Source organism: Phodopus roborovskii, unplaced genomic scaffold (assembly GCF_943737965.1).
Source record: "Phodopus roborovskii unplaced genomic scaffold, PHOROB, whole genome shotgun sequence".
Classification (NCBI taxonomy): domain Eukaryota; kingdom Metazoa; phylum Chordata; class Mammalia; order Rodentia; family Cricetidae; genus Phodopus; species Phodopus roborovskii.
Window position 1 is genome coordinate 49,946,883 of NW_026126511.1, and position 71,243 is coordinate 50,018,125.

General features: G+C 45.5%; 2 protein-coding genes and 1 non-coding gene across 3 annotated transcripts; 1 reads left to right on the forward strand and 2 right to left on the reverse strand.

The window, feature by feature from the left end:
* Positions 1 to 866: 866 nt before the first annotated feature.
* On the forward strand, positions 867 to 29,325 carry Fdft1 (farnesyl-diphosphate farnesyltransferase 1). The gene is made up of 8 exons (XM_051195527.1): positions 867 to 1,093; positions 10,179 to 10,276; positions 11,276 to 11,459; positions 15,082 to 15,210; positions 18,198 to 18,389; positions 22,324 to 22,500; positions 23,743 to 23,895; positions 28,789 to 29,325. The coding sequence occupies exons 1-8, from the start codon at positions 995 to 997 to the stop codon at positions 29,008 to 29,010; spliced, it is 1,254 nt and encodes a 417-aa protein (XP_051051484.1). The 5' UTR covers positions 867 to 994; the 3' UTR covers positions 29,011 to 29,325.
* Positions 29,326 to 32,939: 3,614 nt separating this feature from the next.
* Positions 32,940 to 54,989, reverse strand: Ctsb (cathepsin B). The gene is made up of 10 exons (XM_051195532.1): positions 54,831 to 54,989; positions 42,498 to 42,648; positions 41,928 to 42,013; positions 40,294 to 40,408; positions 39,469 to 39,587; positions 37,837 to 37,922; positions 37,453 to 37,596; positions 36,884 to 37,000; positions 34,428 to 34,556; positions 32,940 to 33,955 (listed from the first exon to the last, which is right to left on the reverse strand). The coding sequence occupies exons 2-10, from the start codon at positions 42,621 to 42,623 to the stop codon at positions 33,858 to 33,860; spliced, it is 1,020 nt and encodes a 339-aa protein (XP_051051489.1). The 5' UTR covers positions 42,624 to 42,648; positions 54,831 to 54,989; the 3' UTR covers positions 32,940 to 33,857.
* A 733-nt stretch (positions 54,990 to 55,722) lies between these two features.
* LOC127230531 (U6 spliceosomal RNA) lies at positions 55,723 to 55,830 on the reverse strand. Its single transcript, XR_007835180.1, has one exon. It is a non-coding gene; the product is annotated as a U6 spliceosomal RNA (small nuclear RNA).
* Positions 55,831 to 71,243: the final 15,413 nt, after the last annotated feature.

Here is a 71,243-nt window from a genome sequence, read left to right on the forward strand (position 1 = left end):
CATTTCCTGTTCTCATTCACTCACAGGTACTGTCAGTAACCCACCCTGTTGTAAACAGTCAAGAATGACCTTTTGCCTACTCACTGCTAGGGGGCAGAGTCTAAGGAAAATTAGGCTAAATTTTTCCATCCTTACAGAACCACATAAAATCCTAGTTCACATTAACCAGAACATGAGAGGTATATCCACCGAGAGCCCAGTTCCCTTTGTTTTACGATCCAAGAATCATCATTACGATGTCTCACAAATGAGGGATGGGAGATGTCTGAGAAATACCGTGCTCTGTTCTACATGGAGTTCAGGAAAGCCGCAGTAAACTCTCCTCCGAGGAAAGCAAGACTCTGCTTTACCTGTTTTCGAGCTTAACTTTTTTCTCTTAAATCATGAAACCTACTTCCTCTTGGAAACCTGTACTCCTTAGAACACAGTGTAGAGCCCGAGTGACAGGCAGCTCCAGCCATGGTGCTTGGCCTCGGCTCCCCTCCCAGTCTGATACTGCTTTGCTAAGCCACCCCTTAAGCTCACAAGAGGTAAATGTTAAGAGGGGGCTGCGGCTTGGGCCTGCTGGAGCAAGCGAACGCGTGGACCAGAACTAGTTTCCGAACTACAAACGCACCCACGCGCGGCGCTTCCCTCCCACCTCCGACACGCAGTGCGCAAACAAAGACTCTCTTCTGGGCACCAATCACATTTCGCGGCCTCTTTCTAGCCCTCCAATCAGATTCTAGGGTATGGTCATCACGCCAGGCTCCTTCGGCCTCCGATTGGCCGGCGTCTTCCTGGTGCGAGAGACTATGACCAATCAACGCCCGTCAGTCCACTGCGCTTGCCCTAGGCTGGAGGCTCGAGCGGAGCGGCCGGTTGAGGAGGGCGGGAGATGGGCGGGGCGTCCGGCGCTGGCCCCGCCTCCTCGCCCTGGCTGGTCCCTAATATCTAGACACCGGTGGGAGCTAGAGATCCAGACAGGTGAGCCCCGCGTCCGGCAGCCGTCAGGATGGAGTTCGTGAAGTGCCTAGGCCACCCGGAGGAGTTCTACAACCTGCTGCGATTCCGCATGGGAGGCCAGCGGAATTTCATAACCAAGATGGATCAGGTAGGCCGAGCATCCCTGTGTCTTCGCGGGTCTGGCCGCCGTACGCACCGGAGATACCGGAGGACGTCCTCGGACATCCTGGTCTCCTTGGAAGGCGGGGTCCCCGCCTGGGTCGCGCACCCCGTTTGGACCCTGTTCTCTTGACTGACAGGCCCCGCCCTACTCCCCACCTGTTTTTAAAGGTTTCTACTGGTTCAAGCCATTACTTTTCCTGAGCACTTTAGCTGCGCACTTTGTTATCCTAAACTTGGGGGTATTTTTACTCCAACGGCTGCGTTCCAGAATTGAGATTAGACAGAGAAACAGGTTTGAGAAAATTATCGTGAACATACGGAACCCTGAAGGAATTATTACATGCCTATCTCTTCTGGAACGAAAACTTAACTCCCACCCACTCCTTCCAGTTTTCAGACACATCACCTCCCTCATATGCTTTCTCACCTTCCCACAGCCACTATTTTCTTCCTGCGTGCTTCCTACATTTTTCTGTTGTGCACACATAATATCCAAGTTCTTACTAGCTATTGGCTGCTGGGAGGCTAGAACTTGATTTGTGTTTGTATTTCATCGCACTGTACCCTTTGTTAAATGCATGCTTTTATGATGACTAGTCTAACAAAGGTATGTAACTGTTGCACGAATGCACATCCAGTTGAATTAATGGGTTACATCAAAAGCCTTAAAATTTTCCACTGTACCTTATTTAAAGGTAATTGTTGTTTTGGTTTTTGAGACAGGGTTTCTCTGTATAACAGTCCTGGCTGTCCTGAAACTCACTTTATAGACTAGACAGGCCTCGAACTCACAGAGTTCTGCCTGTTGGGATTAAGAGCCTGCTGGGATTAAAGGCATGTGCCACCGCCACCCAGCTTAAAGATAGTCTTGATTGGTGTCCTTTATTAACATAATTTTCTCATAACACAGAATTTTCATTTTTTAAGCTTTAGCTCTGGCAAGTGCCACCTCTCTGCCATTCAGCAGACACTTACTGGACACCTGCACTGTGATAGATAAGTGCTGGGTAAAGCGTGGGTGGCAGTGTAGCACAGACAGGACTGTCAAAGAAACAAATGCAAAGAAAGAATGCACAGTTGTCAGATTCTTGCAAGGATAAGTGACCAAAAGCCAAGAATCTCTGCTTTATAATCCAAGTCTCTTGGTCTTGTGACAACTTCCAGTGACAGGTAGTTCACTTCCTCTGGGGAGGACAATTTACTGCCTTCTCCAATCACTGCCGATTTGGCCTTGTCAGGACCCTTATAAAGTGTCACAAAATTGTTTTGTAGAAACTTGAGGAAGGCGTTTTGACCTATGAAGTTCACTTACCTGCTTTCTCTAGTACTGTTTAACAGAGGTCCCGTAGTCTTGTGTTCAGCTCCCAAACTCACTTTCAGATGTAAGATTCTATATTTCAGTTTTGTTCTGATTTAAGATTGTCTATTTAATTCTACAGGATCTCACTAGTGTAGTCCTGGCTGCCTTGAAACTTACTATGTAGACCAGGCTGGCCTTGAACTCATGGAGTTACACTTGCCTCTTATCCTCCTTGAGTGCTGGGAGTAAAGGTGTGCTATCACCCCTGACGATTCTGGATTTTTAAACTACTAGAAAATAAGAATCTTTTCCTCATGTGTGCCTTGTACAGAGCAGGTTGTCAATATGTGTGAAGATGAATTAGGGAACAAAGCTGCCTTGGAGAAGCTGTAGTCTTTTAAGCCAGGTGACTTTACCCCAATGTGGCGGAATAGTGAATGTCATAAGGCAGTTTGCGGGGGTGGAGGGAACAATCACTTCTCAGGGTGTGGGTTTAATCTTTTCAGGGTTGCCTAAAGGAAATAATGTCTCTGCCAAATGTCTCTGGGACTTTTATGAGTAGATATTCACTTGGCTCAATATTATTAAGATTTCTTTGAGCACTGACTTCTTCCACACCTGACTTCATGCATGCCACCAGTCATCTTCAAAATGCAGATATGTTAAGTGTATTGTAGAGAAGTATCTGTGTGTGTAAGGCATATGTGAAATATAAAAGAATTGCATGCCTGTACTTGGGTCCTATTACATTGTACACTTCCAAATCTTCAGACATCCAAATGCTTCCAGGCTGGTGCAGTTGTACATTTGAGCTTTGAGCTGTCAGGGAGTGAAGTCGTCACTGTTTGTCATCTTTTTGCAGGGATGTGGAACCTAAGATAAAGAATGTCTACTTGCAGTCCAGGTTGTTTGGTTTCCCCCTGGGGATGGTAATTCATCCTCTGGAGAGGTGTACCCACTGCCTCCTCTCATTCTAGGAAGTTCAGGTTTTAGAAAGTCTTGGACTGTCTGCAATTAGAGCCAAAGGGAGATTTATCTTTTGTGTTAGAATACAGACCCTGAAGCATTAAGAAGACTCCCATATTCTCTAAGAATACTGATTCACAGCCTGGCATGGTGGCATACTCACCTTTAATCCCACCATAAGGGAAGGAGATGAAGATGGATCTTTAGGAGTTCATGGTCAGCCTGGTCTCCATATTGAGCTCCAGGCTAGCTATAGATACATAGTGAGACCCTGTTTCCAACAACAGACTAAAAAAGTATTGCTACAAAGCTGTGTCCTTTCTTTAGTTATTTGTCACATGGTACTCTTTCCAGGCCATGTCTCTGCTCCTCCTTTTCCTTTACAGTTCAGTTTCCATGATTGCACAGTACTTGGGCAATTTTGGTCTGCCTACTTCAGAACTTATTGAAACAATTATTTGTAATCCCCTTGCCTTAGATGGCATTAACTTCTAACATTCTGTTGGTGTTTTGTGGGTATAAGCTGATACGAAACTCACTCAGGCTGGCTTTGAACTCTGAGCCTCCTGTGTGCTGGAATTGCAGGTATTGGCCTCTTAAGCCCAATTAAAAAAGCATTGTTGTTATAAGGTATTTCATGCAGAAAAATACCAAAAGTAATACAACAAACCACTGTACCTGAGGTTAAATATATATTTTTGCCATATTCTTTTCTTCATATATTTTATTAAGAAATTAAATATTCAAAAACAATAAAGCAATAGACTGTCCAGATCTAGCTCAGCTGAACACACTTGTTGAAGGCACAAAGTTGTGTAGTGCCTGCAGACACTTCTGCGTCTGACCTTGGCCTCCTCGCCTGGTGTTCCCCTGCTTCTTCAGGAAGTCTCTTCACACTGTGGACTTAGAACTGTGGACACCTCAGCTCTGTAATGACACCTGTCTGGGACTTTTTCCTCTCATTGTACCTTGTTGAAAGACTTTTGAAACTGAAATGTATGCCTCTTACTTAGAGAGTGCAATAATAATTAGCTGATGTTTGTTTAGCTTGGTATGTGTCAAACACTGTTTTCCATACCCTCCCATCTGTTGTTACATGAGCATCCAGTCACCCTTTGAGGATCTACTGTTTTCCTGATTTACAGATGGGACTCAGAGAGGTGAGTAAGTTCCCTAAAGTCCTGTAGCTATGGAGCATGAGCTAGATTTTGACTTTCAGAGTACAGAGCTTATTCACTCTATTTTTTAAAAGATTACTTTTATTTTTTTTTTGATTTTGTGTGTGTGTGTGTGTGTGTGTGTGTGTGTGTGTGTGTGTATGTGTGTGTGTGAGAGAGAGAGAGAGAGAGAGAGAGAGAGAGAGAGAGAGATATCTGTGGAGGCCAGAAGAGGGCATTAGATCCCTCTGGAGTTAGACTTAACAGTGGTGGTGATCTGTCTGATGCCAGTTCTGGTAACTGAACTCCAGTCCTCTGCAAGAACAGTGCTTGCTCTTAACCACTGAGGCATCTCTCCAGCCCCTCCATGCTCTTTATCCCGGTATGCTCTTCACCCGTAGATAATGAACCACAGGGTGCATTAAGCAGCCGTCCAAAGCCAGCTAAAAGGTGGACACACTGGCTCTATGCACACAAATGCTTATCCTATGTGGTTCAGAGGCTTCAGAAAGTAAGGAAACTTTGGAACTACTAAGTACCCTGACTGGCAAGGTGGCACAGCCGGTAGAGGCACCTGACATGAAGCCTGGGAACCTGAGTTTGATTCCCACCCACATCGTAGAAGGGAAGCACAACTCTGGCAAGTTGTTCTCTCATCTCCACACACCTGCTTCGGCAACACAAAGTAAATAATAAACAAATAGTAAAAAAAATTTGCAGAACATGGTGGCACATGACTTTAATTCCATCACTTGGGAAGCAGAGGCTGGTGGCGTTCTGTGTGTTTTAGGCCAGCTCGGGTTTGTTTTTTTAGTTCCAGGACAGAAGATGCTGTCTTAAAGCTATTTATTACCTAGGTATAGCTCATAGATTTTTTTAATTACATTTTTAAGAATGGGTTTTGTGTGAGTGTATGCATGTGCCACTGCATACGTGTGGCAGTCATAGGACAACTGTGGAGTTTGTTCTTTCCACTGTCTACCTTTCCCTGGGTTCCAGGAATTGAACTAAGGTCACCAATCTCAAGTGACCTAATCTTCTCAGGCATCTTGGCAGCTTCTCACTTAGCTTTTACTGAGGACAAACCATCCCAGAACTTAGGAATGGGACCATGGAAAAGGTGTGCTAGCGAACTACTAAAAGATAGCTAAGTGGTAAAATATGCTGTATGTATATTTATCCTAATTTTAGGAAACCAAACTTAGTGGTTTAATGTAATAACTGTTGTTAGTTCACAGTTGTCGGGACAGATGGGTTTCGGGTCTGGGACAGCTGGGTCCATTTCTCCATGGCCTGCTAGCTGACAGGCAACTTGTGGCTGGATGAAGGGATGGTTAGCAGGTTACAGACAGTGTAGGGAAGACACACATCTCATCAACCTGCAGGCTTATTCTGGGACTCCTGAACACTGGAAGGGAGTAGACCCCAATACCTACACACTTTTCAGAAATCTCCATGTGTCACATCTGTTACTGTCCAGTTAGACCCCCAAATGTTGCCAGGGGAGCCAGAGGTAAAGAAGGAAATACTCTTCCTTGTGGGAAGAGCCAAAAGCTTTTATGGCCATATTTACAGTTTACTTCATCACGCTTAATATTGTGAAAGGGACAAGCTGCTCCCTTTTGGCAGATTACAGGTGTCGTTTTCTTCACGACTCTGTAAGTGTGCCTCTGGGATGCCCAGCCAAGCCTGGCTGCACAGACCTTTGTGCTTCTTTCCAGTTTGGAGGCTGTTCAGCTTATAAAGCTCAGGTGTTACAAGAACCCAGCTAGCAGGCAGAACTGGTATGTGTAATTTTAAAAAATACAAATACCTGACTTATGCCAAACGTGTTCTATTGGGAAAGGGAGATAAGACAAACACCCAATGTTTCAGGCAAGATTTTAGGGTTGTGATCTAGAGCAGGGGACTGTTTCTCTCCTCTGTAAAATGAGACTTTGGAGACTGTGGGTGGTCATGGTAAGGGGCAGAGAAAGTTAGGCTTGGGCTAACCCTCCCCCCCCCAGTATTTTAATTGATGATCAGAGTATTACTGAGCACTTTGTAAGCCCCTCATCTCCCCCCCTCCCGCCCCCCAGTGTTCAGAACTGAACTCAAGGCCTCAGTCATGCTTGCTAGCCAAGCTGTTCCAGAAGTGGAGGCAGGAGGCTCATGTGAGCCCAGAAGTTTAGGATCACCTTAAATGCCATGGTAAAATCTCAGCTCAATAAATGAATAACAGTAGTTGAATGTACCTTTAACTAGGAGAAACAAACAGGAAAATTAATTTCCCTTCATCTAACGTTTCTTTTTTCTTAACAATAATAAGAAAACACTGAGGGAAATGTACTGACCAATATTGAGGGCTGCAACCAAGAATAAATGTGGTTCAGGCCAGGCATAGTGGTGTATGCTTTTAAACTTTGAACAGACAGGCAGAGAGTTCCAGGCCAGCCAGGGCTACACATTGAGACAGTACCTTAAACAAACAAACAAACAAATGAGTTCAAGGTTGCAGGGAGGAGATGGTGTCTAGTGCCTTTAATCACAGCACTCAGGAGGCAGGGGCAGGCTGATCTCTGTGAGTTCAAGGCCAGCCTGGTCTACAGAGTGAGTTCCAGGACAGCCAGGGCTGTTACACCGAGAAACCCTGTCTCAACCTCCCCCCCTCCAAAAAAAAAAAAAAAAAGTGCAAATAATTTGTCTTTTACTGGGCACATTAGCACATCTAAATGCATTTCCCCACTTGCAAGTTGTATGACGTGACTCAGAGGCCACAAAATAGAAGAAGCCAACTTTCCTAAGGAGATCTCTGGCTTCTGTTAAATCTAATTCCCACTATTTAGATATACATGTCAGTAACCTAATCTCCATGTTTCTTTATCATCAGTAAGATAGTGCACAGAGGCACAGTGCCTTAGTCATAGCCTGCCAGCTCCAGGCTGGGAATGAAAGGGGTTTTGTTTCATTTTTTTGTTGTTTTCCTTTATGCCACAAGGTCTTGGGGTGTAACCCAGATGGCTTCTACTTCTTCACCCTTCACCTCAGCCCCCCCAAGTACTAAGTCACAGCTACGTCCACCATGCCTGGCTAAATGAAAGTTTTTTTCTTAAGACTCAACATTATTGGTTGTATGTACACTTTATGGTCTGTCTTCTAAAACGTATGAACTCTGCTACCTGTGTGGCATGGACTGTATCCTCTTATACCTTCCTTAAACATTTAGAAAGGGTTAAAGGTGATGTTTGTATTGTGTATGGCATGTAGTAGGTGCCTAATAAATGGTAGTTGTTAATCTTGCTGTTAAACACAGTTCATGGGTTTTTGAGGTTTTGGTTTTCTTGTCATAAGCAAACATGCCTTATTAAAAATAAGGGAAGACGGCCAGGCAGTGGTGGGGCACGCCTTTAGTCCTAGCACTTGGGAGGCAGAGGCAGGTGAATCTCTGAGTTGGAGGCCAGCCTGGCTCAAGGATGGCCAGGACTACACAGAGGAAGACTATGATGGCGGTGGGAAGTAGGGGTAGTGCTGGGAGCTGTCATCTGGAGTCAGTCTTGGGAGTTCAGCCCTCCTTAATCATCTGTTCCCTTGCCCTGAATGCCCTTGGATCCTGTTTTCCTTCACTGGAGGGGTCTGGGTGTGTACGTAGCCTCAAACAGCAGTGGAAAAATCTGGGAGGCTCTAGGGGACAGTAGCTGTGACATGCATACAGGAAGTCCACAGCTATGAGATCTTGCCAACATTCAGAGAGCAGTACTGTCCTTAGTAGTGCGATTCTTGATCATTTTAGTTGACATACTGAAACCAGAAACAAAAAAAAGAAGTAATGTGGAAGGAACAAAGGAAGCAAGTCCTGTAGCTTGTCTCCTTAGGGTGGGGGGGGGTTCTCTAAGACTGCTCTTCAAACCCAGTGTCACTCACTGTCCCTTTGCATTCATTGCAAATCCTAATGAGAGCAGCCCCTAGGCCATTATCACTACAGATGAGACTCATGGGGCATGATGACAGCTGTGCAAAGAGCGGCTCACTGTGGGCATTGATCGCAGCTGTAATTTGAGCAGTGAAGAAGCTGAAGCAGGAGGATTGCCATGAGTTCCATGCCTGCCTGGGCTACAAGAGTAAGACAGTGTCTCAAAAGAACACTTTAGTTTAGTTTTCTTCTGTGAAATCTTATCTTGACACATTTTGAAAGAGTGAATTGTTCTAAAAATCTGTGAATATATTACTTTAATCATAGAAACTATGGGTTATTTTGATGCTCTAGACTCTTTTTATTCTTTAAAAGGAAGCCTTACTCTTTGGACTTATGTTTGTGTATTCATATTAGGAAACTCAGGAAATACAAATAAAAAGGGATTTAGCTCACAGGACCCACCAGGGTCCAAGGTTCTACTAGCAGAAAAGCTGTATTTCAAAAACGACTCCCCCCTTAGATAATTGTGTTTCCCATATCGTAGAATGATTGGAGAGATTGTGTGTAAGGGGCACGTAAAAATTCAGTACCTTCAGCTCGGTTTTCCTGCTCATAAAATGTCCATCCAAATGCACACACAACACAAAACGGCAGGTTTGTGTTGGCATTTGTAGCAAAACACCTTCCAAACCTCCACTTCCTTACAAAGTGTATATCATCTGTCCTTGTTTTCCTTTGCAAAGATCACCACACCGCACATTACTGATACTGCACTTCTCAGAGCAGCGATTGTAAAGTTTCTGGCAATGGTAGCAGGGCTAGGGACATCAAAGCAGTGCAGCGATCATCCAAAGCCAGATTCTCTTCAGACGAAAATGATGGCAGTGGAGGTGAAGAAGCCTCGGGATAGAAATGGGCTCAGTCCTGACTATTAAGTGAAACTTCAGAGGGTAGTTATAGTTTAGGTGGGCCAGGGTGGTCACGTGTTTAGGTTGGGCAATTTCGACTAAAATTGGGCAGTGCAAAGACGGACACATTGCTCGGTGTGGTGGGCCATATGAGTAATCCTAGCACTCAGGAGGTAGAGGTAGAGGTAGATGGGTTGCACAATCAAGTTCGAGGCCAACTTGGCCTACATAGCGATTTTTCGAGCCAGCCAGAGCTTGGTAGTTAGACTGACCACAAATACAGAGCACTCACTTTACCAAAGGCCAGCCTAGGTGAGGATTCAGAGGATCCTGCTTAGATAGTTTTGTCTAGTAAGAACCCAGTCTTAGGGAAGGCTAGCCAGCTTCTGTGTGTTGCTCAGGTTCCAAGCCCTGCTCTCCCGCACAGTTTGTGGGAGTAGGGGAAGAGGCACAGAGTAAGGGTTCATGTCAGTGGGGGCGTGGCCAGAGGCGGCAGGGGGCGTGGCCGGACCTGCACTTGTCTGGAGGCTCCCTGCACTTTAGCTAGCCTTGCCTCTTCACGGATACCCGCCCTGAGGTGGGCGCCTATGGAGGAAGGGCTCCGCTTCACACTCCCCATGGCAGTCACCGGCAGCACCAAGGCCATGGCCCTGGTCAAGCGCACTTTGGTGCTTAGCCCGGTCGCTGCGCCCAGGACTCCCAGCTCTCCTCCACGGTGCTGCTCCTGGCCCCCCACCGCCTGGCCTTGCAAAGATTGGTCCCGGGCTCGGTGCCCAGCTGCCAGCTGCCTGCTCCAGCCCCACTCCTGCTCCACATCCGCCACAACGGTGTGTCTTCTCTGCCCGCAGGACTCGCTCAGCAGCAGCTTGAAGACCTGCTACAAGTATCTGAATCAGACCAGTCGCAGCTTCGCCGCCGTTATCCAGGCACTGGATGGGGAAATTCGGTTAGTGGAGAGCCCTGACTAGGGACCGTTTTTTCCAGGGGACTCTGAGTCACTGCAGCCACATTACTCACCACTTAGAATTATGGGCTCTTGTGGTGGCTTAGGCAGGACTAACCCCCCACTATGCCCACATGTTTACTTGCAAATGCCCTTCCAGGCACCTGGCTAGCTACCAATGTCCTTTTTGGCCAGCCCTTTCAGAGAAGGGGGTGGGGCAGCCGTGTTTATTACCTTCTTTTAGTCCTGGCCTGCATCTGGCCAGCGTTTTTCTTGGCTTCTGTTTGTCACCCTACATTTTAAGCATGCTGAGCCTTCAGAAACTTCCTCTTGCACTCATTGCACAAAAGTTCACAGTAGTTACTGTGACAACACTCATGCTAAAAAGCTTTGCATCTCACAATACTAGTCCCCTATAAACATTTGCCCCTTGGTCCCTGACATTTATTCTAGGAGTGGTATGGCATCCACTTGCTTAGGTTTTCATTTTACTTTTATAAATAAACTGTAGAGCTCCCATTTAAGACTGGAAAACGAATGTTAAGTGCTAAGTATGATAGGCTTTGGATATCACATCTTAGGTGTGTAGAATTACTGGTAAGACTACTTAGAAAATGGCCTGACACAAATTAAATGACAGTTATTGAAGAAAGGTCTCATTTTGTAGCCCTGATTGTCCTGAACCCATGATCCTCCCAGCCTCGGCCTCCCCAGTGCTGAGATTACAGGCATGAAGTGTTATCTTGCTTTAAATGTTATTTCAAAATAAATATTTTTTCAAAAAAGAGGCTAATGAAGTAGTTTATCAGGTTAAAGGCACTTGTTGCCAGGCCTGAAGACCTGAGTTCAGTCCCCAGAATTCACATGGTATAAAGGAAGGACTGATTCCCAGAAGTTGTGTTCTAACCTCCCACATGAGCTGGGGTACATTCTTGCTTACCACATACAATAAATAAATGTTGAAAAATATGTGCCGTGTTAATAGCCTTTGCTTTTTTACAGCCACGCAGTATGTGTGTTTTATCTGGTTCTCCGAGCTCTGGACACTGTGGAAGATGACATGAGCATCAGTGTGGAGAAGAAGATCCCAATGCTGCGCAACTTTCACACCTTCCTCTATGACCCAGAGTGGCGGTTCACAGAGAGCACGCAGAAGGACCGACAAGTGCTGGAGGACTTCCCCACGGTAGTGAACTCTCTTCCGGGTACACATGTTGACAGTTGGCAGGTGAAGTTGTCAGTCAGCCTCTGAGCTGAGAGGGAGGTAAAATGACAGTTTGAGGACAGCGGGATGTGATGGCTAAGAACTCTGGCAGCTGAGAGTCCAGCCCCAGATGTTTCTGGTTAGAATCCCAGCTTACTAATTGGTAATGAGGTATATACCCTCTTCCAACCTTGGTTTCTCTCTATATGTAGAGATGATAACAGCTCCCCGACTCTAGTGTTGTTAATTCTCCTAGGATAGCATGGCTGTGCTCCTTACTGCAAGGTGTTTTTGAGAAATCCCAGGTCTGTTCCTACAGAAAGATGTATTCACAGTTCAGGCTTCTAAAAGATAGACTCTCAAAAAATTAAAAAAAAAAAAAAAAAAAGTGGATTTCCAGACAGTTCACACGGCCCTGTTGACTGTGTAACCTGCAGTGAGGTTGGCAGTGTGGGATTGCTGGTCAGCATGGGTCACAGCTCTGGGCAGGGTTTGGACTCTGCAGCAGCTGAGGTGAAATCCTTGGCACTCTCCCTGAGTTGTGACTCGGTATCCTAATCTGAATGGGTAGATCTGCAAGAGTTGGGTAATTTCTTAGCTATACAGTTCTTTGGTCAGTGTCTGGTGCATACTGAGTGTTCTATAACTAATAGCTCTTGAGGTGGAGTATAGTTAAATCTCTAAGCTTTAGGGATTCTAAAGTTGATGCTGTGCACAGAACCTTACTTCTTTCTTTTGTAGAATTTGCATGTTTAGCAAAGTCAAGGTCCCTGATAGAGTTTGGAGAACTGTTGTCCTTATATGACTTTTACAATAAAGGAATCTACTGTATACATCTGAGTGGGAGGGTGTCGGGTGAATGGGAGGGGTATACAGTACAGCCAGATTTGAGAAAGACTCCTTTTGGGTATGGGCTGTTTCTACTCGATGATATCATGTTTTCAGGGACAAAGCCCAAAATATAGTATGCTGTGCTATGACTTCAAGAAAGTCTGGAGAAATGCTGAGCCATTAGGGCTCTGACTAGGGAAGGAGCTGGTGCATTGGTGTCCTCAAGGTACCTGATGGCCAGTGAATGTATTTCCTCTGAAACTTACTGGTGAGCCTTGAGCCCTGCTAGTGTAGATGAAATGCTGTGAACCACCTGGTTGCCCCTTCTTAGTAGCAGGAGTGGGCTTTGTTTCTGTTTGTTTTTCTCTTCAGTACTAGGTATGGAACCCAGGGTCCTATGGTCACTAGGCACTCACTTAGTTACTACTGCTCTATATCCTCAGCCTGTCCTTTTGTTTTGTTTTGAGACTGTTTCTCAATAATTTTCTCAGGCTGACCATGAACTCACTTTGTATTTTAAGCTGCCCTTGAACTTGTAACCCTCCTACCCCAACCTCCTGAGGAACACCAGACTTGTCTCCCAAAATACATTTTAGTTTGTTTTTTGTTTTTGAAGCAGGATTTCACTGTGTTGCCTTGGCTGGCATGGAGCTGGCTGTGTAGACTAGGCTGGTTTAGAACTCACAGAGATCTACCTGCCTGTTTCCCCAGTGCTGGCATTAAAAGGTTGTGCTACCACACCCAGCCCAAACTATTTCATGCAGGAGTATTATAACCTTTAAATACCCTCATGGGATAATTTTCTCATGGATCATAAAAATTTAAGGTAGCCTTGACTACACAGCAGAAAGAATACAGAAATGTGAGAATGTTGAAGTAATTTAACTTTAGATAAATTACTAAGAGATAGGGAAATGGGTAATTTTCAGAATCTCCTCCAGTACATTTGTAAAGCCCAGTGTCTTCCTTGATGCATGTGGCAGTCCAATGGGAGGAGAATGTTTGGCATTCAAAGGTGAGCACTAAGTTGATCTTTTCCTGTTTGAGCAGGAAGGTTAAGAAATGAATTGTCGCAGGTAGAGAAAAGGGAGCTGATGATATATAGGCCAGAAAGAAGTCACTTGGGATTGTTAGCCATTTATATACTGATGGGTGAAGCATCGAGAAGTGTTTTTTATCTGAATGGGAGACCCTCTTTTTTTCTGGGAACCAACATAAGATAAGAAGACATGGAAAAGATATGTTTGGAAAGGCTATAGAAGAAAGGCTGTAGGACACCTTCAGGAGTAGGTGCTGTCCCAGTGCTGGACTGAGCTGAGGCAGGAAGGGAAGGGAGCTGAGGTGTTTGGGCTGAAAAACCTGGAAGGTACCAGGCATTTTAAATTCAAATCTAAAAGGTTCAAGTTCTTATAAAATACGTTTATTAAATCATGGTAGAAAGAATAAATTTTAAAGGACACTTTGTTAGCCCAATTGATAAATTTAAATGTTTTTGCCACGTATGATAGGTGGGCCTCCATTTGCATGCATTCTTGTTCTTGGAATAAGCCAAGTGAACTCTCTTTATTTGATGCACAGTCTATGTGAGCATGCTACCTCGTGTTTGTCGGCCTTAGTCTTTAGGGGCTTTTGTTTGGTTGATTAATTTTGTTTTTGAGACAGGGTTTCTCTGTGTAGCCTTGGCTGTCTTGGAACTTGCTCTGTAGACCAGGCTGGCCTTGAGCTCCCCAGTGCTGTGACTAAAGGTGTGCTCCCACCATTGGGTTTGCCTCAGCCTTTGGGATGTGTTGCCACTCCTAGCTTATACTTATACCATCTGTGGTGTATCTGTACTTACGACATTTTTGCATATGAGGAAATTGAGGTATGGAGACATTAAAGTCTCTTGCCTAACTGAGGAGTCAGGATTGGAACCCAGGGTGCCTGGTCCCAGAAACTCCGCACTAACTCATGCATCCTTTTTGCTGCCTCTTTATAGCTTGTGGGGGGGGGGAGGCGGGGCAGTGGAAGCAGAAGGATTGGGAGCTCAAGGCTAGCCTCAGCTACATAGTGAGTGTGAGGCCAGGATATATGTGAACTTGTCTGAAAAACAAACAAACAAACTCAGGAAAAGAAAAGATTAAAACAGCCAGTTAAAACAGCCAGGCATGTCAGTATACAAGAATAATTCCAGAGAAGCCAAGGCAGGAGGACCAAGAGTTTAAGTCACTTCTGAATATCATACTGAGAGCCTGTCTCAAAAGGAGGGTGGCGCTTAGAACAACAAATCAGCCAGTGTTCTAATCGTGATCTGTCCAAGGTCTTCTATAAGGAGAGGAATTTGTCTTTGAAAATTAATGGAAGTGCCCTGAGCCTCCAGCCCTGTTTGGGATTTGGCCTTTATTGTCCCAGGAGACTTGTCACTGTAATGTGCCTTCATGTCCTTGGGATGGCCACCAAGTGATACAGGGGCCTGGGAGTTGTGGCTCGGTTTTCTGAGGGTGGGAGAAGCCCTCCTGGCTTATGTCACACAGCAGAGCCTGAAGAAGAAAACTGCAGACCTTCTCTCAGGGTTCTGGGAAGATAGAATTCTTCCTTGCTTTACTAGATACTTTTTGTTTTCATTTGCTTGAGTTAAAGACACTAGCTTCAAGAAATAAGTGCTTGGGGACCTGGGCTGATGAAGGGAAGTGGCTGTCTGAGCTGGCTTGTAAGCTCTGCCTGGTTGTACATTTCTGTTTGGTACCTTGAAGTGTGTAATCCTGTGTTTTGTTTTGTATGGTCTCCATTTCAGATCTCCTTGGAGTTTAGAAATCTGGCTGAGAAATATCAAACAGTGATTGCTGACATCTGTCACAAAATGGGATGTGGGATGGCAGAATTTGTGGACAAGCATGTGACCTCCAAACAGGACTGGGACAAGGTCAGTGTCTCTGAAAGCAGGGTCCACATCTACTAAGTTGGACAGCCAGCATAGCCTCCAGATCTGGGTTTTTCTGGTTTAACCAACATCTGTTTAAGTTGACTGTGTCCTCATACTCATTTAGCTTAAAGTTGACTCCTTGTCAGTGACAGTACATGCCCTAGTGGGCTTACTGTTACCAAAGTGAATTATAATTTTATACTTGAGTTGCTGTGAAATTTTAGATAAATGATGAAATAATTTCCTGCAATACAGAAATAGCAGTGCTTTTCAAATCTTAAAAATAATGCTTGTTTTTATTATTATTTTCTTTTCCATTATGGAATACTGTGTGTGTACATGTTTTAGTGTATGAGTCATCAGAAGAGTTATTTCTTCTTTGTTTTTGGATTAGTTCAAGGGTAGAGAGCTTGTCCAGCATGCCTAAGGCTCTTGGTTTGATCCTCAGTGATGCCAAAAAAGAAAAAGAATAATTAGGTGTATTCAGGTTTTTCATGCCTTCTTTCTTAAATGTCTGGGAAATTAAGCCATATCCAGAGAGGACTTTCTTGTGGCTCTAGCTGTAACACGTCCAGAGAGATTAAAAGTGCATGAGAGCAAGAGATAGAAGTCCCAGCCTGAAGCTCATTTATAACTGATGAGGATGGAGCCTTCATGGCCTCCATCTCCCACAAGACATCTCCACCTCAGCACCATTGCACTGGAGACTTGCCAGCATGTGCTTTTAGAGAAACTGAATCCATAGCAACTGTTGATGAAGAGAGCTGAGCTATCCTTGTGGGAATGGTGCATCTTCCTGGGGACAATGGAGAGAGAGTGGATGAAGCAAACACAGTAATAGCTTGTCTGGCCAGAGTGTCTTCCTTACCAGCAGTGAGGGTTACAGGCCTGTCTAGGAGTTGGTAGGTTACAATAGATTGCTCATCTGGGCAAAGGAACAGACAGTAGGAAGTGGCTTGCCCACTTATTTGTTGGCCTGAAGAGTTTAGGTGAGTTGTATTTCTAAAGTGCTTAGGTTCAGATCTTGAAATAGACTGACACAGTCATTGAGTCAGTATGGGTCCAGGGGATGTAGTCAGACCCTGGGCTCTGACTTCAGCACTGAACAAAATAAAAACAAACTGCAAAACTTGGCCAGACATAGTGACATGTGCCTTTAATCCTGGCACTCAGGAGACAGATCCCTTTGAGTTTGAGGTTAGCCTACATAACAAGTTCCAGGACAATGAGGGGCTGTTATGTGTATGTTTTTCCGTCAGCCTGCTCCCACAGCCGCATCAGCCCCAAATAACACACAGAGATACTGTATTAGATATAATGCTGTTGGCCAGTTACTAGTTTCTTATCAGCTAGCTCTGTCTTAAATATTAACCCATTTCTATTAATCTAAGTATTTCCATGTGGTCTCATCTTACCAGAGAGAGGGCCCAGCATACTACCCTGTTGGTCCTACATCTTGAAAACTCCTCTTTACTTCTCCCTCTCTCCTCCTAGTCCCCTAGTCGTACTTTCCTATTGGCCAACAGGACTTTATTCATTAACCAATAAGAGAAGCACATTTATAGAATGACATCTCCCATCAAGGGGCTGCATAGTGAGACCTTGACTAACAAAACAAAACAAAACCCTCAAACTTGTTGGGAATGTCTTTGGAACTGTCTCTTATACCTTCCAAGTCATTAAATGCTTGATTGGTGCTAGCTCAGTTTCAGAATTTCAGTGCAAAGTTAAAAGTCCTGGTCAACTTTTGGCATGGCACATTCAGTACTGACTAACCCCTTTTCATCTGTGCTGAATGGAAGTCCTGATCAAGTGTAACTGAATGCTTTGTGAATTATTTTCCTCTCATCTTTGAAGGCAGATGAATTACAGGTCTTTGTTCTAAAAGTGTTTCTACCCAAGACCTATTACCTTGAAACGAAATTTTCTTAGCACTGTAGATGCAGGCATGTTTTCCAATATCTAGTCTATAGATTTCACGCTACTGTCCACAGCATATCTCTTCCAGAGGTATGGAGGCAGGGTGTTTCCATGGCAAAGAAACTCTTTGGCAGTTAAGCAAAGAAATTCTTGGCAGTTAAACATTGCATTTGGCAAAATCTTACTGAGACCTTTTCGGAAATGTTGCTTAGGCTGGATTCATATTCTTACCTCTTTTTAGCCAGCAACTCTTGATGGTGAGGTGTGAGAATCACAAGGTAGAAGCCTTCCTATTCTACAGAATATGCCAAAAAGTAAAGTGAGTGAGATCCTGCCTGGTGCACACCTTTAATCACAGGAGGCAGAGACAGGCAGGTCTTTGTGAGTTCCAGGACAGCCTGGTCTACAGAGTGAGTTCCAGGACATCCTGGCCTGCATAGAGAAACCCTATCTGGAAAAACCAAAACAACTGGGGTGAGGGGGCCGCAAAGCTCCGCAGTTCAAACACTACTACAAAATGAAAAGAAAGAAGAAATTAAAAAAAAAAAAAACAAAAACAAACCTCTGGTTGTGGCCCTAGGCTTTGCAAGGTAATTGACCTCTGTGTTTCCCAGTTTTGCCATCTGTGCAATGGAGGGATAGCAGTAGGTCTTGTGTGTGTCTGGGTTGAATACATGGGAAGTGCTCACATGGTGCCAAGAACACAGTGTAGTTCCATCTTGATTGTATTTTTTTTTTTTTTATTTACTTATTTTTATTGCATATACAGTGTTCTGTCTGCATATTTGCCTACATACCAGAAGAGGGCGCCAGATCTCATGACAGATGGTTGTGAGCCACCGTGTGATTGCAGGGAATTGAACTCAGGACATCTGGAAGAGTAGTCAGTGCTCTTAATCTCTGAGCCATCTCTCCAGCCCTTGATTGTATTCTTTTCATGTGCTTGTGTTTGAATCAAAAGGATAGCTTAGCTTATCTTGTAGCTAATTATTATCTTGTAGCTAATGATGCCTGGCAAGACCTTTCTGTGTCGTTATTAAAGTACTTTACACAATAATCTTTTGCAGTATTGTCACTACGTTGCTGGACTGGTAGGAATTGGCCTTTCTCGTCTGTTCTCGACCTCAGAGTTTGAAGATCCCTTAGTTGGTGAAGACACAGAGTGTGCCAACTCAATGGGTCTGTTCCTGCAGAAAACAAATATCATTCGTGATTATCTGGAAGACCAACAAGAAGGAAGAGCATTTTGGCCTCAAGAGGTAACTGATATGGGGTTCTTGTGGGGGGGAAACAATTCTAGACTGAAAAATGAATCATTTAATCCAATGGTTGCAAGTGACTAAGTCAAAATACCCTGGACAACATCAGAAGGTATAGAATACATCAGGTCATTTTGCTTTGCTTTGACTAGAGCGGCTGCTTCTGGTGATTCAGGCGCTGTGAATAGCTTTGACCTTTTTCTGTCTCTGTGACTTCCTCCAAGTCACAGATAAATCCTAGGCAAACCAACTTAAGCTCTCAGGGCTGGGGCTTTTCCCTGAATGTATTCCTGTAGCTACAGCTTGAGTCCTTTATTTACTGCAGACCTTCATGAGGTCTACCAACACAAGTGGGGTAGATAGGATCAAGACAGTTTCTAACAGTAAGGGACAGAAGGTGTCACAGATGTGGCTCATGATATTCTGTGTGCTAAGGATTTACAAGGCTGTGGGTTCAAATCTCCAGCTCTGGAGAAAAAAAAAAAAGGCATATTCTGATTTAATTAAACTGTGAACATTGAACAAAAGCTTGAAAATTCAGTGAATATTTATTGAGATCCCTCCAGGATTTTCTTCTTGCTTTTCATAAAATGTTCTCCTAAAGCCAAGTGCTTTTAGAGTAAAAATAAAAGAATAAGTCACAAGGTGAGAAATAACAGATGCAAAATTCATATTCTAATATAAAAGGTACTATTTTATTAAAAATCTCAAATTTTAAAGTTTGAGCATTTGCCCAGGCTAGCCTTGACTAGCCTTGAACTTAGATTTTTTCCAGCTCAGCCTTGAGGGTGCTGGGATTGCAACAAAGAGACCAGCCACCTACCAGAAAGCGTGTAGGGTGTTTACACTTCCAGGTGACTCCAGCCTGGCTCTCTTCCTTTGGTGATGCGTCAATGGAGGAGAGTGGTAATGGCCTTGTCTGATGGCCACCAGGAAGAGGAGTCTGGCTGTCCCGGCCCACAGTCTCACAGACACAGTGGGAATCAAGTGCCTGTGACTCCTGAGCTCCAGTTCCTCAGCCTCCACAGTTCTGCAGGGTGAAGTGGATGAGTTAACCTGCACTGCAGACGAGAGGTGTGACAGAAATGAGACAGACATCCATCCCCAGCCAGTTAGTGTCAGTCAGCTCAAGCAGCCTGAAAAGGAAGAAGTACCAAGATAGCATTTCTCATTAGGCAAGACCACGGCACTGTGCTGCTGGGTGAGACTGTCTACTGTAGCATTCATTATGTGTAAAGATAAAGTTTCTCAGTGAGTCTGCTCATGGGATAGTAAGGATCAAAAGACCCACACTGCTGTGGAGTCATCACCATTTTATGTCTCAGTGAAAAAATCCCAGTATAAAACACTGCTGTGCCATTGTTTGAACAGAAGGTTTTTCTGCAATGTTCTCTGTATCCATGTTGCAGACTGGGGATGCAGCTCGGTGGCACAATGCTTTATACAGGCATGAGGCTAGCACCAACTGTGTGTGTGGGTATGGTAAACCTTCATGCAATCCTAGAACCCTTAAGGTTGAGTGAGGCTGAAAAACCTTGAGTTCAAAGCTAGTCTGAGTAAACACTCAAAAAATAAACAAATTGATATCAAAATACTGAAATTGGGTAGAGGACTGGGGATGTATATGCTTCAGAGGTGGAGTACTTGTCTATTACATGTAAGACTGTGGTTTGATACCCACCTGGTTCTGCAAAAAATGCAAGCAAAACTCCTGAAATTCTCATATAAGTCTGGTAGCATAAAACTGCTCATTGCCAGTGCTCAATCCCTTAATCTTATCTTTGATTTATAATAACAATGTGTACTCGTACCTCCTAAAAACTCTTGGGATCTTTTGTTTTACATTTACTATTTATTTTATTTTTTATTTTTTGAGAAAATCTTGCCATATAGCCCAGACTGATCTACCCTCATGCCTACCCTGCCTCAGCCTCCTAGTGCCAAGACTGGGGTCTTTGAGGTCTTTTGAGGTGTTCTGCAAGCAGGTGTTTGGTGGCTGTGGGCTCTTTACAGTCTGTGAGTAGAGGGTTGGGCTCTCAGTGTGCCACTGTGCCTGAGATGGGTTCCTCCCAGGAACGGTATGTGACAGAAGGTCAGAGAGGAGCTGCAGAAGTCGGAGGAGAGGAGATAGAACTGACCACCACTGGTCATTGACTGAATTTATACTGTCTTCATGATACAGCCTCCATCACAACCCCCAAAGGCCAGGGATTCAGCCTGAATAGCTGAGAGGGCAAGGGAGGTCCTACACCCCGCACTCCCAACCCCCACCACACACAGCTCACTTGGCATCTGTAGCCTATCATCTGCATCCTTTATGATGAGCACTGAACAGGTGCCAGCTTGCTTCTTGGAACAGATGTCTGAGCTAGGGACATTCTTATACACCTGAGCCCTCAACCTATTGGGTTTGAGGCTGTCTCCGTGGACAGGGTTTCCAGAAGCCCATATGAACTGCAGTTTTCTCAGGAAGCATAACTTAAACAAATGACACAGATAACCAGTGCAGGATTTTTGCCAGACCTATCATGTACAAGAAAAGCGGGATGAATGAACACCATGGGATTTGGTCAGAGTTAAAAAAAAAAAGTCAAGATGTCTTCCAGGACATCTTTTCTTCAATAAGAAAATGGCTAGGAAGACTTCCTCAGCGATAGCCAGCATATATTGGTTGTGGATCTTGGTTAGATTTGAGCAAACTAAGTAAGGAGAAAGGTGATTTTGAAGACTGTTTATACTAAGTATTAATCATTTGTGTTTGGATGTGACCTGGAATTTTGTGTATACGAGAAAGGTTCCGGGCAGGGAATATAGCTCAGTGGCAGAACACTTGCGTGCATACATGAGGCCTTAAGTTCAACTTCATTTTGGAAATCAGACTATAGATAAAACAATAAATCCAGCTCTATTTTAAAATAATCCATGAATAGGGTGTAGATCTAACAGGTTATGTGTCAACTATTGTTGAAGCAGGCAGATACATTTATTCTGTAAGTTTCCCCCACCCCCAGGTTCTGTGAAACAGTGTAGTATCTTCTGTCTAGGTAGATTTGGGCGCATATTAAGAATGGATAACGTGGCGCTGGAGCAAAGGCTCAACAGTTAAGCGTACCTGCTGCTCTCACAGGACCTAATTGTGGTTCCTAGTACTCACATACATGTGGGATATACACACACAAACACATAAATGAAAGTATATATAAAAATAGATCTTTAATAAGTGGTCATGTTTAGTGATTTTAAATTTAAAAGAAGAATCTTGAAACCAGGTCAGGTAGAGTGGCTACAGACCTATCATCTCAACATTCTAGAGATTGGGACTGGAGGTAGGGGCTTTGAGGTCACTTACTGAGATTGTGGTTCCAAAGAAACCACTGAACTCCTACACTTTTGAAATGAGGAGTCTGCTCTGGGGAGGTGATTGCCCTGTGATGCCTACAGGCTTTATTTTCCTACATGTTTTGGCTCAACAATATTCTTAGCAGAATTGGCTGTCTTGGGTTTTGAACGGTTTGCTTGTGGTACCGGTGTACTGGTGGGGGGGGGCGGGGAGTTCAGTAATAGACTCACACCCTCCCGCCCAGCAGGAGGCCTCTGTAGGCTGAGATCATTAAGACAATGCTTTGAGCTTGCTGCATGAATTATTTATAAGGGCACCTTCCCATGTGTCACCCTGCCTCTTTTGTTGTTGGACCTTGACTGGTTGCTGTAAATGGCTGTTACCTGAAGCCTAAAACAGCTGGAACTCAGTGAGCAGTGATTTCACTGTTCATAGCACAGCTCTCTTTTGGTGCTGAGGATGGAACCCAGGCCCCACCCATCACATGCTAAATAATCCATACTGAGCCTCCTCCAGGCCCTGAGGAAACCTCATAATACATGTAAATTCTCTACCTGTGCGCTGTTGACTTGTTCTGTACTCTGGACTGACCAGGTGTGGGGCAGATATGTTAAGAAGCTGGAAGACTTTGCTAAGCCGGAAAACATAGATGTGGCTGTGCAGTGCTTGAATGAACTCATAACCAACACCCTGCACCATATCCCCCACGTCATCACCTACCTGTCAAGGCTCCGGAACCAAAGTGTATTTAACTTCTGTGCTATTCCACAGGTATGGAATGTCATGCTTGGGCTGGGTAGAACACAGTTTTTGTCTTGCTCTGCTGTGTTGGGGGTCATGGCTTCTTAAGAAAGTGACTCTGGTGCATTTTCTTTTGCCCACGAGTTGGTAATAAGTTACAGCATATTCCTTGTGCCACATTCAGGAAGAAAATCAACTTTTCCAGAACCTGCCTTCTGGATTTACCCAATTCCTGTCATCTCTTTTAAACTAGCTAGATCACTGTACGAATAAGTAAAGCTTGGCCTCAGCCTAGATGGCCAGCATGCTGGTTATTGGGTAAGGCTGTTACCCTGAGGCATCTCAGTAGGTCATGGCCCCTGCCACTAAGTGACCACCTGAGTTAGATTCCTGGCATTCCATACTGCCTACACACATGAAATGAGTAAATAAATATAATCATTTCTTCACTAAATACTCAAGTATTTTTTATCCTATCCTATCCTCAGCAAATGTAGACCTAGCTTCTTATATTCTTTTTTAAAATTTTATTTTTATTTTATGTGCATTGGTGTTTTGTCTGCTGTATGTCTGTATGAGGGTACCACATCCCCTGGAACTGGAGTTATGGACAGTTGTGAGCTGCCATGTGGTTGCTGGGAATTGATCCTAGGTCCTCTGGAAGAGCAGCCAGTGTTCTTAACCACTGAGCCTTCTCTCCAGCCCTGCCTCTGTATATTCTTACACTGAGTAATTTCCTTTACCAGTTATGTCTAATTAACGCCCTCAGAAGCTTTCTTTTATGTTGTACTGAGAGCTCTGAATGGCACTCAGCTGCGTCTGTATACTTAGCTTACGTTTCCGTTGGGTAAGAATTATTTACTTTTGAGCACAGGTTCCCCCTTCCCTGTTTTCATCTCACACAGTTTTTAATGTATAATAATTATATTCACAATAGGATAAGCTAGAAAATTCTTTGCAGATATTACTTTGAAATATATTTCTGTTATAATCACAGCTTTAATGTGGAAAATGTTGGGTTTACTAATGTTGTAAATAAGATGGAATTTTGTGGCTCAATGATAGAATAATTTAACCCTGTTGTTGAGGAAGGGGAGCTGGAAAAGTAGAGCGTGATGGCCTGCTGGGAGCTGCTGCTTGGCCGGTGCACACTGGCTCTCTGGCACTTGTATTTTCCCCCGAAAGGCTTCGCTACCTACCATGAATGCTTGCAGCAGCACCTTTTGTTGCATCTTCATGAACTGAGATTCCTCCCTCTCCTGTTACCTGTAGGTAATGGCCATCGCTACGCTGGCTGCCTGTTACAACAATCAGCAGGTTTTCAAGGGGGTAGTGAAGATTCGGAAGGGGCAAGCAGTTACCCTCATGATGGATGCCACCAACATGCCAGCTGTCAAAGCTATCATACACCAGTACATAGAAGAGGTGGGTTTTTAGATAATTTTCTGGGAAATCTGTAGCTGCTTTTATGCATGCTATCATGTCACTGTTAAACCAGACCATGCTTGCATAGTAGATAGTCCTCACTACTTAGTGTTATAGCCTAAAGAGTGTAGTTGGTAACCCGTATTAGAAAATAATAGCCCTACAGAGACCAATCAAGCTTGTTTGATGATGGATGAAAGATAAGAGGTAGAGGGTTTTGGAAGTTAATGCAGAGCATGGTTGAGTGAATCTCATCCAGACATTCAGTATAGCATGTTCTATCATACCACAGATCTCATTCCAAAAACTCCAGGAGTGAATGCAGATAAAGTAAGGCTGTTAAGTTGCAATCAATTCTTAAGAGTTTGTTTTTTTCTGCAACTCTCATTGCAACTCTCATTTCAAATGCCAGAACTACCTTTTAAAGCAAAACATACCTCCCCAAGCTGTGTCAGCATGCATAGCGGGTAATGTGTGACTGAAGTATATTGTCTGTTCACGCTGGCTTTGAACTCACTGTGATCCGTCCCTCCTCAATTCCCCAAGTGCTGGGACTATGAGTGTGATTTGGGGATTATGTGGTTTACTGATCACTAATTTTAGAAAATCATTTTTGAAAACCTTCATGGGCACTAAAGTTCATTTTTTATTTTATTTGTGTTTTTCTTGACTATTAGAATTAAGTGCTGCTGGTGGCTTGAGTTTGAGGCCAAAGGTGGCACAGTTGTTCTTGTGAATGCTGCTGCTGTAACTCAGCCACTGTGTTCTCTCCTTGTCTAGCTGTTTTTGCAACTTCAGGACAGAGTTGAATAGTTACAACAGAGTAGCCCAGAAAGCTAAAAATAGACTCAGGCACTCTAAGAGAGCTCAATGACCTCCAATTCAGGGTTTCTAATTTCTTTAAGGTGACTCCAGCAGAATGCAAGTTAAAGGATGTATTAATATTTAAATTGATTTGAAGCAGAAAAATTTTGAAATTGCAAAGTTCAAACAATAAAGTCTGACCTCTAATGTTAGCCTTAAGGAAAATTTTCCAGTGATGTTTTGATAATGAAGACTTGCAGCCTGGAAATATAACTCAGCTGGTGGTGTCGCCCTAGCATGCACAAAGCCCTAGGTTTGATCCCTGGCACACACCCTATAAACCAGCCATGGTGGAACATGGCTATAATCCCAGCATTGGAGAGGTGGAGGCAGGAGGATCAGGAGATCAAGGTCCTCCTCACCTGCATGGCAGGTTTGAGGCCAGCCTGAGTTATGTGAAACTTTGTCTCAAAATCAGTCAGTCAAGACGACAGGTAGGCTGATCTGCTGGTGTATAGATGCTATCTGGAGCCAATCCTGTTCTCCTCACAGATGACTTCTGCCCTTGTAGGAAGGAGGACATGTTCTTTTTGCAATCTGTCTCTTCAGTGTACTGAGAATGTCTAGGAAAGGGCTTCCCAGAGGCCACAAATCCCTACAGAGAAGTGCAGTGAAGGCTCATGTCCTCCTGAGCAGGTGGACAGATTGCTCAGCAGTGGCCGGAGCAGCCTGGCTCAGAGCAGCCTTCGAACCTGTCAGCAGGGAACTCTTCCTGCTATTTTGAGATAGAAGTAAAATGTGGACAAACACCTGGAAACTCCCATCCCCTACTCTGCCAACTGAATTCCTTGGCAAGGACCATTGTTTTCTTGATCCTGTGCCGTTTGACTCTAGGCTGCTCTAGGCCTTGCCAGGCTCTTGGGGTCCTCTTAACTGTACAGATTAGCACTTGGGTGTGTATAACCCAGAAAAGGGAGAAGTAATTTGGTGGACTTTGATGATAGACCGGAAAAATTTTAAATTACTCCCTCCCCCTAAGTCATTTGATGCAGTGACTCTTCTCTCCTGGGAGACCTTTGCTTTCCTGTCTTCAGTGATGTTTGTCTCCTGTGTAACCTCTCTTCCTGCTCCTGAGCCTTTCTGCCTCTTCTACTTATTCTTTAAATGATGGGTTGCTTGGTGTTGTATCTTGATTTCATTCATTTTCCTCTCATGTAGCTGTTTCATGGCTATTACCCAGGTAATGCCTTGGACATTAACTCTAATTGTTAATGACATTGCCATCTATCTTAATCATGGAATTCCTCAGACATCCCAGAGCCCTTGCATGTCCAGAGACCCACCACCCTCTTCTGGTCTCCATGCACACACGGTACACAGACATACATATAAGCAAAACACTCAAGCACGTAAAATAAAAATAACTAAATCTTTAAAATAAAAATAAATAGGATTGGGGTTGGAGATATAACTAAGTGGTTAAGAGCCCCTGTTATTAAGGGGACCCAGATTTGATTCCCAGCATCTATATTGTAGCTCACAAACATTCATAACACCAGTTCCAGGGGATTCAACAGGCACATACATGGTGCATATAGCTCAGTGGGTAAAAAGCACCTGCCACCAAGTCTGATGACCTGAGTCTGATTCCTAGAACCCACGATAATCAACACTTGTGCAATGGCATGTGTGTGCTCACACATAAATATGTAATCAGTTTAATAGCAATAATAATAATAATTTTATTTCAAATTTTCATTATATAGTGGATATTTTTTCCACAAAAGTATCTGATATTCTTGCCCCACCCACACACCCACAAAAATAACAGAAAGAGGTGATAGTAAAGCTTTTTCCATTTTAAAAATTCTTGAATATTTTTATTTTTTTCTGTTTAGGTTTTTCAAGACAGGGTTTCTCTGTATTGGTTTGGAGCCTGCCCTGGAACTCACTCTGTAGACCAGCCTGGACTCAAACTCAGACCTATATGCTTCCACCTGAGTATACCACCACCACCCAGCTAATATTTTTCTTTAAAGCCAGGGATTTACTTCTCTGCCTGGGCTGGTCTTGAATGTCTGAACCTTCTATCTTAGTCTCCCATGTGCTGGGATAACTGCATATAATAGTTTTTTTTTTTTTTTTTTTTTTTTTTTGGTAAAAATACATTTTTTTTTTCCATGTGTATGAGTATTTTGCCTGCATATATGTGTGTGCATCATGTGTGTGTCTGGTGCCTATGGAGGTCAGAGGGGCATTTTGAATCCCCTAGAAGTTAAGTGTAGAGGGATGGAGATATGGCTTTGAGGTTAAGAGTGTCTGTGGCTTAAGAAGAAAACCTAGGGATCGGTTCCTTGCACCCACACCAAGAAGCTCACAGCCATCTGTAATCCCAGGTCCAGGGGATCCGACACTTCTGGCCTCTACAGGCACTTTTCATTCACATGTCACACATTCTTCATACAGATATACACACATATACAAAAAATAAAATAATTGAGAACTATTTTAGATACAAAAAAACATTCTAGTTATAACAGCACTAGAAAACCCCCCAACATTCCTTGTTAACCCATAGGCTGGGGCTGGGCCTTCTAGTTCTCTCTGCCCATAAAGTCCAGGACGTAGGGTACATGGCAAGGGTGTGCCTTGAAGAGCACAGGGTTGGACTCTTCATTTTATTCTTTCTTTTACTCCCTGGTTCTGGATACAGAAGGCTTTCATCACTGTGCACTTGCACGATGTGTTGCCTTGCCACAGGCTCCAAATAGTGGGGTGATCAGTCATGGGCTGGAACCTCCAACACTCAGACAAAATAACCCATTCTCTTTGTAAGTTAATTCAGATAGTTCATTGTAGTGATGCAAAACCGCTGGTCAATCCGCCAGTGAGGTGTCAAAACAAAATGCTACAACCTGCATTCACCCTTCATGTGTCCCTTCTTCTGTAGAACAAAGCCCTGCACTTCTGGGTCAGGGTAACCCTGCATTACCAGGAACCCTGTCTGGAACTGCAGTTTCAGATGGCTGTGGGCCTCCATACAGGTGATGTGAACAGATCTTTTAACTTTAACTGCTGAGCCATCTCTCCAGCCCTGGGTCCTATTTATTTTTAAATGATCTCACTCTGTAGCCCAGGCTGTGCTCAACTAACTGTCCTCCTGAGTGCTTAAATGATGAAATGTACACCATTTGCCTGTTAAAGGTCTGTAAAATGCTGTTTCCACCCTCTTCACCTCATGCCCCAGTTCTGGCTTAAATTGTCGTCGCTTCCTGCCAGTAACCTTGTCAGTTTGATTCAATTTAGACTTGGGAGACATGAAAGAGACGGATGAGGGTAGATAGAGGTGCAATGTGAAGGTGTGGGAAAGGAGAAAGAAGTGGCAGTATCATTGCATATGTGGAGAGAGGTACCCAGTGGCCTGTGCATTTATTGAGGGTATGGCCCAAGTTGCCTCATGTCCACAGTAAAGAGCTCAGATAGTCTGCAGGTAATGGGGGAGGGCACAGGGGTCAATGAGAACAGGTTGTACATCTCTGTTGACCATGTGAACAGGTGAGTGGATTTGGGGCTCAGAGCTCAGGGCTTGACTCAGGGCAGTGGTGGCATGGATGTGGAAGGAGGGTGGGGCTCTGCCGATGTGCAGGAGGTTGCTGTAAGGAGCAACACGGAGGAGGTCCTGGCAGGACTGCTGGTGGTAATCTCTACTGTTCCCCATACACTATGGGGCACTATTTATATGAGCTACTTTTGCCTAGTTTGCTGGGATTGGAGTCTTCCCCATCCAACACATGCCTTTGGTCATCCTAACTGCATCATGCCAACACTTACTCCATGCCTGCCACCGTAAGCAATCGGCATCTGAAGTGGTACGGTGGCTGCTCTCTAGGCATTAATGGCTCTGTGGTGAGATATGCGCACCGTACTGTGCTATGTCATCTACAGGACACACCTAGGTGGTTCAGCTTCTCCTTGGTGGCGTGGGCATAGAGCACCTACCTGTTGAGTATTTTTAGACCAAACGATGGGAAATGTTTGTAAGTGGTGTACTTGAGACACTGCTAAGTAGCTTTTCCTCTTTCCCTACAGATTTATCACCGGATTCCCAACTCAGACCCATCTTCTAGCAAAACCAAGGAGGTCATCTCCACCATCAGGACACAGAGCCTTCCCAACTGTCAGCTCATCTCCCGAAGCCACTACTCCCCCATTTACCTGTCGTTTGTCATGCTCTTGGCTGCCCTGAGCTGGCAGTACCTGAGCACCCTGTCCCAGGTCACAGAAGACTATGTGCAGACAGGAGAACACTGATTTTATTTGGCTGGAAGGCAAAGTTCACATGAAATGGGTTTACCTTTTCCTCCAGGTGGATTTTGACTTCCCTTTCATTTTCCCTACGTTAAGCTCGCGGAGAACTGTGTGTGGGACCTTTAGAAACTGTGCAGAGGAAAAGATGCCCAGCAGCCTGGTGCTTGTTGGGCTGTGGTCCCTCTGCCTCTTGTAGCCATTGGCAGCGTGCTCACTGCTGCACTTTAGAGGTCACAAGCTCCTAGTGAACTGGCTAGAGTGACAATTGAACTTATTTAATTTGAAATAGCCTTTGAATACCTGTCATGACTTTTCCTTCCGTCTGGTTCCTGCTTTTCTCATCAGTTTGACAGTGGAAGTCGTTAATCATCATCATTCTAGATGATGTTGCGAAGCTTCCCAAGAGTGCAGGTGTGTCTTTCTCAAAGGGAGCTTGAGCATTCATCAGTGCCTCCAGTAAAAGCTTTTGCTCTTGAGATTTTTATAATAGCATGCAAGGGCTGGAATATAACTCTGGTGGTAGAACTGTTGCCTAATGTGCATACGGCCTATTTTACTTAGGGCTTCTGTTGCTTCACGAGATGCCAGGACCACAGCAACTCTTATAAAGGAAAATGTTTAATTGAGGTGGCAGCTTACAGTTTCAGAGGTTCAGTCCATTGTCATGGCGGGGAGCATGGAGGTAGGCAAACATGTTGCTGGTTACAAGTTGATCAGAAGGCAACTGGAAGTGGACTGTCAAACTGAGGGAAGCTAGGGCAAAAGAGACCTCAAAACCTACCCCCCACAGTGACACACTTCTTTCAACAGGGCCATGCCTAATAGTGCCACTCCCTTTGGGATTAAGGGGCCAGTTACGTGCAAGATACCACAAGGCCTTCGATTTGATCCCCAGCACAAAATAACAAACTCAAAATCCCTTGTTATGACTTTGTCAAGTGCAGGTCACCTGAAAGCCCAGGTAGATGGTATAGTGACCTTAAGACATGGTCTTCTGTCACCGCAACAAGTCCCGTTAGCAAGAACTGGGAAGGGCTAGGTGGCCTGGTTCTGCTGCTGGTGGAGGAGGCTGTTGCCTCTCATTGCTGCTTCAGCCTGCCTCTGGCACTGCCCTACCAGCCACTTTGATAGTCATTTGTTTGGGTTTTTCCCCACATTTTTATGCTGAAATCTCAAGAGGAACGATGTTGGGCAGGAAAACCAGTTCCCCTACATTGAGAGTTTGGTTTTTAATTCTAGCATGGCTACATTGTCATGAGGGCCCTGGCTACTGAAAGCCAGCATTTCAAGCATGACACTGGAGAGGCTCCAGGCAACATGCTGACCGGTTTCCCCTTATAACACCATACCTGAGGTTGACTACCAAGAAGAGAGCTGGTCCCATCTTTAGCCTCTGGAGGGCCTCATGGGTAATTACATCACATTGGTGGCAAGGGAGAATCAAAGCCCAGGCATGGTGACAGTCTTAAACTAGCACAGGTTGGCCTGGAAGTCTGTATGTAGTCTTGAACTTAATGGTGGTTCCCCCTTCCTTAGCCTTCTGAGTGCAAGAGTATAGACGTGAGCCATCCCATTCTTGTCCTCAGAGCTTGGTCTTGGGTCTGGAAGACAAGTATTGACCCCCTTTAAGGTTTTGCCTCCTGAGCCTAATCCCCTTGCACTGGGCCTCAGCCGCTCACTGTCACACTGTGGACCAAGCTTCCAGCTATTGAGACCTGTATGTATAGTCCACAATCTGCTCTCCTGTTAAGTCTGTAAGCATGCTGACTTCATCACTGAGGTCTCAGCCTGCATGGGACTCCATGCAGCATTTTATGCAAGTACAGATTTCCTTACTGGGAATCCTTAGAACCACTTGGGGCATGGAGACTTCATTTAATTGGTTGTGGCTCAACCTTGGACAAATATCACCCAGACGGAACCAGTCAAAGTAATGTGTTACATGGTTAACTTCCATGCTCAAAGAAGCACGGAAGTCTTAATGCTCATTCTTTCTGAAAACTACAGTTCTCACAGTGATCCCAGCATTTGGGAGGTAGAGGCAGAAAGATCAGGAATTCAAGGTCATTCTCAGACCCTGGCTCTAACACAAACAATAAAACCCAGGCTGTTTTCCCTTGGCAGGATGCAAAGCTCCACTTGAACTCCAGTTTTCTTCATATCCAGCTATTTAGCACAGAACATTTCTATAAAGCCAATTATAATTGGCTACATCTGACACACCTACCTTTTTTCTCCCCTTGTTATGTTGCTGTTGCTAGGCACTGAACCAATGGTCTTGCTTGGACCATATGCTGGACATGCCCTCTTTACCAATGGGAGACAGACAGCCCCAGCCTGCTTTTGACTCAATGTAGTATACAGCATATATAGCCACCTGGTTCCGTCCTGGTGCTGCCTTCCTCAGAAGCCTATCTGTACCATCATTATGGCAGCTGCAAATCATGCCTGGGGCAGCTCTTGGAGGGTTATTCCCTGCTGAGTCATTTTCCAGGATCTGGTTGGGAGGGATGAGAGCTGTAAGGCTCTCACTAAAGTGTGGTGCTCTGGAGCCAGACTTCGGACCAAGTAGGCCTGTTACTCAAGGAACAATGCTACTGATGAGCACAGGAGAGGACCCACAGGATAATCTGGTTCTCGAAGCCATCTAGCACTATCCCCAAGCATATAACTAACAAGGCGGGTTTCTCTCAGAGGCTCCTTCAGTGAGTAAGAGGATGCCCCAGGTCCTCTCATTTAGCCCATCTCCACTGGCTCTAGGGTAGGAGTGGAGGTGCTAGTGGGCATGTAGTGAGGCAGGAAAGGCAGTGTACCTATAACCCCAGAGATGCTTGAATCCTCTTCCAGAAACAGATGGAAGCAGGTACAGAAATCCACAACCAACCAATGGGCCAAGCTCCTGGAGTACAATGAAGTGAGGGAGGAGCCATGATATGAACAAAGGAGTCAAGAGCATGATGAGGAAACCCACAGAATCAGCTGACCAAAGCTAGTGAGAGATCACTGACTCCACACTTGTCAACTGGGGAACCAGCATAGGACTGAACTAGGATCCTGTAATATAGGTGACAATGGTGTGACTGGGACAATATATGAGGCCACTGGCAGTGGGTCCAAGATCTAACATGAATGCACAAACTGACTTAGTGGAGCCCATTCTTTATGGAGAGGTACCTTGCCCAGCCTAGACACAGGGGTGTGGGGGTGGAGAGGTGCCTAGGTCCTATCTCATCGAGATGATGGGACAGACTTAGTACACTTCCTAGGGGAGGCCTAAGGAGAAGAGGGAGGGGGAACTGGGATTGGAATGTAGAAAATAAAATCAATGAAAAAAAATATCAAGGGGAAACAAAGCTAGTGGAGAGAGGGTGGTTTTAAAAAAAAAAAAAAAGGCAGTGTACAAGGAGAACTATCTGATGTAGTTTAGGGACAAGAAGAACTAAGAACTGTCTGCAGTACTGAAGCCCTAGTACCCAAGCCAGCAATCGGCAGGCTCTAAGAGCTTGATAAGAGTTCTGATTCTCAACTGATGGGAAGGCAAGCTTCCTCAGCTTCTAGAAAGAACCAGCCCCTCCCATTTAGCAGGCAGGAAAGTAATAAGAGGTCAACAGGACAAGTGATTGCTGACTAGTGAGGCCTCCTGTCCCTATGAACTATATATAGTTCGCTATGTATGATTTTTATAAATGAGTCTCTTGACCGGCCATGTACTTCAGTGACCAAGAAAACTTAAAACATGATGCACAAGCTTTGGCTCCACCCTGGGGAGATGTGGCACTCTAGAAAGATAACAGTCTACTACTTATGTGAAACACACACATGCCAGGCCTGGTTACACGCAGCTCCCTTATCTCTGAGGAGGAAGAATCCATCCAAGGCTTGAGCACAGTCCTGGGAAGGGTTTCAGAGGGTGACAGAAAACTACACATGGCTTGAAAATGCAGCACAGGACTGCTCACCCTGCCTCCAGGTGGCCATGAGAGCAGACTTCAAGCAGAGGAGAGTTGGTTTATTGGCACAGTCATTCCTTGTTAAACTGACAGGGTAAAGTGGTGACTCTACAACATAATAAAAGAGGGTTTTTTGTTTTGTTTTGTTTTTTGCCAGACTAGCTTCACTGTGGTGTCTGAGGTCAGTAGGTCACTCAGCAAACTAGGACCACTTAGCTTGTTTTAAGCCATACAATTAGGAGAGAATCTGCAAAACTTGTACAGTTCAACTAATCAGACCTGTTCATTTCACATACTCAGTTGAGTTGCACAAAAAAATAAAACTATTGAAAAAGCAAAGCTGAAGACAAGACCAGGGAGGGCTTGACACATTATCAAGGGTGATGCACACAGGTACCCTGGAAAAAGGTAGCTTTCTTGAGAGAACGGCATTGGGCCATCAATGTCTGCCACAAACTTAGGTAGTGACTGGCTTCAAGGTGCAGCTGACAGGCGATGTTTGTCCTCATCATGAAGTTGGCATTCCAGTCTTTTGGAAAACCTGCAGCCAAAGCCTTTAGGTCTATGGTGCTCTGGAGATGTTGGGATGGGGTGGCAGGGGTGGCAGGCAGAGCCACAGCAGCAGGCACTACAAAGAGCACTAGTCTAGGGGGAGGCTAGGATGCAGACTGTGATCACTGCCATGGGATAGGCTGGGAGGGAGCCAGGTAAGGAGAAAACATGTGAAGGACAGCTCTGATGGCAGGCAGCTCTGGTCCAGTTGCTCAAGCCTTGCTGGAAACTTCGTGCATCTTAGGTGAATTCAAGGAATCAAACACTGTCCTGTCTGCCTCACTCTCAGCCTGGGTAGCTAAAGGTAGGGAAAATTCCCTAAGGACTGGCCAACCAGGTCACAGCGAATTAGAACCTTCCCCAGTACTGGTCAGTGCGAGGGATCCCAGCCACAATTTCTGATTCAATTCCACAGTGGTCCTCTCCTCTGAGAATTTTAAAGAGGCCTGGGAAGGAAAAACAAACAAACATAAGGTGCTTTCAAAGTATGCTCTGGGTTTGGTCTAAGCCTTGTTTTAAATGGTACCCCACTCTGTAACTCAAGCTGGCCACAAACTCCATCCTTCAGCCTCAGCATCCTGAGTACTATGGCTACATGGGGTGCATGTACAGCCACCATGTCCAGCAGGCTTGGGCCTTGACCCTTGTTGGTATACTCAGATTTATCCAGACCTAGAGGTGAGTCACATGACCCCTAGCATCATCTGAGACACATCCCTCAGATCTCTTCACACACTGCTCTTGCAATGTGAACTGTACACACACCATGAAGTGCTCTGGGGCTCAGATGGTCCTAGGCCAAGATATCTATACACATAGGCAGTCAGGGCCACACCTCAGGCTGCAGTGGAGCAAAGGGGCCAGGATGCTTTGGCTCATGGCTTCTTATGTAGACTGAGAAAGGGGACTGCTACTCACCATTATCACCCCAGTCAACGTTCCAAGAGTTGGCCACCAGCCAGTAGGGGGTGTCATTTTCTACTCCCCAGCCCAGGATGCGGATGGCATGACCACCCATCATGTCACCGGCCTCATGCTTGTATACTCCTGAGGAAGAAAAAGACAGTTCTGACTCGACACAGGCCACTGCCTGCTCAGAGTCCCCCCAAGACAGCTAGCCACCCAATCAGAAAAAGAGGCTGACAGGAATCAACTACTACTCTCCTACACAGAAAACTCTAGAAGGCTGGAGAGGGGCTCGGGATGAGCCACTTGTTAGGATGGCAAGGCCATGGAATACCAGGGAATGTCACTGTTTGAAAGGGTTAGAAGGATAAGGGGTATGGCCTTGTGTGTCAGTGGGGGTGGGTGTTGAGGTTTCAAAAGCCGGGCTGGTGTCTGTCTGTCTGTCCAGCCCACACTCTCACCCCACTCTATCTGCCTGAGGACCAAGATGCAGTTCTCAGTTACTTCTCCAGCATGTGTGCCACCAAGCTCCCTGCCATGATGACAATGAACTAAGTCCCTGAAGCTGTAAGCCAGCCCCCATTAAGTGCTTTCTTTATAAGTGTTGCCTTGGCCATGGTGTCTCATCACAGCATGTGACTAAGAAATGGAGTGTGTCTTCACAGCTGCATTAACAGTGACTATGACTGTGGATACTGTATTAGGAGACTATGTAACTCTACACATATGTGTATGTGTGTGCATGTATGTATGGAGGTGTGTGTGTGGGGGGGTATGTGTATTTTGAGAAAGGGTCTTAATAGCCCTAGCTGGCTTGAAACTCACTGTGTAAAAAAGCTAATCAATCTCAAACTCAGAGGTCTACCTGCATCTGCCTTCTGAGTGCTGGAATTAATGAGACACACACACACACACACACACACACACACACACACACACACACACACTACCACCACCACCACCATGCCTGGTTGTATATACCATTATTTTTGGAAGCCCAACAACTTTAGTATGCAAATTAAATATTAAAATGGGGGTTCTACAAAAATATTGTTTGATTGGCCTTAAAATAAAGGTTATGATAAACTCTTAAGTTATGAAGCAAACCTCAAACCCAAGGGCCAATTCTCTGTTTTATACCCAGAGATTTGGTGTCAGAGTTCATATGCCAAGTTCTATAAGGCTTGCAGAGTTTTCAAGCTGCTGCTCTGGGGTCTACTGGAGAAGTAAGGGATAGATGGATGGCTGCCACTGTTGGCTGACAGCAGATGTCCAGAGCCGGTCAACCAGGCCTTCCTTCCACTTGTGGTTGACTCACTTTTCAAACTAAAATGCATCTTTAAGTGATATGGGTGCTCTGGGTTGTCAATTTGACTGTCTGGAATTAACGTAAACACAAATGGCTGAGCAAACCTGTGAGGGGTATTTTCTTAATTAAATCACCAGAAGTGGAGAGACCCCCTTCTGATCGAGATCTTTGAAGTAGGAAGACAGACCTTTAATTCAGATACTTTGAGGTGGGAAGATCTACCTCTAATCTGGCCACACCATCTGCTGGCAGCCTTTACAAAAGATGTGGAAGAAGGAAGCTCTCTCGTTGCCTGCTTGCTTTCTTTAGCAAGTCCATTCATTCCTTCATGCATTAGAACCTACTTCTTTGGGATTCCAGTGTATACTCATTCATGACCAACTGAGACATCCAGCCTCATGGACTGAACATCTACTGGATCCTTGGACCTTCCATCGATAGGTAGCCATTGTTGGACTTTCTGAACTACAGTTTATAAGTCATCCTAATAAGTCAACTTTGGATGGATGGATGGATGGATGGATGGATGGATGGATGGATTCATTCATTCTGTAAGTTCTGAACCTCTGGAGCAGTGTTCTCAACCTTTCTAATGCTGTGACCCTTTAATACAACTCCTTTAATACAATTGTTTCTGCTTCATAACTGTAATTTTGCTACTGTTACATTGTTACAAATTGACCCAAAGGGGTATTGACTCACAGTTTGAGAACCACTGTTCTAGAGAACCATGACTATACAAGATACTATCTATGAACTGCTAATCACAAGTCACATTTGTGATCCCAGCTCCATAGAAGGCTGAGGTGATCTAGGTCTTTGTAAAGATAAAGAATGACCACTGTCAAATGTGGATGAAGGACAAAGGCAGGAGTGATTGTTATGGAAGGAAGAAGCATCAGCAGAGTAGGGGGCTGAAGTGAGTTAGCAGGGATGAAAGGGGACCCTTAGAGAGGCTCTGTGGAGACCATGCTCAAAGGGAGCCAGTGAGCACAGCAGCTGGGAAGCTGTGACCATCTACCCAGAGAAGAGAGCGGGGATGCAGGTTTGAGTCCCCAAGGCTCTGCTTTCCTCCTGGTGAGACTTGCCGGCTCATATGGACCCTGGGCCCTTGAGCTCTGACCTTCCAACCCTGGCTGCTGCTGAAGTCAATGGGTACCTGATTTGTAAGTCAAGAAGTCTGAAAACACAGTGAAGGCACCCTCCACTGGGCCATTTTTGTAGATTTCTGCCATGATCTCCTTCTCATTGTTAGATACGCTGTAGGAAGTGTATCCTGCAGAAGGAACAAAGCCGGGCAGAGTGAGAAGGTGCCGCCAGCCCCTCTAACCCTCCAGAAGAGACCAAAAAAGGACTTCCCTAGGTAAGTGAGCAGATCTACAGTACTAGGAGAGAGGCCAAGAGGACCCTAAGGTTTAAAACCAGGTTCTAACCCTTTGTAAAAGAATGGTCTGCCTGGTCCCCTGGAGCTCAAATGTGCTGAGGCAGGACAGAGTGTGGACCAGACACTTGGAATGTGCATCTCTGCCGGTGAGACAGGTGAGATTACTCAGCTTTCCTTCTTGCTGCTCCTGGGTTTCTCTGTGTAGCCCAGCTGTCCTAGAACTCTAAATCCACCTGCCTCTGTCTCCCGAGTGCTGGGATTAAAAGTGTGTCCAGCACAACCACCCAGTGCTGGACTCTACTCATGGCACTGACCTCTTCCTCCCTCAGTAAGCCCCAGCTTACCATAGTGCTTGTCTTCTCTGTAGGATGGGGAATACCCAGCCTCACAGCTCTTGGTACACTTAGGAGTGTCTCCTTCTCCAGTGCACTGGGGCCGGGAGCCATTGACATGGTGCTCGCAGGGAGGTATGGTGTATGGCAAGCAGCCTGATGGATGGAAGGGACAAGAGACATCAGCCTGCATCCTCCAATGCAAGGCTCCCCAGACCAGTCAGAGCTGGTGCCAGTCAGATCATGTCTACTTGTTGTGGTGGCTGCTCCTGAATAGAAGGTGGTCTGGCCAACTGGCCTTCTACCACTGACCTTCCCTTTACAATAGAAAAGGAAGCCAGCGATACTCACTCGTGAAACCCACCCGAGGGACAGGGGTTGTAGGCACACACTCACCTACGTGGGAATTGTAGAGTCCACCAGAAACCAGGCCTTTTTTTATCCAGAAGTTCCATGCTCCAGAGGGATAGCCACCATTACAGCTGGAAAAGACCTTCTATCAATGTTGAGCTAGTTCCAATTGTTTGCACACATCACTACAAATTCGCTACTGGGAATAAATACACTGGCCTCACAAGAAGCCTCCCATAGTCCAATAGCCCAATTCATCTTCTCCACTGTCACCCCACCAGGGACCCAACCCAGATTCATCTTTCTACAAGTACCCTCCAGACCACAGGGACTCTTTTTCATGTCCATATCAAAGTGACCTTCAAAACTCCCCTCTCGGGGACAGTGGTTCTCAACTGCACAGTATGTTGTAATTCCCTGACTATAGCAGCCCCCTTCCTTATCTGTAGTTTGTTATCTGTCCCCCCTTCCCCACCCTACCTCCTTCCCCCCCACCCCCCGGGTCTCCCTGGGTAGTTTGATATCTGGGATTTTAGTTATACTAAAGTTAACTAAGGTCCAAACACGCTAAGTGGAAAATACCAGAATCATTTCCTCAATTTTAAATTGCACACTGTTCTGAGTAGCAGGATGAAATCTCACAATCATCTTGCCCAGTATCCATGTTGTATATGCTACTATCTCTAGTCAATTGAGAGCCATCTTGGTTATCAAACCCACAACTGTGTGCTGTAGAATATTAGTTGAAGGTATGTACATTTGTTTATGCTGTGGAATATTTGTCTAATGATGCAAAGATGTGTTGCATTCCTTTATGTTGCATTTGTTTAACTCTGTGAAGCTGTGTTACTGTGCCTGTCTGAAACACCTGATTGTTCTAATAAAAAGCTGAACGGCCAATAGCTGGGAGAGGGATTGTCAGGGCTGCCAGGCAGAGAGAATTAATAGGAGGAATGAGAAACAGAGGAGAGGAGGACACAGGGACCAGCCACCCAATCACACAGTCAGCCACAGACTAAAGGAAAGAAAAAGGGATAGAATAAAGAAAGGTAAAAAGCCCAGAGGCAAAAGGTAGCTGGGATCATTTAAGTTAGCAAAGCTGACTAGGAACAAGCCAAGATAAGGCCAGGCACTCAAAAGTGAGAATAAGTCTCCATGTATTTATTTGGGACTTCTAAAGAGCGAAGAGTAAAAAGACAACTACAGTGTAGGTTCAAGTAATCCTCAATGGCCAAGTCGAGAATCTTGATGCTGGCAGCTCAGACATGCCAAATGGAACTGTAAATGCCTTCTTCGTGTGAAAAGGCACAAGTTCTGAATTTAAAGAGGGAGGGAAAGAAAACCATAAACTGAGGCTGCTAAGATCTGCAGCAGGAATGACTCCTTAAATTATGAAGAAAGGGGACTCGTGTTGGCGACACTGCCACCTGCTGACTTATGGCCACGGTGAATACATGTTCGGCTAAGATGGGAACAGGGCTGTAAGTGGAACAGGCAAATACAGGGTTTAAGGTACACACTGGGGGGTGGGGGTGGGGCTCAACAGCAGCTATCTGCCTGCATACTCCCATGCCCCAGCCACCCGAAAACAGCTCTCCTCTCCCCAGCGAGCCCTGAGTTATTCAGTACACCAGAGAAAGGGGCTAGGGTCTCCAGGAAGAGGTGCCCAGCACTTACCCATCCCCACACTGGCTACCACAGCAGGTAAGCAGGTCCTCAGCAGACACCTCCACATTGACATGGCCATTGGTGTGGATGCAGAGTCGGTCAGACATGGCTCCCACTGCCCCAAATGCCTGGAAGAATAGTAAAGTCCTACCTGGTGAGGAGCCCACTGTACCTGAAGCAGGGAGGCCCTGGACCTTCTGAATGGTTAGACCTGTTCAATGTCAGGTGAGGCTTCTGGGCTCATACTTAACATTAAAAGTAAAGAGACCAATCCATGCCTCTGCCTGGGGACTCGGCTCACAAGGAGCAAATTCCAAGGCCTCAGAGAGCAGATGGGAGCCACCATGGGCACAGGAGGGCCTCAGGGAGTCAATATGACTCAATTGGTTCATTTGGAATAAATGAAAGGACTGTGTGGATGGGCAGTAGAGATTGTCACCCAACACTGGGAACATTTTTTTTAATGCCACTATACACTTAGTTAAGGAAGATGAATTTTCTGTCATTCATATTTTGGCACAATTCAAAAACCACAGAATGGCTCATTGGCATGGAGCACTCGTGAAGCCGTCTTGCGTCAGAGCTGCCGTGTTTACTGAGGGAACACGACTCCACAGCCTGTACACGGACCTTATCTCAGGTTCCACTGCATGCCCATCATCACTCATCCTTTCCATAATTCCCCATCACAAGGATCAGAAACTGTAGTGATGGAAAGAAACTGACTCCGGCCATTTCCTCACTTACCTTGTCCCATCTGGCCCCTCCCTAGGCACTCCAATCACATCCCAACCAGACTTCTCCAGGAAGCCCTCCCCACCAGCAGGGTCTTACCCAACAAGAGCCGCAGGACCCCTGGTCTCTAATCTCCTGGATAGTTGGGCAGTTGGGCCACTGTTTCCGCGCATCAAAGTTTTCAGGTAGCTGCAAGTCCTCAGCGAACCCAACCCTGGGTAAAAGAAGGACTCTGTTCAAGTACAATTCACTCCCCATCCCTAACAGGCTCGGTAAAGAGCGGCTGGTCCTGGATGGGTTGTACTCCCTAGAGAGGTGGCGTGACATAGGCGGGGTGTCCTTCACCACTTCACACTGCTCAGTGCGACTCAGCAATGTGCGCACCCCTTCCTATGCTTATTTAATAGATAGTTTTCAAACATTCTACCCGTGGGACACAGGTTTGTTTTGTGTTTTGCCCCATCACAGATACCAGTCCTAGCACCTCAAGTCTTTTTCTTTTTTTGAGATAGGATCCGACTATGTAGCCCAGGCTAGCCTAGAACTCTTCACCCTCCTACCTTGACCAAGTCCTTGATAAATGTTCGAATAAAAGCATAACCCATCATGCCTCGTTCAAACCGCTTCAACAACAACAACCCTTCAGGTTTGCTTTTAGGTTGGTGTAGTGGATATGCAGGGAAAGACCTGTGCCTCAGTCTTTTTTTCTTTTTAATTTATTTATTTAGTGTATGAGTGGTTTGCCTGCATGCACGTCTGTGCACTCCATGCGTGCCTGGTGCCTCAGACGTCAGAGGGCATCAGATCTCCTAAAACTGGAGTTACGGATGCATTTGAGCTACCATGTGGGTGCTGGGGACTGAACCCAGGTCCTCTGTAAGAACAGTAAGTGCTCTTCACTGCAGAGCCATCTGTCCAGCCCTGGGATTCCTTTCTTTATTTTCTTTGAGGAGACATTTAGCATTGCACTAGGGTAGGTGTGCCCACTCTAGGTGTTACAGCTGTCTACAGAAAACACTCCGATTCTCTCACTAGACCTGCAGAGGCGCCCTGTGGCTGTGCAGCTGTTAAGCATTCAGGAGTCCTCAGTTTGATGCCCAGGACTGGTGTCAAGGCTGGATGTAGAGGTGAGTGCCTGGCAGGAAGACCATGAGCTCAAGGCCACAGCAAGACTCCTCGGGGCAGTGTGTCATCTGAGGGCCACACTTGTGTGGCTGTTATGAGAAGAGAGAGCCAAGCAGTATGGACCTTTGATCCTGTATGTATCCTGCCCTGATTCTAGACCAATGCTTCTAATCTTTTACCTCCTTTCTGACTTGGAATTTTAAAAATATTAAACTGTGCCTTGCCTTGCCTGGCTTGAGTTAGACAATATCATCTCCATCATGTACCAATATTTGATTACCTCATCCTTGGATGAACATTCCTAATCCTTGCTATGAACAATTTCTACACTTTTACAGAAAAATAAAACATTAATGGCAGCTCCTATGGACTTTCCCTGAATTATGCAGAGTTGCACGTAGCCAGAACTCAACTTCCAAGCCACCTGAGGGTGAGACACCTTGGACACAAGGTAGTAAATCCAGCATTTGAGGCAGTTTCTGCAGCCCAGAAGAACGCACCTAGGGAATCCAGAGATGGTTTCCTCCACCTACACCTCAACACTAGCACTACTTACTGCTCACAAGCCACCATGTGGGTCACTGTCTATTCTGGGGCGTGTCGCTCACCTTTCAGGCAGCTTGGGTCCACCCATGATGGTACCACACAGCCTCTTCAGATAGCTTACGTCAACATTGTAGAAGTTTCGTCCAGCCTGAAACAGAGTCAACCAGGATAGTCACCCACTGACCAAGGGGTTTCCCAGGATGGGGATGCAGAGGCCATGTGTCCTGCCTAATCCAGGGAGCTAGGAACACAGGCAGAGTGATTCAGGCTCAGACTATTGTGTCTTCTCTAATCCCCTTCAGTTGTTAGCAGGAGACCTGCCCAGACCTGGAAGAAATGATGGCAAGAAGTACTAAGGACCCACCTCACCCTCTATGGTAGTTTTCTTAGGATCCACCTGGTCTTGGAGCTCACTTATCTCACCACACACCTCCATGTACAAGTGTTCACACATATGTGCACTCCCATGTACACAATGTGGAGATCAGAGAGGAAGCTGGTGTGGTCTGTCAGCTTCAACGTCAAGAAAAGAATATGCCCTATGGCCAGTTAGTCACCTCAGAAGCAGTGTGCACCAGGTGACCCAAAGCAGGGGCCCACGAAGACTGACAGGAAACAGCAGTCCTACCTACCTGCCATGTCGTATTCCGTTTGTTGATATAGTTAATTAGGTCATCCGACAGCGGGTGGAAGGAAGGTTTGTCATGCGCACTCGCCAGTGCCAGCAAGCAAGAGAGAGGGATCAAGGACCACCACATTCTGGAAGCTGGATCCTGCACCCACCTAATAAGGACATAGGTGACATCAAAATGATTGGCTCAGGCCTCCTGTGACTTTATAGCCCCAATGTGAAGCCTGGCTTGATGGGACCCTGCAACACAACACATGGCAGTATGGATGCCCCCTCCTGGTTCTTTAAAAAAAAATTGTATTGTACCTGATGGATTAGGCTAAGAGAGTCTTTAAGTGTTCTACAAGGACAGTTAGCCTGAGGCTGGGTGTGGTGTAAATCTGGCCTGGGGAAGTCAGGGTTATGAGAGCTCAGCCTGGGCCGCTTAGCTACAACCACCCTCAAAAAAACAACAACAACAAAAAAAGACAGCCAATCTGTGTGAGTAGTCTTAAGAAAAGCCAATGGGTAAGGAATGTTCAGGTGTCACTTAAAAACATTTTAAATTATTTTGTTCGTATATATGTGTGACTATGTACAGTTCTGAGGACAACTTCTGGGAACTAATTCTCTCCTTCCACTTCAGGCCTGACTCATCTCCCCAGGCCTGTGAGCTCCACTCCTGGTATATAGCAAGCCAACAGAAACTGCGCTGGGGTTAGCTGCTGAGAGCCAAGGAACCACAGCAAATATGCCAGGGGCTCCGGGCCCCCAGGAGCTCCTCTGGTTTTTCCTGTCAACCACAGGCTTTGCTTCCTACTCATGGGAAGGAAAAGGATTGCATCAATACCTTGTGAACTGGCTCCAGTCAGGAGGTCAGTCATTTCCAGCTCAGCCCATGAGTCACCCTCTTGAGCAAGTAGCTAAGACCAGGTCTTTCCTTGGGTGCTGACAACTGGGGCTGGGCCCAGTGGGAGCAACAATAGGTGTGGGTAGGGCTGGAACCCTATCTTGACTGTAGGACTTAATAGGAGCAAGTGCACTGCATCAGGGTCAAACACAGACATAAGTACTTAGGATCTCATTTAGCCCAGGCTGTCCTCAAACTCCTCCCATCTCTGCTTCCCAAGTGCTGGATCATAGGCACAAAAGCATACTGAAGGAGAATTAAAAATTCTCACTTAAGTTCAAGCAACAGAGTTGCATCCTCAATGAGTTAGAATGATAAGTCTGGTGTGTGTGTGTGTGTGTGTGTGTGTGTGTGTGTGTGTGTGTGTGTGGTGGGCATGAGGGATGGGGTCTGAGCAACCAAACCATAAGAACAATGTGTATGGATTATTCTGGAAAAGCTCCCATGGAGGCTTCTGGAACATCATGATGCATTATAAAATACCTGGTTATACTGGCTCAGAAAAGTTTCATTAAAAAAAAAAAAGTCAGACCACTCAAAACTCATCTTGGGCATGGGAAAAGGGTGTGAGAGGGCCAGGGAAAGAGGAAGTGACACACTTCTGCACACGTGCTTGCACAGCTGGCGGCCCATCCTGGGAAAACAAGGAGGGCCAACTCTGCACACCTGGCTCCCCCACGCAAAAGTGCTACAAGGAAAGGAGACCTCAAAAGCATGCAAGTATGAGCAGGTTGTGAGGCATGCTTGTACCCTAAGGTTCAGGAGGTTGAGACATGAGAAAGGCAAGGGTTCAAGGTTAGCCAGGACTACAGTATTGATACAAAACAAAGCAAGCAAAAAGCCCCAAACAAAACTAACTCCTTGGAAAGCCTAAAACTGGCATAAAAACACAACCTGTTAGGTGTCACATTGTAAGTGTTACGCTGGTGGAATGGATCTACAAGTAATGGTGCTTGCTGCAAGCCCTGTGATCTGAGTTAGATTCCCTGCCTGACGAAGGAGAGAACAGACTCTTACAAGTTGTGCCCTGACGTTCATGTGCACACACACAATAAACAAGTCTTCATAATAAAAAACAACCAAGTCCTGAAAAAAAATTAAAAAAAAAAAAAAAAACAGTGCTCCTATCAAAGGCTTTGTGTCCTTGATAAAGCAAGACTTGAACATCAGAGGACTTTAGGCTGACTTGCAGCTGGGTAAACATGGGCTTAGCATACATGAGACTCCAGCACCACCCACTCTCACACCAGAAACGAGGAGAGCATGCTGGGAAAATGGATACAGTGACTACAGAAAAAGTGCAAATGCCCAGTGCAGATACAAACATGTTCAGTCTCAGAGAGGCACAGGTAAAATTGAGACGTCAGTCCCAAAGGCAAAAGCTGTTTGCTTCTCCTGGGGGAGAGCGATAAGAGAGACCCACAGAGAAGCCAGCCTAGACCTGTCAACTGAAACCTATACACACACATGGGGTCTGCATCCGGACACTAGACATTTATCCCATATACAGTGACCCCAAAACACAATGATACAAGCATACCAGTGTCTACTGAACATTTTGCATGAACACAAATGAGACAAATGGCCAATGGCATTGTAACTGGTAAATCACTGCAAGTGGCTAAATAGTTCAGAACAGCCACCAAAAATGAACTAGCTGGAGGAGATCACACTGAAGAAATGAAGTAAAACCACCCAGTGCCGCAGTTTTTTTAAGTGGGAAGGAAAGCAGTTGATGACTGAGGAACATAGGGGCTGGGCCTACTAAGCAGGCAGGTCAGGTGCATAGAGGCAACCTTGTAAGGAAAACACTCAAAGGCAGCGACTGCACCTTGAAGACCCCCCTGTCAGTCACTATGATGCATCAGGGTCCCACAAAGGGTCCTGTGCAGAACACTTGGTGGGTGGGCTTTCAAGAGGTTGGGCTTGCTGAGGTCTTGGGGTGACCACCCTCACCCATTTTGTTTCCCTTCTAGCTAGGGGCTCCCTATCACAGGCATTTCTGCCATGGCAACGGCACTATGGTGTTCTCCAAGTAAAGGGGCCCTGGACAGAGGCCAAATCTGTGGGCTGCCTGGTCTTGAGTTTTCGGCCTCCCAGACAGTGACCTACATAAAACCCCTCGCTTTACAGTGCCCAGCTTTGAGTATCTCACTATAACAGTGAAAAATGGACTGCCACACATATATATGTACAACTTATTCAACACTTACTGCCCCCATTTCCAGTGACTCATGGGAAGCCTGCCTCACATGACCATGCGTCAGCCGTCACATGGCCTCCAAACCACCCTCTGACTTGTACTTGGCACCGTGTGCATGCACGTTCAAGTGTATGCAAGTACAAAATATGTCCATGCCTCTGGAGACCAGGGCTACCACAGGTGTTGTTGCTCAAGTGCCATCAGCTTACTTCCAAACAGGGTCTCTCAATGCCTGGACCTGATCAAACAGGTGGGGCTGGCTGCCTATGACTTATCTCTGCCTTCCAAGTATATATAGGGACTGCAAGTGTGCACCAACATACCTGGCTTCTTTTACACGGGTTCTGGGGATTACTCAGGTCCTGGGGAGTCAAATTCAGTTACTTGTGCAAACCTTTACCAATGTAGTCATCTCCAAAGCCCTGCATCTGAACCTTTCTTCCAAGGCAGGAGACCCCGATACAGAAACACTGGCATGTCCACACCTCAGGGTAGGACTCTGAACTAAGGAAAGGGCTGGTAAATGAGTTAGAGGGCTGACACCCTTGGGTTCTCACCATACTATATGTGGAAAATAAGGAGCGTCCTGAGATACCCTAGGGACTTGGCATCTGTTGAGCTGTTAAATATAAGCTGAGAGGCGCATTTCCATGGAAACTTGAAATTTTAAAGATGTCTTTGGTTTCTGTGGTGGCAGGTACTCTCATGCCCCCAAGGAGTCCCATATCCCTTGGCCTACAGCCCCTGGCCACTGCAGCTGCAGGACACTTTCTAGGAAACTCAGTTGCCATTGGCTGTGCAGCCCATCCCTGACCATTGGACCTTAATCTCCCCATCATCATGTTTGCCCAGCTGCAAACCTAGGTATTGGGGCTTCAGTGGTTCAGCTATACCTACCCAATGTCTAACCCCACTCATACCAAGATGAACCCCAGGAACCCTGGCTGGGTGTTGGTGGTGCAAACCTTTAATCCCAGCACTTGGGAGGCAAAGGCAGGTGGATCTCTGTGAGTTTGAGACCAGCCTGATCTACAGAGCTAGTTCCAGGACAGGCTCCAAAGCAACACAGAGAAACTCTGCCTCGAAAAACAAAAAAAAAAGACAACCCCCAAATCCCTAGATTCTCCCATTCTCCCATGGTCACGAGCTGCTGAGGAGTCCAGGCTCTGCTGGGAACTGGACACCAGTGTCTGGATCTCAATTCTGCCACTGTCACCCTTGGCCACTGCCCTGAGCCTCCGATTCTGGACCTCTGAAGTGGTAATGGACACCATGTTTCCAGGTGATGTGAGGAGCAACAGTTAAGGAGACCCTGCATCAGTGTACATGCTCCACCTGCTCCCCGAAACTCTCCCTCCAGCTTGTGCTGGCTAATTCCAGTTTATTCCAAACCCACTCTCTAAGCCCCCACTTGGCAGGAGTCCTAACTGAACCAAGCTTCCAGCCTCAGGAAAATCCACAAGCCCTGTCAAAAAGAACTCTATATTGAGGGTCCCGAGCCTGTCGCCTGAAGCTGTCTGTCTCCTAGTGCACTGATTCTCCGAGTTGACGGTCTTCCCAGATATCACAGGCAACTTTGGTGACACAGCTGATAGTGACAATTAGCTACGCTGTCCGTAAACCAGTCACAGGTTCCATTCTTTGCCTGAAATAGCCCCTGGCTTTCACTTCCCTTACTTCAGAGCAAGCACTTCCCTTTATTTCCCAATTCTGTGATTTTATTTTTAGTTACAGAAAGTCTTTATTTCACAAAAGAAGGAGGCCGGATCACATAAGTACACTCACTGCTAACCAGACTCTTCTTCCAGGCATACAGACTGAGCGCAGTTGTGGGCAGAATTTATTTCTAGCTCAGGTCAGCTGGTCCTGGGTTCCTCCCTTTTTCTTTTCAAACCTGCTGTTGCAGTCTTTCTACACGACATTGTCACATGCATAGAATGGCTGGGGAACCAATGATCTCATCAACAACAAAACCATTTCCCAAACTAGCTGGATGCCCTTCCTTGGACAAATGTTGCCCCTGGGGCTCCAGAAGAAAATGGAGTGAACATCCAAGGAGAAGTTGATACCTGAGTGAAGGAAGCATGCAATGACACCCTAAAAAATTAGGGGTGGGGGGGACAAGCTTCACAAAGTAAGCTTTCTTGGGTAGCTACATTACCTCAGGCAGACTAGGGTCTACATCATATTCTAAAGGCTGTAAAGAGACAGAACGTGTAGATCTGGAAATCCCACAGGCCACCTGCCATGTCCTGGCCCAGGACGCGCACACACATCCAAAGCAGTCTGTATCCTTCTCTCCCTGGCAGTGGTACAGGGAGATGGGCTGACTGCTCACACAGCAACTCTCAACTACCACAAGCATGAGATGTCTTCATTTGCCAGTAGCCACAAACTGTGACCGTCCATCACAGATGTGCACAGGGGCTCTAAGCTAGGAAGGTGGGAAAACAGGATGGGGAGACCTGCTGGGACCTCAACATTGCACTTTATGAGCTTCTCTTCCATAAAAACAAACTTGTCTCAGCTTTGCCTGTCATTAAGGGCACCTGCTCCTCAAGTTCTGACCACTCCAGTCCACCCACAGAACAAGACCGTGCGAGCTTCATTTCCTTTTGACTGGTTTGCCCAGTTGCTACCCATGCTGGACTGCTATGGTGGAAGCAGACATCCCGATCTCAAAGGTGCGCAGAGCTGACGGGAAGGAGGCCAGAGACTCCCCCTTTTGCTAAATTTGAACCACAGCCTTGAAGTAGACTTTCACATCTTTGCTCCTCGTAGTTAAGTGTATGATTGATGCATGGCTGATCCTTAAGAACAAAAGGCAGCTTGGGGCTATCCACAGCTACCTGCTACCCAAGGCACACCAGGAAGGGGGAACTAGAGATGTAACTCAGAGGCAGAATACTTACCAGCTCAACTGAGAAAATGCCTCCATACGATCAGACTGTGGCTTCGGTGGTGGCAAATGCCTGTAACCCCAACATTTGGGAGACTGAGGCAAGTGGATCTCAGTGAGTTTGAGACGAGCCTAGTCTACAAAATGAGTACCAGGACAGCCAGAACTGTTACAAGAGAGAAACCCTATCTCAAAAAAACAAAACAACAAACAACAACAAACAAACAACAACAAAAAAACAGTGTGGGCAGACCTACAGGGCTTTTTCTTAATTAGTGATTGATAGGGAAGGGCTCAGCCCACTGTGTGTGGGGCCTCCCCTGGGCTGGTGGTCCTGGGCTCTTTAAGAAAGGAGGCTGCGCTACGTCATCTGAAACAAGCCAGTAAGCAGCATCCCTCCATGGCCTGTGCATCAACTCTTGTTTGAGCTCCTGCTCTGATTTCCTTTAATGATGACAACAATGTGGAAATGTAAGCCAAACAAACCCTTTCCTCCCCAACTTGCTTTTGGTCATGGTGTTTCATCATAGCAATGGCAATCCTAACTAGGACGGGCCCTCAGAGGAAAGACATTTAATTGTTGGTAGAAAATAAGACATTTTGATGGACAGTCAACATTCCCAGAAGCTTTTGTTCTCCAGCTCCGTTCAAGACCTGCAGAGACACTTCCCAGATGCACGGAGCAGTTCATTCCCCAAGTCTGCTCCTAAAATATACGCAGTACAAGGCTTTTTAAAGATCTTGAAATGTAAATGAGATTCATGTTCTATGCTTCTCAGCTTGCTCCCCAATTCGACTGCAGGATAAATTAAGTTCCAGACTGGTCAGGCTGAGGCCTGGGCAGATACTTAAACATGCAACAGAAATGGTCTGTCTGTGAGCTAGGCATCTTCTCCTTTCTTGGGACTTCTCCTCTCAAGGCTGACAGAAGTCATAGACAGAAGTACTCTCAGAAAGTGCCTCCCTGTACCAGGTTAGGGGCAGCTACCAGCAGGCAGAGGCATCAGGTACAATCTCCAGTCTCTGCCAACTGACTGTATAGCTCTCTATACAGGAATCGACCTTCACTGTCCTGGGGTAATTATTTTTATCTTATAAAAGTATCCCAGTTTGAGACCAAGGATATGCTTAAGCTGGCAGAGTGCTTGCCTAGTGTTCTGCCAGCATCACATTAAACCAAAGTTAATGGTATATGCCCACAACACCAGCTCATGAAGAGTCAGCATGAGGAGTTCAATGGAGTCCTTGGCTTCACTGTGAATCGAGCCAGCCTCGAATATGAGACCCTGTCTCACAACACTTCCTCTCCCTACCAGGTCTCCTAATTGGGGTAAAGAATTATGACCATCATACAATTTGTAATAGGTCCTTATATGCTGATGTATATTCTACTATTTGATTATCAAAGCAAAGTACAGCCCAAACCCAGAGGGGATCAATAAGTTGAGAATGAGTGTCAGGCTGTTTGAATCCCGGTATGGTTTTGGGTTTTGTTGTTGTTTTGTTTTTCTGTTTTCTGTTTTTGTTTTGTTTTAAAATAGGGTTATTCTGTGTAGCTTTTGGAGCCTGTCCTGGAACTAGTAGACCAGACTGATCTCGAACTCACAGAGATCCCTGCCTCCCAAGTGCTGTGATTAAAGGTGTGTGCTGCCACCACCCAGCCCAACATGGTTTTTCATGGCACAAGCAGGCCAGCACCATATGCCTTAGGCAAGCTGGAAGGACATGTGACTCCTATGAATGAGCACCTCCTGCCTGGGCCAGATCAGAGGGTCAAAGGGTCAGAGGGCAGCCAGCTCTGCTGTGAGAGCAGATTATCTATGTGTTCTCTAACTTTCTGTGGACACTAACTTGGCATTTATCAGCCCCATTCTCTCCCACCCTGCCTGCTGGAAAGTCGTATAATCTTGGCCAGGCTATAGAGTTACTGGCCCAGTAAAAACAGGTTAACAGTTGAGATCACAGACCACAGGTCCTTCTCAGCCTTCAGCTTTTATAAAATACTAGTCTGGAAAGAGCCCTCCAGTCTTGTAGGTTTCTATTTCACAGACGAGGGAAACAAAGGCATGAAAGGAGACCATGGGCAATCCCTGAATGGCTAGCTATACCTGAGTAGGAATCAATAACCTTCCAGAGATCAAATTCTAGGTCACTTTCCGCCATTGTTACCTAAGTGGCTCTAACCATGTTACAGACTGTAAAGTCCTCCAACCTCACATACTGCCTGGATTTTAAAAATTAGAAACTAGGGCTTGGAGGAGATGGTTCAGTGGGGAAAGTACTGCTGTGCAGTCATGAGGACCTGGGCTTGAATCCCTAATTCCCATGTAAATGCTATGAGGACTTGGTGGCCTGCATTTGTGATCCCAGTATTTGGGAGTCAGAGAAAAAAGATCCTGGGCAAGCTAGACTAGCCAATCAGAGAGCTCTGTGTATAAGTAGCCCTGCCTCATGAAGTAGAGCGTGATCTAGGAAGATGCCCAATGTCAACCTCTGTCCCCACTACACACATACAAAGATGCACATGCACAAACTATTTAGAAACTACATCCAATTGCAGCTAAGTTCAGCTGCCCAGGTTTGTGACCTAAGAAACCCAGGCAGATGCACAGAGGTATACATACATGCTTTAAGCTCAGCCCCTGAAAGGCATAGCCAGAAGAAATAAAACATGAGTTCAAGGTCATCCTTGTCTACATATCAAGTTTGAAGCTAGCCTGGCTATAAGAGATCCTATCTCAAAAAACAAAACAAAACAAAAAACCCAAACTCTTAAAAAATGTCACTATATATATAGCCCTGGTTGACCTAGAACTTAATATGTAGACCAGGTTGGCCTTGAACTCAGAGTGCTGGGATTAAAGTAGTGAGCAACAAGAAAATGAACATTAGTACAAGTGGTACTTGTGACCAACCACAAAACTAGGGAACTCAAGGGTTTCCTCTGACAAGGAACATACTTGAGTATCTACCCACAGCCATGAAGGTACAGGGACCATCTGAGACCCACCACTCTGACAGTTAGGATCTGCTAAGATCTAGTGTTGGGACATAGGAACAGACGCTCCTGATCTGTGAGGAGAAGACGACACGGCCACAGAGGGGAGGGGACATCATCGTTATCTGGCAGAACAAAAGGTGTGCAGGCGCACATCCAGCAGCTTAGCCTGCTTCTGCTTTGCCCAAGAGAATTTACTGTGTCACCATGGGCAAGGAGGAAAAGGTAGGAGGAAAAGAAATGCAAGTGGTCAACACATTTCAAGACCAGGTCTAGTGGTGTGAACCTTTAATCCAGCACTCAGGAGGCAGAGGCAGGTGGATCTCTGTGAGTTCAAGGCCTGCCTGATTTACATAGTAAGTTTAGGGCAAGCCAGGCCGGTGGTGGCACACGCCTTTAATCCCAGCACTCGAGAGGCAGAGGCAGAGGGATCTCTGTGAGTTTGAAACCAGCCTGGTCTACAAGAGCTAATTTCAGGACAGCTTCCAAAGCCACCCAAAGACCCTATCTGGGGGGGGGGGGGGTTTCAGGGCACAGGGCAGCCAGGACTACACAGAAAGACTTTGTCTCAAACAAATAAAAAGACTAAGGGACTAAATTTTCTGAGCATGAGTGCACAGCTTGAATCTCAGCACTTGGGAAGTTCAAACTAATCCTCATCTACATGGTGAGTTTAAGCTGGGCTACACAAACCCTCTTATACTGCTACCCCTCTCCAACAAACTAAAATAAACATTAAATCTGCCAGCATCAATATCAACACATCTCACCAACTGGGTGAACAAGACACATAGTATAATTAAGTTACATAAAACAACACTTACAGATCGATACATTGTATTTCAAGCACAGAAGTAGGAAAGAACAGCTGCTAAAGATCTTGTGAAAGACAAAACAAGTCTAGGAGACAAACTGACCACAATAAAACATGTCCAGTCAGAGGGGAGCTACCCACCTCCCCAAACCTGAGCCTGGTCAGGTCTACAGAAAGACGAGTTCAGACTCGAAGCTAAAAATGGAGGGACTTCTGGGATTGGTGCCCTACACTTTTAATCCCAGCACCAGGGAGGCAGAGGCAGGTTTATCTCTGTGAGTTTGTACACTCCCTCATGCTTGGGCTATCCTGGTCTACATACCCAGTTCCAAGCTAGCCAGGACTACACAGTAAGTGATGACACCTATTCTTTAAGAAGAAAGGGAGGAAGGGAGGGAAGGGAGGGAGGGAGAGAGGGAGAGGGAGGGAGGGAAGGAGGGAGGGAGGGAGGAAGGAAGGAAGAAAGAAAGACTAAGGACTAACCCAGGAGTGACAACTCATGTCTGTAACCCTAGCATGTGGAGGGAGAAGGCAGGACTGTCTAGTTCAAGGCTTGAACTCAAAGAGCTTGAACTCAAAGAGCTGAGGGGGATGGAGGAGACTGGCAAAAGCCGGCTGGGTACAGTATAGTCTAATAGAGTGCATGATTAGCATGCACAGGGCCCTGGGTTGGATTTCAGTACCACAGATAAACCAGACAGTTCCAGCATGCAGCCGAGCTACACAGCCCTAGAACTACCACAAAATGCTCAACATAGGGTAGAGTACAAACTACAGCAACGAAAGGACTCCAGATGGCTCCTCCACCCTGAGATGATGGACCAAGGTATAGACTATTAGCCAAACAAACACAACACAGACTTCTATACACCTTACCTTTGCTAGCACAACCATTTCTCGTCATACCATTCACACTCAAAGTCTCTGGTTTCCTCTTTAACTTTTCAAAAGTTCCAACTGCCTATAGTTCAACATCACACATGCCTAATATTTTCCTTACAACAGACCTTCAAAAAGTCAGTTGGCCAACCTGAGGCTCTGACATCTAAAGGTTTCCACCCATACCACAGAGGGCCTCAGCCTGGACTGCTGAGTCAGCCCCTTCACGAGGCAGTCCCAACCTGGAGCAGAGTGCTCCTACCCCCACGTGGGCTGAAGAAGCACAAACATGAGCCCACCTTCCACCTCTAGCCCCCAGCAGTCCATCCCTACAGGCCCGAGAGACACGTGCATTTATGGGGGCAGAGGTCATTTTCCTCCAGGGTGCCTTTTTTCCAGCATGTCCTTTTTTGGGAGAAAGGGTTGGGAGGTGAAGCTGTCTCACTCTATAGTCAGACTGCTCTGAGATTCATTATGTAGCCCAGGCTAGTTTCCAATGCACAGTGATCCTCCTGCCTCAGCCTTCCAAGTGCTGTGATTGCCTGGCCCTGGCATGCCTCTGGGAACTCTTGGGAGTTTTAGGTCGCCATAACCAGAACTTAGGAGAAGTAATTCTTCCCTGAAGGGCTTCGAGGGAGAGTGAGAGCACCTTCAGCAACGTTCCCGCATGCCACCCTTCTGAATCTGGCCCGAAGATGGACATACCTCCTCGGCAACCCTAACCCTTCCAGAGGGATCGGTCTTCCTGAAACACCAAGTATTAAGCTTTCATTTGAACCCCACAATCTACTTCCCTTCCCAACAGGTGAGGGAATCTGGTCAGAAGGAGGCAAGATGAGGGTGGGCTCACCTTTACTCCAGACCCCAAGAGGACCAAGTCCAAATCACCGTCTCCTGGTTCACATGCCCAAGACCCTGCTGGTGCAAACCGACCCCACATCGCTTCCGGGCCAGCAAGACCCTGACTGAAGGAGTCTGTCCAGTATGTTCCTCTCCCCCTCCACATTCCCATCATCTTGGCCATCCCCCTCCAGAGAAAAGAGAGTGCAGCCCCGAGCACCCTATCCTCTACTCCACTTTGCTTCTCTTCCTGTTTCTTGGTTTAACTCTTCGTGCAGGTTCCAACCCAGCCACCCACTACCAGGTTCCTGTTTCCAATAGGACCGGTATTTTAGGGTGCCAGGCACTGCGTGAGCTTATGTGTTGTATAGTTAAGTTGCCGGGGCAGATTCTTTAGAATAAGCCACAAACCTGCACTAGATGCAGGTCGATACTCGCCCTGAGCACCACTGAGACCCGGAGCTTGCTGGCTGAAAGGAGGGCCAGGGCCGAACCCTTCCCTGCAGGCTCCTCCCTCAGAGCTCCCCAAAGTCCCCAGCTCCTCCTTTGGAGTGCGCCAAGGCCACCGAAGGGACGCCGACCAGCGCGAGGTCACCAGGCCCGGCCCTAAGGGCGTGCGGGCGGCCGGTGCCGCTCGCCTGCAGTGCCCGGGCTCAGAAATCCTCGCCTCGCAAACCGCGACCGTTCTCGGCGCGGAGCATCAGGGCCGCAGAGTAACCGCGCCTGCGCCTTGGGCGAGCGAGGGGTCTTTCACCGCCGCCCGCTCCCCAAGGTGACTTCCGTCGCGGAGCCACAGCTCCGGGCACACTCACCGAGCGCAGAGATGCAGCCTGGGCCTGCAGCCGCCGAGCCGAACCGAGCAGCACCTGGCCTCTGGGGCGCAACACTAAGTACCCTTGCAGCTCCGCCCGTCACTGGGCTGATTCGCCACGTGACCCATCGGCCGCGCCTCCGCCCTGCGACGTCGCGGGCCCCACCCCTTCGTCCCGGGACTCCCTAAACTGCTTATCATAGGTCCGTGGCGCGCTGCTGAAGTGATCCCGGAAAAAGCCCATGGTCTATCAGATCTCTCCACCGGACCGGAGATGCTCTCCTGGAACCCCTGCGGGAGACCTGCCCCTGGAAGAAGTGACATCGCCTACTGCATTCATCGGAAAGACCATGCGGGATCGGGGACCTGGAAATGGCTGGCGTCCTAATGGAGCCTCCTGACCTCGTATTGTGAAGCTCCGAGCATCCTAGGTTACTGCTTGGGTTTGGGAATACTCAAACAAAGGAACTGGGCTTGGGCTGTAGTCCAGTGGTAGAGCTCTTTTCTACCAAGCCCAACTTCCTGGGTTCAACCCTCAGTTATAGTTCAAGACGTGTTATGACATTACGAACTCCTGCCCGGCCATCAGTCCCATATAGGAACCTCCCCCCGTCTCCCTGTGTGGTAGGCTAGCCAACAAAGAAATTGGCCTATTTGGTCTGACAAGGCATAGCATCACCCCACCACGGAGTCTCCTTCAGTCACCATCAAATCTCTCCAATCCTTAAGTAATAAGAATGGTCCATGACATAATTTTTTTTGTTTTTGTTTGTTTGGTTTCTCAGTATTGCTTTGGAGCCTGTCCTGGAACTAGCTCGGTAGACCAGGTGGCCTCGAACTCATAGAGATCCACCTGCCTCTGCCTCCCTAGTCTTGGAATAAAGGCATGGGCCACCAATGCCCAGCTATTATTTGTATTTGTGTGTCATCCTTGTGCAGGGGCCATGCTAATCGTCTCTGTATTGTTCCAATTTTACTATATGTGCTGCCAAAGCGAGCACAACATCACGGTATTTTGTAGCCAGGTTGTGACTATAAGAAAGCCATGGTCAAGGCTCTGCTGGTAGGCTCCAAGTTAAGGATAGGAGTTATGAACTCCAGGTAATTGAAATGCCTGAAGAACTCAGGGAACTTGTGGGAAAGGTAAGCAAGCTGTCCCTGCTGCTGATAACAAGCAAAAACTGGCTAGGCAGTTCAGTTTGGGTAAAACACACAAATAAAAACGTCTTTCTTGGCTAATAGCCAAAAATGTCCTTGGGCATATCCAGAGCCTTGTCCTTGCCAGAGGCTAGGGATGCTTGAAATGTCTAAGCCAAAAGTATCTCTAGTTTTGCTGTGGCCAGAAGCTGGAGACAATAAGAAGAGGCTCTCCATCTCCCCACCCCCCCAAGGCATGCCTCTTTCCTGGAAGCCATACCGAGGTTAGACCAGCCCATCTTCCTCTCTTTCCTCATCCACTAAAGCCCCTTTAACTCCCAGACATTGACGCTCAGTGCAGCCCTACTAGGACCCCTTCAATGCCCAGGAGCTTGGCCTTCTTTTTCTCCTTTAACTTCTTACTGTACCTACCCTCGTCTAAAACTCACCTTGTGAGGTTCATGAGTCTTATTCTTCAGAACTGAGAAACAAGAACCAAAAGCCTCTGGCGTGAGTGACCGAGATGGAGCTAGAAAAGGCTCTGTTGCTGTTAGAAAGTCAAGGTATTCCCATATTACTTCCTGCTCATCCGGGTCTGTCCTGAGAGCTGAGGATGCCGGACTGCAAGACGGCGTTTTGATATATCATCCTCCACATGGGCATAAATGGGAAGACACATAGACCACAGTAAATCCTTCCTCTGTAGTACCTCGTGAGGGCTATATGTGCATTATCACAGCGTGTTAATAGAGAAGTTCCTTTTGAACCAAACAATGACAAATAGTCAAATATGATGTCAGACTGTAGTTCCAGCACTTGGGAAGTTGAAAGGCTAGAGGGTCAAAAATGTAAGGTCAATCTAAACTAATAGCACATTCACAGTCAGCATGAGCTACATGAAACCCTTTCTCAAATGACTAATGTATAGGGCTGTGAATATAGTTCAGGTGATAGAGTGCTTGACTAATTCATGTATGTAAAGTCTGGGTTCCACCCCTAGCCCCACATAAACCTGGCATAGTGGCACACACACCTCTGAGGTAGAAGCAGAAAGGTCAGAAGTTCAAGGCCATAGTACCAGTAGGTGGGTCAGCTGCTAAAAGTGTTTCTCACATAACCTGATGCCCTCAGTTTGACCCCAGGAACCTACAGTGGAAGGAGAGAACACATTCCAAAAAGTAGTCCTCTGACCTCCACACTCATGCCATCACACACACACACACACACACACACACACACACACACACACCATATTTTAATTGTAACAGTTTTAGAAGTTCAGAGCTATATTTGGCTCCATAGTGATTTGTGGCCAGCATGGCCGGCAAGAGACCATGTTTCAAACAAATAACCAAATAAATAAATAAATGGATACTACCAGAGTAGAGTTTGGCCCTTCTTGGGATGCTGTGGGAAGCTTCAGGGGGTGAGTTATACCAGCATATTTAATTTCTTTATTTCCCACATTGAATCTTGAGCATTCTAAAGGATAAGGATGTTCCGTGCAGACTTAGTAGACTTCCTAAGGGAGACCTTACCCTCTTCGAGGAGTAGAAGATGGGAAGGGGGCTGGATTGGAGGGACAGGGAGAGCGGAGGGAGGGGGAACTAGGACTGGAAAGTAAAAAATAATAAAAAAGAATACATTTGAGATAAAGAAAAAAATGTTCTGTGTCGTTACATGCTACAGTACAGTGCCTGAAACCAGGTAGAGAAAACACACACACACACACACACACACACACACAGAGTGTTCACAAGAATGAAGTGGCCGGGTACAGTTTCAGCTTCACCTGCCAAGTCTGGAGTCAGGATTTGTACTCTGGATGTTCAGAGGGATCTTGGCCTGAATGTGTAAAAGTATCCTTCTGCTGAACATGCGGACAGAAAACTAGGCACACACCCTGAAGAAATGAAAACACAGGTCCACATATAAACATCACCAAACACGCACAGCAGCGTTGTTCACAAGAGCCTAGAGGTGGAAGCAGCTCGTGCTCATCAACTGATGCCTGGATAAACAAATGTCATGTAATGGCAAAGCAGGATGTTACTCAACCCTAAAAAAATGAAGTGCTACTACATACACTGTGGATAGACCTTCAGAAGATTCTGCTAAGTGAGGGGAAGGACCAGTGCTGTGTATTGCACTTGCAGCAAGTGTCCAGAGAAAGCCAATACACAGATACATCAGCAGGTGGACTAGCAATGCCTCAGCCTTGGGAGAAGAAATCTGAGTCTGGGAAGGGGCCCTACAGGGTGTACAGTTATAAGAATTCTCTGAGACCTCGGTGAGGGCTGCTTAACCTTGTGAGAGTGCTGAGAACTATAGACTCATACACTTCATTTTATTTTTAATGTTTTTAGGATTTTTGTTTGTTTGTTTTCTGAGTTAAGTCTCTCTATGTAGTTCTGGCTGCCCTGGAGCTCTCTATGTAGATTAGGTTAGCCTTCAGCTCACAGAGATCCCCCTGCTTCTGCCTTCCTAGTGCTGGGGTTAAAGGTGTGTGCCACTACACCCAGCTGAACTGTACATTAGTGCCAGCACCTGGAAAGCAGAGGCAGATGATCTCTGTGAATTTGAAGCAAGCCTAGTGTACAAGCAAGTTCCAGGCAGGCCACTGCTACACAGTGAGATCCTGTCTTAAACAAAAGCAAACAAAAAGGATATTCATGGGTTGACAGTGGCATTTGATGGCTTTAGTTTGGCCAGTTTTATCTCCACAAGTGAATCCTTATGATAAGAGGAATTCTAGCACTCAGAAGACTGCATGGTCCCAACAATAAAAATACCTAGTTGTGGTAGTACTTGCTTGTAATCTCAGCACTGAGGAGTCTGAGGCAGAAATTCAGGGCCAGCCTTGGTTACATAGTGAATTCAAAGCCAGCTTGGGCTATTTTGAGACCCTGTCTCCATTAAAAGAAGAGGACATAGGAGGAGGGGAGGAAGAGGCAGCTCCAGGGATGAGGCTATAGATCTTTGAAAGAACATTTGTCCAGTCTGTATGAGGACCTGAGTTCGACCCCCAATAAAACAAATAATAATAATCACAACAATGGTAATCATTTATCTGCCTTTTAGCAATGATTGGATATAATAATGAATAATATTAATAATGATGAGATGACCACAAGGCACAAAAGGGCAACAGCACAGGTGATAGGGAAACCCCACCCCACCCCCCACCCCAAAGGATGACAATATTAACATGGCAGAACAAGTCGGCTTGCTTTTGTACAACCTACTTGGCCCAAGGCAGGAGGGAAAGAAAAGAAAAAGAAGAATCATTATTGGTCATCTCCTCCATTAGACATTATGGTGTCTCCACTTCTCAATGCAGAGGACTGAACCCATGGTCTGATTCTCTGTGTAGCCCTGGCTACCCTGGAACTTACTCTGTAGACCAGGCTAGACCAGAACTCAGAGATCCACCTGCTTCTGCCTCCCAAATGCTGGGATTAAAGATGTAGGCTATCACTAGCTCTAACACCCCAGCCCACGATATACATTTAAAGAAACTTCTCCCCTATTCTGTGTAAGATCCCCCCCATCACTGCTTCACAAGGGAAAGATAAGGCACCCAGTGAAATCTTAGTAAGTCCTCACCCAGTACTCATCAGCAGCCCTCCTGTCTCTCTCCCCATCATCTCTTCTGCTTTCCCTCATTCTGTCGAAGTTTGGGCTCAGGCAAACAGACAACTCAGAAGAGGCAAACTGTTTCTTGGGTAGGATGGTCCATTTTACAACATGGAGTATATGTGTATCTTTATAATACAGAATTGGAAGATCCTTGTTATCTGTTTCTCCTCTACTATAGGGAAAAGACAAGGCCAGCCTAAGACTTAGTGGGACCCAACTGCAAAATAAAAAGTAAAGTGAGCTATGGAAATACAACTTGATGGTGGAGAAGTCTCAGCCTGCCTGAGGTTCTAGGTTGATCCTCAGTACCACAAGAAAACAGATGAACAAGCAAACTGTTGTGGGGTATCCACCAGAGAAGACTGCTCAGACACGGCTTTAAACAAATAGGAAGTCTTTATTAGCCAGCCAGTAACTACACTAGATGTTGGGGATCCCAATGTAGCCCTGAATCATTTTTGGGGAGAGATTTTAAGCACAAAAACCATGTTCTGGGTTGACATATTTCAGTTAACAAGAAGAGTTAGCCAGAAGCAGAACTACAGAAGTCAAAAGACAGGGTTAGTACATTTAGAGACTTTCCCAGAACTGTGGACTTTGATGGATTAGGTCTTTGTTTTCATTTTGGCAAATGGTAATGTCTACATGCTGAGTTTTATGGTCTAAATGGCCCTTCCATCATGGGGCCAGTCGTGCCAAGGTCTGGGGACCTGTTACACAAAAATGCAAGCAAATAGCCTAGAAAAGTAGCAAAGGGTCCCATTGTCACACTCCTGCTAAGAATTTGTCTGTCCCTTTGCTTCTGGATGTTTTGTACTCAGTGTCCTCTTCAAGGGCTCTGTCTTAGGATGGCTTCAAAGACTTAAATTCCAACTAAATGTATAGATGTCTACATCCTGTCTTAGAAGGAATCTAAGCCTGGTGTAACACAGGCTTGCCCTGATGGGAGATGCCACTCTGTAAATGTTTCTCATACTGGTTAATGAATAAAGCACTGTTGGCCAATAGGAAAGGAAGATAGGAGGGACTAGGAGACAAGGAGGAAATAGGAAGTAGGAGGGAGAAGTCAGTAAGGAGAGCCAAGATGGAGAGACTGGGGAGACCAGACGTCTGCCCCACTCCCCGGTAAGAAAAGACACGTGAAAATACATAGATCAGCAGAAATGGGTTAATACTTAAGACAGAGCTAGCCGATAAGAAACTAGTACCCAGGCCAACAGAATTGTATCTAATACAGAGTCTCTGTGTATTATTTGGGGCTGGCATGGTGGCGGCGGGACCAGACCAGCAGCGGGAAGAAAAACCATACTTCTTACAAATGGCGCCCACGTGGCTAATAGGAACTTCCACTTAAAATTTAAGAAAAGCTTAAAAAAGGATTTTAGAAACAAAATAACAGAGACAAGCAAGGTTTCTTGGTAACAGCATTTTTCTTGGTTGAACTCTGCTTTGGGAGAGACAAGCAGATATTTGCACGGCTCCTTTAAGGGAAGATTCCTGACTCAGCATAAGCAGCAAAAAACCGCATGGCTTAAAAAAAGCACTGCTAATATTTTATTGGTGTGTATGAGAGATGGCAATGGCATTGATCACATCTCCAAGCTGGCAGCATGCTTGCTAGATGGCAGCGCAGACCAAGGCAGTGGGCATAGTTCTCAGTGCTGGCGGTAAAATAGCCGCAGCCATCTTTGGTAAATCGCGGCAGAAACAACAATGACTTTCATTTTAGCAATGTTGTTGTTTACCAGATAAAAGACTCCTGGCCAGAAAAAGATAAAGATTTACAGTAAAGACAGATTCATATTAAGAAAAACCTCTAAAGGATTACAGTGTGTTTTAAAAAATACGTAGGCTTGGGAGAGAATAAAAAAATGGTTTAAAAAGACAAAGAGGAGCTGGGTGTGGTGGCACACACCTTTAATCCCAGCACTCAGGAGACAGAGGCAAGCAGATCTCTTGTGATTTCAAAGTAAACCTGGTATGCGGAGTGAATTCCAGGACTGATAAGAGTTACACAGAGAAACCCTGTCTTAAAAAATAAAAACTAAAAAGTGAAAGAAACAGAGTAATAATAAAGCCAAATAAAAATGAAAAGCTCAGAGAGAATCTGTGTACTGTATGGCATTATATTGTCTTTATATCATTTGACTGCTGAGGAAACAACTGTTAAAGGAAATACTGCTGGATTAATTCAATTTATATATCTTAAAAATGCTTTGACTTCAAAATTTAAGTCTAAGGACAAGTTACTGGGGAAAAGGATTTCTAGTTTTGTTTCCACAGAAAATAAAAGGCTGTGGATTCCTTCCAGACTAATGTGGTTTGATCAAGCCAGGCCCCCTGAAACAGAGTCGCTGGTGATCCAACATTCAAAACAGCTTGGACAAAGCAGCCTTGCAGACTACAACCAGGATTTCTTCATCTTCTTAGGATTCCCCCAAGATAGCACTCCTTACCAGCAGGAAGTAGTTTGGAAAGAACGATGCCCAATTTCCCAAATATTGTTTATAAATGTTTGTTTTCATTTAAATGGGCTTGGTTATAAATGGTTAATAATCACAACCAATATTCTTTTTAAAGGTAAAAAGGGGATTATGATATAGATATGAATACTTTGTTTTGGAATGGATTTTCATTTATTGATACAATTTAAGGTCAATTTTATGATATGTATATTTCTCCTTTTGTTTAGGTATTGTGTTTATATAGCTCATTTAAAAATGTAATGTATAATTTAGTACAGATTTTAGATAGTTACCTATAATAATAAAAACCTAGCTAGGTGAGTTAGGTTTTCTAGATATGCAGAGATGTATTTGAGATAGATAGGAATTCTTCAAACCTTTCAAAGACCTATAGAATATGACATTTAAAATGGTTTAGGGTTTTCTTTACAGTGAGACATAATTGTTCCTGGCAACGCCACGTGCCTCAGAAAGGAAGATGGACCTTGAAGAAACGCGTTATGGAGTTTGCTTTCAATATGGCAAGACTAGCCATTTGGACAAGATACTGCTCTTGTCTGGACTGTTTGACTTTATGCTGTATAAACTGGACATGCAGGACCCACAGAAAAGTGACTGGTGATTCAAGATGGACATTGCTACAGAGTTCCTGCTTCATAGAAGATTCTGCCAGACAGTCTGCAGGACACAGAGAAAAATGACTGACAAACTGCCAATACAAGAAGACAGTTTAAAGTTTCCTGCTTTGCTGAAGAGTCTGCCAGACACACTATGGACTATGGGCTGAAGATGGAAGATTACAAAAGAACTTCAGGTGACTGACAATGCAAGATGTCTCTGTCATTTCTAGAATTTATATACTATCCTTCTGTGGTCTTTGAAGGAGTTGAAGACAAATAGTTATGGTTATAGTTTTCCTTAGTTAAGCTTAAAGATAAGTTACTTAGACTTTAGACACACAAAGATAAAATAGATGATGGAATATTTTCTTCAAATCTTGCTAAATGTTAATGGACTAAATTTGATAACTGTTATGTGATATATTTTGCTATGTTAAGGTTAAAACCCTTCTTTTTATTTTAGACAGAAAAGAGGAGAAGATGGGAGATGCCATTCTGTAAATGTTTCTCATACTGGTTAATGAATAAAGCACTGTTGGCCAATAGGAAAGGAAGATAGGAGGGACTAGGAGACAAGGAGGAAATAGGAAGTAGGAAGGAGGAGTCATAAGGAGAGCTAAGATGGAGAGACTGGGGAGACCAGACGCCTGCCCCACTCCCCGGTAAGAAAAGACCACGTGAAAATACATAGATCAGCAGAAATGGGTTAATACTTAAGACAGAGCTAGCCGATAAGAAACTAGTATCCGGGCCAACAGAATTGTATCTAATACAGAGTCTCTGTGTATTATTTGGGGCTGGCACGGCGGCAGGACCAGACCAGCAGCGGGAGGAAAAACTGTACACTTACATTGCCCCATTGAAAATATAGCTGTGCCTGGATTCTTACAGTTCCAGGCTCCAAGTAAGCCCATAGCCCTGGGTCAGTTTTCTCCTCCAAGAGCTGCATAATGCTTAGAGCCCCAGCTGGTCCAGAACTCACTATGTATATGGGACTGACCCTGGACTTCTAGAGATCCGCCTACTTCTGCCACCAAGCCTGATCTTTCACATTTCTTCCTTCCTTACTTTTATTGTTTGGTTTTGTAGCTCATTTGTGGTACAGGATGGCTTTGAACTTTTGATTCTCCTGCCTTCACTTCCATGTGCTGGGATTATAGGCACCCACTTGGTTTATGTGATGCTGGAGGCTGAACCCAAGGTTTCCTGAGTACCAGGAAGACACTCTACCAACTGAGGTAGCCCAGGCTTATTTCTTATGCTGTCATGGTCCTTGTGTTAGGACAAAAGCAATGGGTGATCTACTCACTGTTTCCTCTCCCTATCCCAAATCACAACAGCACTGAGTACAATGTGCTAAACAGGGGCTGGGGCCCCATGGGGGCAGAAGTGGCTTCTGGAGCCCACCTGGGGACATGACTGAGGCCAACCAAAACTGTAATGGGAGTGGGCATAACCAGCACACAGCTCTGGAAGTTACTATCCTCGGAAGCTTAGGCAACAGGATGATCTGAAAGGACATCAGAGGACAGAGTATGTCCTAGAGGAGGACCTCTTAATTGGTGATTGGTGGGGGACGGCCCAGAGCAGTATGGATGGTACTATCCCTAGACTGGTGATCCTGGGTTCTTCTGGAAAGCAGCTGAGCAAGCCAGTAAACAGCATCCCTCCATAGCATCTGCATCAGCTCCTGCCTCCAGGTTCCTGCCTGATTCCTTCGATGGTGAGCAGTGTCTTAGTTAGGGTTTCTGATGCTGTGAAGAGACACCATGATCATGGCAATTCTTACAAAAGAAAACATTACATTTGAGTGGCCTGCAGTTTTAGAGGTTCAGTCCATTATCATCATACAGGATATAGCAGCATGCGTACAGACACGGTGCTGAACAAGGAGCTACATCTTGATCCTGCAGGCAACAGGAAGTGAACTAGGCATAGCTTGACCATATATGAGACCTGAAAGGCCACCCCTACAGTGACACACTTTCTCCAACAAGACCATACCTACTTCAACAAGGCCACACCCCCTAATAGTGCCACTCCTTAAGAGCTTATGGGGTGGTATATTCAAACTACCACAAACAGCAATATGGAAGTGTAAGCTGAAATAAACCCTTTCCTCCCCAACTTGCTTTTTGATTATGATGTCTCATAGCAGCATTAGAAAGTCCTGGTTATGGAGGCAATGTTACAAGCTACCTCACCATCCTACTGCTGAGACTTCTCCACCATGATTTCCCGTAACTTCAAACTATGAGCTGAAACGAACCCTTTATTTTAAAACAAAAACAAAGACGGGAGGAGACAGGTGTGGTAGCACATACCTATATTACCAGGACTTGGGAGATGGAGGCAATAGGACCAGTAAATCAAGGTGATCTTCATCCACGTTGTGAGTTCAAGTCTAGTCTAGGCCAGAAGACTGTCTTCAAAGGATACAAAGAGAAAGTATAATTATAGGAAGATCCAGGCCTGAAGTGCACACCTACCTGTAATCCCAGGATTCTTGAGGCTGAAGCAAGAGGATCGATATGACATCAGGGACAGTCATATCTTTAAAGGAAGGGGAGGAAGGAGGGAGGGAGAGTGAGCAAAACTGGAGAGAGAAAGTCACCATTTTGAACCAAACTCCAGAACTAGGTACCAATAGAAATGCTAAAAGTCAAAACAGCATCACTTACATTATATCTGGGCTCCAAACCTTGGCACAACTGACTCCATGATGGAAGTACCATGCAGGCCATAAAACTCAGCATATAGACAGCACACTTGCTAAAATGAAAACAGAGACCTAGTCCATTAAAGTCTATAATTCTGGGCAAGTCTCTAAATGTACTAACCCTGCCTTTTGACTTCTGTATTTCTGCTCTGACTAACTGTTCTTTTTGACTGAAGTATGTCGATCTAGGACATGGTTTTTGTGCTTAAAAGCTCACCCTGAGAAAGGTCCAGGCTACAATGGGATCCTGAACACCCAGTGTAGTCACTGGCTGACTCATAAAGGCATCCTATTGGCTTAAAGCCATGTCTAAGCAATCTTCTCTGGTAGATACCCCACAACAAAACCGAGGTTCCATGTTACTAAGCTGAAACAAAGCTGTTGAGCTGACCTGAGACGGTTCTCAAAGGTCAGTTTAATTGACCTGACAATGAAGTCAACCCTGCCTTAACCCTTCCACAGACCAGTGCCCTGAACTGGCCACCTCTCAACCCATCATTGTTGACCTTGGTCTGGCCTCACCAGGAGTCACCTTTCTTAGTTTTTGCTCAACCCATTGTAACACACTCCATTTTATGAAATGAAGTGCTGCCTGTTTTAGAATTACAGAATAAAGTCAATTAAGGCATCCTATATCTGTAATCTCAGAGCCAGAGGCTGGGGCAGGAAGGTCAGAAATTCAAGGCTGGACTACAAAGAGACACCCTGTCCCAAAACAAAACACCAAAACAAAAGCAAAGATAGAACAGACACACACACACACACACACACACACATATACACACACACACACCCTAAATTCCAAGATTTGTAATCTGTAATTTCTTTTTTTTTTCTTGCCAAAAATTCCAGATCTTGTATGACCCATCATCCCCATAGCCCTGCACTCTGAATATTATTCTGTATCACTCCCCCACACAGGGGCCTCCCTCTTCAATGTTCTCCAAACAGAGTAGGGAGGAAAATATTTCACAACAACCAACCACCCACCAAAAAGCATGGAGCTGGAAAAACTAAATTTGATTCCTACATCCACAGTTAGTCTTTCCAGGGTCTGAACAGGGTATGTAAGGAAAACCCTCAGATAGGTAGCTAATGCCAGACATGGAGCAGAACCCTACAGGAAGCAGAGCAAAGCCTCTTCAGGTTTCCAAGGCCCAGAGCCAGAGGCACTGGGAATTCTGTTCAAATAAAACACTGAAGGCAGGGGCTGGAGAGAGACTGGCAGTTAACAGCCCTTGCTGCTCTTGGAGAGGCCAGTTCAGTTCTCAGTACTCAGGTCTGGTGGGTCACAACTGCTTGTAACTCCAGCTCCAGAGGACCTGACACGACTGGCCTTCAAGGGCACCCACACATGTGTTAAAACATACATAAAGACGCATATATACATATAAAGAATAATAAATCTCCAAGGAAGTGGGAAAAAAATTCATGGCACCAAATGCTAGCCAAAATGGGGAGCACTGGGGGTTCCTGAAGATTGTGGTTAGGACAGCTGCTGTGTCTTAAGAAAAACTCTGCATCCTTAGCTGGGGTGCTATTGGCCGCTGATACATAGCCAATGGAAAGAAAGAGAGTCACTTTCGGAGTGTGTGGCTGCTAGTATATTTTCCAGGCCCTTGTATATATAATAACCTCATTTATACAGTATCGGCTCTAACTAAACTCAAAGTACATAGACAGCAACAGTGAAAGGAGAATATGAAGTAGGAAGGGAGGGGTTAGTAGGTTCTGAATAGAGTTGGGGGTGAGGACAGGTGGATAAAACCAAAATACACCAAAATACACTTCCAAAGAATAATACAAATGTTGTTTCTGAGAAGATGATAGAAGAATGTCTACTTCCCTTAGAGACACCATAATTTAATAATGAAAATCAGTCTCTTTTCTGAGAACTACAATTAAATTTAAAACACACACACATACAACACACACACACTGTTGCTAGGTAACTCTAGGCCCAGAAATTCTTTTTTTTTTTTTTTTTTTTTTTTTTTTTTAATTTACTTAGTGAAGAAAGGGAAAGTGGAAAACACAGCCACAAAGTCACCTGTAAAAGAGTGGTCATAAGTTTCCTTCAAAATAGCTTCAAATTGCCACAATACCAATACTTAAGAGGTTGAGGCAAGAGGTCCACGAGTTCAAGGCCAGCCTGGACTATATAGTGAGATCTCGACTGAAAACAACAACAAAAATATAGCCCAAATTCCCAAAGATCAGGTGTTCATCCACAGGAGACCTGATCAACAGTAGATGGTACCTTTGTCTAACTTCCTAGACACTGAAATGTGTCAGCTGGTTGTCACACTCCTTGGGGAGATGGGTGTCAAAGACATTATGCTGAGTGAAAGGCTGTAGTAGAGTCTTATTTTAAGTAGGCAAGGATGTGTTATATTTGTTTAGCTGCAGAATATTACTTTAACTATGTGAAGGTGTGTTAACATTTGTTTAATTACATGAAGATGCGTTGCATCTGTTTCACCTTGCCCGCCTGAGGCACCTGATTGGGCTAGTGAAGAGCTGAACAGCCAATAGGAGAGGGTAGGCGGGGCTGGCATGCATAGAAAATAAATGGGAGAAATCGAGGCTTGAGAAGAAGGAGAGAGAAGAGGACAGATGAAAGGAAGGGAAGAAGAGAGGGACTCACCAGGGCTAGAAGCCAGGCAGCTACCAGCCAGCTAGGTGGAGTAGGACACACAGACAGAAAAACTAAAAAGCCCCAGGCAAAATGTGGATGAAGAGAAATGGATTATGTTAAAGGGAAAAAATTAGCCAGAAATGAGCATAAGCTAAGGCTGAACATTCAAAACCAATAAGTCTCCATGTCATGATTTGAGAGCTGGTGGCCCTAAAGAAAAAGCCTGATACAAGAGACCTCTTTTAAAAGCATCACACTGAGCCTGTGGATGTTTGTCTCAGCAGATAAAGTCCCTTGCCACCAAGCCTGACAACCTAGCTCAATATCTAGGCCCACACAGTAACTCCTGTAAGTTGTCCTCTGATCTCTATATGTACTCTATGGTATAAATACACATATAACCCACACATACAAATAAATTTTAAAAAACACAGGTACTGACTGGACTGGCAAATGGCTCAGTTGGTAACTGAGTTACACACTTGGCACCAAGCATATAGCCTGAGTTCAATCCCAGGGACCTGCATGATAGGAAAGAACTGATTCATACAAGTTACTCCTTCCTTATGTGTGTGCAAACATGCACACAGGTGTTAATTTTCTTTTTAATGCAAAGGGGAAGAAAGAGAGAGAGAGAGAGAGAGAGAGAGAGAGAGAGAGAGAGAGAGAGAGAGAGAATATGCTATGATTCCTTTCAAATGAATTTCCAGAACAGGCAAAATGCACTGTGGGCACAACAGGTATCCTAGCCCTGGGACCTCTGAGTAGGGTGGTAAAAATGGAATCTGAACAAACAGCAGACTGAAGAGAAATTCCCAGAATGATGCTGTATCTCCATAGGGTTAGGGATGTGTTTGCTTTTTTTACATTTGTGTGTCTGACACACAAATTTTCTGTTGTAGTCCAGGCTGGCCTGGAGTTCTTTACATAGTATAAGATGGTTTCAAATTCATGATCTTCCTGCCTCAGCCTTCCAAGTGCTGAGAGAATAGATACGTACAATGCCCAGTCTCAGGTGTATACATGTCAATGCCTGTGGAATATATATTTTACAGATGCATTTTACAGCAAGTCAGCTAACGTGGAGTACCCAACAGGGTCAAAAGAAGTGAGATTCTGCCTCAACAAGGTATAGGGAGAGAAATGACTCATGAAGGTTGCCCTCTGATCTCCACAGGAACTCTGTGGCACATGCATTCCCCCCCCACACACCACACACACACATACACATATAACAGCAACAACAAAAAGTGTGCCTGTTTGGTGCTGGGGAGAATAATCAGTGAGCATGCACAAGCACTAACACCTGCGTTTGGATCCCTAGCCTCCACGCAAAAAGCTGGGCTTGAATGCAGGACTGCACAGAATTGCTGCCCTGTCAGGGGTGGAGACAGGAGGACTGCTGAGGCTGACTCCAGGTTAGTTAGAGATTCCGTCTCAAGGGATGAAGGAGGAGATTAATAGAAACAGAGACTCAACACCCAACTCTGACTTCTTCATGGGTCCATACACCACACACATCCACACACTCCACACACACACACACACACACACACACACACACACACACACTCCACACACACACACACACCATATACACACACATACATAAATATACATAGCATTGCATCATTAGTATAGCAAGCAGTTCTGAGATTATTTAAACACATACAGGAGGAAGTATGAAGGCTCTATGAAAATACCACATTGTTTCATGTGAGGGACTTATGCATTGGAGGACTCATCTATCCTTGGGGAGTATGATATCTTGAAACCAATTTTCCATGAATACAAAGGAATATTATTTGGAAGAATTGCATAATAGCATACTGAAATAATGGTCTCATCTTACAAGCATGTGACACAAACACTCAATCTAAAATAAAACCTGAGTGGGGATGCAGCTCTGCTGACAGAATGCTTGCTTAGCGTGCATGAAACCCTGGGATTGACCCTCAGTACCACATAAACAAGCTGTGGTGGCATGGGGGTAATCACAGTACTGCAGAGGTTGAGGCAAGAGGATCAGGAGATTAAAGCCATTTTTGGATATGTAATGAGTTCCAGGACTACCTAAGATCCTGTTTCAAAACATAATAATTTAAAATTCTCATGGAAATCCTCTTGCCTTAGCCTTTCACATGCTGGAGTCATGGGCATGAACTATTGTATTTGTAATGTTTGGTTTTTACATCTATTGACACTCTGCCCCCTCTCTTTCCCCCTCACCACAGGGCTGGAGATTGAACTCAGGGGGGCTAGGCTTTAACACTTCCCTCTCTCTCTCTCTCTCTCTCTCTCTCTCTCTCTCTCTCTCTCTCTCTCTCTCTCTCTTCAAAAGCTTGACCTAGCCAGTTATCTAACAGAAAATTCCTACCCCTGCACTTCCAATGAACTAGAGTTCCAATTACACAGTGACAGGCGCTTGTGAGGAGCCTGTGGCATGTTTGTCATCTATACTGCCATGATTACTAGGACTTATCACACCCTCCATCATGTTTGGGACCAGGTCTGTCTCCTCAGCATCTCCTCCCAGGGTGTGGCTCTAATTTCTGTGACCATGCTGCAGCCCTGTCATTTGTAGATAAGCGATGGCAGCACAGGGTGGCTCTCCTCGTCTAAGCACAGACCCACCACCGGTTAGGTCCAGTGCCCTTCTTCCCACTTGGGCTGGCCACTTCCAGTTTCCATTTGTCCACAGTGGCCATATTTCTGACTTATCACTGTGCTTGCTCTTCACGGTGTCCTTCGAACGAGCTGCAATGCCTTCTGATTTTCATATTAATCATTTTAGGGGAGGGTGAGACAGCCTGTGGTCCAGGCTGTTCTTAGATTCACTATAGGTTTCCAAAGGATGAGCTTGAGCTCATGATTCTCCTGCCTCAGTTTCTCAAGTACTAGAATTACACATATACATCACCATGCATGACTTTTAAAAACTTCGACTTTTTGAGACAGTTACCTAGATTAGTCTTAAATTTCTGGGCTCAAGCAATCCTCCTGCTTCAACTTTCCCAGTACTGGGACGACAGGCAAAGGCCACGCCCATCTTACACACTGATAAATTAAATCATTTCATACCTGTACATGAGAAATAAGACTTTTTTTTAATAGATTCTCAGTATTCAATCTAGGATGGTCTGAAACTTGTCATGTATCCTAAGTTAGCCTGAAACTCATGACAATCTTCCCACCT

What these genes read in the sequence shown, in the direction of transcription:
- Fdft1 (XM_051195527.1), top strand. Translation starts at nt 995, where the DNA reads ATGGAGTTCGTGAAGTGCCTAGGCCACCCGGAGGAGTTCTACAACCTG. An exon ending in GCACTGGATGGGGAAATTCG is followed by an intron (nt 10,277 to 11,275) that starts GTTAGTGGAGAG and finishes GCTTTTTTACAG; the next exon opens with CCACGCAGTATGTGTGTTTT. An exon ending in TACACCAGTACATAGAAGAG is followed by an intron (nt 23,896 to 28,788) that starts GTGGGTTTTTAG and finishes CTTTCCCTACAG; the next exon opens with ATTTATCACCGGATTCCCAA.
- Ctsb (XM_051195532.1), bottom strand. Translation starts at nt 42,623, where the DNA reads ATGTGGTGGTCCTTGATCCCTCTCTCTTGCTTGCTGGCACTGGCGAGT. An exon ending in GGTCCTGCGGCTCTTGTTGG is followed by an intron (nt 39,588 to 40,293) that starts GTAAGACCCTGC and finishes CTATTCTTCCAG; the next exon opens with GCATTTGGGGCAGTGGGAGC. An exon ending in GGTAGCCAGTGTGGGGATGG is followed by an intron (nt 37,923 to 39,468) that starts GTAAGTGCTGGG and finishes GGTCTTTTCCAG; the next exon opens with CTGTAATGGTGGCTATCCCT.